Consider the following 72089-nt stretch of genomic DNA (forward strand, 5'->3'; position numbering starts at 1 on the left):
CTCTGGGCACCACACTTTCTGGTGTTACCAGTTAATCATCAGCATTAGCCTAATGAACCACACATGGTGTGGGTGTGGCTGTGCTGACTTCTCCAGCCAACAGCCATTTGTGGTTAACCATTGAAAGCAGAGGGGCTTCAGTTTCCTTCTGCAGCTTAGGACATGGCCACTTTTGGACCTTTTAAGTTGGGAGTGCTCACGTGAGTAGCTGGAGTAAGTCCAATGTCATCTCTAGTCTCACTCCCTTGTGTTGTTTTAGATGGTCAAAACTCAGGACATAAATGGGTCAGACTTAAGAGCTGATAATTCAGGTGTCAAATATGTGCAGGACTAAGAATATGCTCAAATGACAATGTAAGAGTGACAACACTGCAGATTCATTGAGAACTGAACAGTGGAGTCTCTTGAACTTGACTCATTTTTCAGACTCTTTCTGGAGTAAAAGATGAGATTTTTTTTTGTTCAACTAAAACACTCACAGAAAATACTACTTAAAAAAAGAAAAATTAAACCAACTGTTTTCCTTTTCATCAGAAAACTGGAATTTGAAAAAAAAAAAAGTAGGTTGATGCCAGAGAAGCTGACCAGAACACAGGGCACTTTCTCAGTTTCAGTCACTGAATTGACATCCCACACTCATACAGCTTAGTGACAACAGAGCTGAAAATTGAATAAATGAGTTGGATGGTTACCCCAGTGTTGCACTAGATTTTAATATTTTTTTTTCTTTCTAACACAAGCCATGTGGACTCCACGCGTTCCACTCAAATGACAAACCAACTCTGTGAATTCAAACTGCAAAAAGTTAAAGAAAAAAATAAATAAATCTACGTGTACTTGTTTTGGCTCTTGGGGAGAATTTCAAAGCAAACAAAAAAACTCCAGCCCTATCAGCAATCCACTCTAACAGGCAAAGGTCTCAGCAAAGTGGGAAATGCGCAGATGTGTAAACAAAGCAGGGCAGAAAGATTTCCCTTCGGTTGTTTGCCAAAGTGTCATTACTTCAGGATTTTATTTACATCTAAAAAGTGGTGTATGTCTGGAGTCACGTGGTGTTCCTGCCTCCTTCACCTGACGCTTCTCCGGCAGCAGACAGACCTGCAGTTGTGGACGTAAGCAGCTGGGTTATTTGGAAGTTGGTTCTTGGCCTGAGAAAGTTCTTTTATTCAAAGAAAGAAGGAGAGAGACTGGAAAACAGTTCTTGAGGTTAGTCTTTTCCGCTTCCTTTTAGGTAACAGTGCTGAAAGCAGGAGAGGTGGGAGCCCTGATTTGATCAGGGAGCTTTGAGTAAACAGACAAGTAGGTGCTATTCCCCCTCACCCCATTTCCATATTAATTGGTTACAAATGTCACAGCTCTGACAATTTAATGGGCAAATGGTGAGAGGAGCAGCAGCCTGACCCCTCAGCCCCATGGTGAGGGGCTCTGGGGGCTTTTCTGTCCCTTATTCCTGAGCTCTGGGCTGTCCCGGGCTGGTGCTGGTCCTGCAGGGATTGCTGCCGGCACCCGAGCTGCCCAGTGCGCAAACCCCCCCAGCCCAACGGGTGGCTCTGGAAAAACAAACAGGATTGCACCCAAAGCCTGGAAACCCCCACTAGCCTCATCTTGTCCTGTGCTCTGAGGACAGACCAAAGATGTTAAGCAGGAAATTGGAGGCCCTCCTCTGTGGGAACCTCAAAAAATAATTAACCAGTTGCTGACGGCTACAACCAGCTTGTTGCTGGTCCTTTCTATACTCTTTATTGTTGAAATGCAAACTGTGCTCTAGGAGGACGAACAGGCAGTGAAAGGTGTTGCGTTACTTCACTGTTATACTTTCCTGCTAAGTAATCTCACCTTGGACAACCCCAGGGAGGGTGTGTGGACATGGCTGTGTCACCCTGGGGGGACTACATTCCTTACAGGGCCATGGAAAGGCAAACCCAGGGAGATGGTTTGTACCATGTGGGATCACCCACATGACTGGTGCAGGGGCTAGCAGTGCTGCTGAGGAAAAGGCATTGCTGAATTCTGTCCTGGCCAAAGAAATAAAAGTCAGCCTTAAAATTTCACAGTACTGTTGGAGTGAGAATTAGCATTGGGTTGAGTAAACTGAAGAACATAAAATTATGCATCAGTGTGGAATGAAGCTGCAGGTACACTGATCTCTTTAAAGTGGACATGAAGGTGGAATTAAAATGTTTGAAATGTCGGTTGCTTGCGTCTCCTCGATCCTCCTGGTAATCTTCCAATCATTAAAAATCCAGCCACAATAAATGCACTTAAAACTACTGTGCAGTTTGCAGCCATTTCTCTCTGGCTGCTCAGGCTGTCAGATGTCTGTTGTGCAAAGCAAGTTAAGAACAGAAGAAGCAGAGCAAACACTTCTGAGCTGATTTCCTGCTACTCCACAGCCACAGAACTGTTGGCAACAAGGCTGATACTTCAACTGTATTTTCCTTCATGCTGCAGTCGTGCCATGAGAGCAGCCAAACTCAGACACCAAAGCTGATCGTCGCTTGCTGGTGTCTTTCCAAAGGGCTGTTCCCTTCCCCTCAGCAGGCTGTGCGGGGCTGGGGTAGCTCCTCCTGCTCCAGGAGGCTGTTTGCAGCTAATCCTTGGGCAGAGCTCATCAAGGCACTGCTGATATCCCAGAGCTTTTGCAGGTACAAATTACAGTTCTTACTGCAATGAACCTGGCAGCTCGCTGCTTGAAGCCAAGCACTGAGAAGAGGCTGCTCCTTCTCCTTCAGCTCCCTCATGACACACCAGCTGTGCTCAGCTTCTTCCCTTCTCCCCTCCCTTTTCCCTCCCAGCTGACCCCAAGGCCACCTGCAGCAAGAGGAGAGGGGCTGTGGCCCTGCTGGGGTTAATCATTAGCTGGTACAGCAGGGAGGTCAGTGCTGTAGGTGTCACAGCTGATGAACATGTGTGCTCCTGCAGTGGTGCTTAGTTACATCTTGGCATTCTTCCTTCTGGCATTAATCTCATTTTATTTGTTTTCTTCTGGCCAGTCAGTGTTTGTGCTCAGGAATCGAGGTCCTGGAGGAGTCAGACCGGTCTGTCCCACATAACATCCTCATTAGGAAACTGAGGGAGTGTGGGCTAGATGAGTGGACAGTGAGGTGGATGGAGAGCTGGCTGTGTGGCAGAGCTCAGAGGGTGGTGATGAATGGAGCAGGGTTAAGTAGGAGGCCAGTAACCACTGGTGTCCCCCAGGGGTCGATACTTGGTCTGGTCTTGTTCAACATACTCATCGATGACCTGGACAAAGGGACAGAGTTTATCCCCAGCCAGTTCACTGATGATGTCAAACTGGGAGGGGTGGTGACACTCCAGAGGGCTGTGCCACCAGCCAGTGTGACCTGGACAGGCTGGACAGCCAGGCAGAAAGGACCCTAATGAGGTTCAACAAGGGCAAGTAGGGTCCTGCACCTGGGAGGAAGAACCCCATGCACCAATACAGGTTAGGGGTGGATCTGCTGGGAAGTAGTTCTGAGGAGAAGGATCTGGGAGTCCTGGTAGATACCAAATTATTCATGAGCCAGCAATGTGTCCTTGTGGCCAAGAGGGCCACTGGAATCCTGAGGTGCATAAGGAAGAGTGTGGCCAGTATGTCAAGGGAGGTAGAATTTGAGAGCTCTGGTTGATCTGAGAGGGTTTCACTGGAAATAGTTGAACAGAAAGGAGAAGTCTAAGGTATCACTGTGCTGTCCAATATGGCCTCATATATTTCTGACCCCTCCACATCAAGAACAACGTTTTCAATGGGACAGTGGGAACAAGGTTTACTTGAGGGGAAAGTAAATTCTGTCCTATTCCCAAAAGCCCAATGGACTGAAACAGGTTGGCTTAGCTTAGAAGAATGAATAAGCTGATGCTGATGTTCCCTTCTTAGAAATGTAAGCACCAAGGAATACCCAAGAGGGGAAAACCTAAAAGGAAATTGTAACATTTATAAGAAAACTAGTTTTTTATTCATTTATTTTGGAAACGGGAAAAATATTTCTAATCACAAATGGCTGAGACTGTTAAGTGCTCTCCCATTAGGAGTGAAGTGGGCAAGGAATGACGAGATGATGCTGATTCAAGCGCTGAGTGAAATAATTTATAATTATTTCTTGTAACAGTAGAGGTCTGGACATGATTAGCAGGAAATATTAAGATAATTTCACTGTGAAAAAAAAGATTTTCATTAAACAACATGTTCAGAAGGAAAAGAAGTTGGCAGAAGCTGTCAGTCTGCCCCAGCAAACAGATGTTTTTTGTATTATTATGGTTAATAGGCCCTCTAGCTTAATTAAACTGTGTTCTTACCAGCTAAGGAACACTGAGGAATCTAAGGAAACAGATGCCACATTTCCAACAAAATAAACCAGCATCCTCAGCCTTACCTTAATCCATGTGTTTGAGAACAAGAGAAAGGAAAAGGAGATACTGAAAAATACATCTTTTTAAAAGAGTGTGAACAGAATTTAAAATATTTTTTTAGATTTCCTTAGCAATGCCAATAGAGATCAGGGACACATTCCAAATTCCTTTCCAGATGAAAATCACCTGTTGATTTCCACCATTTCCTTTACAGGGCCCACCAAGGCTTCCTAGCTGCTCATCTGGCACTGTGAATAGAAGGGGAACACTTGGCATGTTGTTCACACCACCTGAAATGAAATACAATTATTGACTTCAGTTGTACATGATTCTCCAAAGGGCAAATGTACTGTGTGAGCTGGGAAGGCTTCCAGACACAGGCTTAGAAAAATGAGATGTTTCAGGTGGCCTACACTAGGCAGCTTTATCCCTCATGCAAATGAAAAGATTGCAATAGTCACACGTATCAGTATGTGTTGGCATCAGGCAACTGATCTTCTGAGATCATTTCTTCATCAACTGACAATGGAAATGTGATGTTCAGGTTTGTTTTCTGCCAGATCCTCTTGCCGTGATGCCTAACTGTGAAACATATCATGAAAACAACTTTTTGGCTGAACTGGCTGTTCATGTTGTGAATCATGAGTATTCATTGTACTTTGCATTTTCATCTGGATATATTTGCACAGGATAATTGAGTCAGGTTTCTCCAATCAGTGTGACCATGGCAGCTTTTCAGCTGCTGAGACACTGCACAGTTGAAAGACTTTTGCTGGTCAAAAAGGAGCAGAACCATGTGTGAAACTGTGCTTTTACACTTTTCAAAGCCCTTGTTGCCAACAAGGCATTTCTGTTGTGCTTCTCTGGAATGTTTTCCATACTTTCTGTGATGTGCTTGAAACGGAATCCACAATCAAGAGGATGTGAATTAACAGCAAACTTTTAAATTGGCTTTTATCTTTTTGCTCCCAGTCGCCTGCAACACATTGACCATTTTTGGCTGCTTTTGAAGGATAAGCTTTTACTGAGTTATTGTTTAGATTTAGTTTGTTTTTTAAGACTTAAACAACCCTCTCTGAATCCATTAGTGTCTGTGTGGATAGATTAATTCATCTTCATCTTCATGAAACTTCCTCTACCATTTTTTTCAGTTGGCTCCATTTACTGGAGAATAAGTTGATTACCAGTTACTTCCATACTGAAGGTCTGCACACATCCATGGTATGACTTACACCTTTGAGACAGAGTTTGCTTGGGATACAAAGGATCTTTTTAATGTTGAATAGCATTCATTCAGACATAATAGCAGTGTTTTCCACAGCAGCAGCATGGTTCCTGCATTTTTTCAAAATACAAGGGAAAAGTAGGTTTTATCTGCCTTGCAGAGCTTCAGACTCACTGAATGGTTTAAAAGGGGAAAAAAAAAAAAAGGTCTTTGTTCTGATTTTTGGACAATCACAAGTAGCACAGATTCTTCCCTTGGGATGTCTGTACTGAAGAATAACCATGTGGAGATAAAGCTGCTTCTCTGTGTGCCCTGGTAGTCTTGTGGGTGCTATTAGAGGTTTGGGTGTGCAGACTCAGGAGCCTGATCTAATGGAAGAAAGCACAAGGGTTTAGTGGAACAGAGAAGTGCAGAATATCTGCTGAGTAAGCCAGTAGTTTCTGCATTATGCCAGGAATTTAAGTTACAAAAATCAGTCCCAGCAGCAGGTCTTGGGGCACTCCATATTAACCTCTCTGTATGTCAAGAATTAGATCTTTTTTTTCTTCTCCTTTGTTTTTTCTATCTTATGAACAGTTTTTAATCCATGGCTGAAATTTACCTTTTACCCTCTAGTTTCCAGATTTCCATAATAGGCTTTAGTGATGGACTGTGTCATAAGCTTTCTAATGCTACAACTGAAACATCTCCTTGGGTTTGCTTTTGTTCCCTGCTAACTTTTCTGCTGGTACTGAACACATCTGAGGAGCAGGATTTTTTAACCTTTCCAAGCAGAGGGGATTTTTCCCTGTTCCTTTTTTTTTTTTCTGAAAGCTCTGGAGCTTTATATCCACATTTATCACCCCACCTGGCGATTAAATGACCAAACACTGGACTTGCCACAGTAGCAGTTGCTTCTCAACAATCTAGACAGCAGGAAATATGAAAATATACAACATATAATTGCCTTCTTTCTGAAGGCTAAATATCTCAGCCACATATATGCACAAGAGCAGGAAGTAAGAGGGCTACTGGGATTTTCAGTAGCTAGAAATCTGATTGTGTTCTTTGGGAAACTGTTTTGGGAAAGACAGCAACTGTGCAGCTTGTCATCTGCATCCAGAGGGTGACCTTTTCCCCTCATCTTTTTAAGCAGAGCTAAAAACTGGGGGGGTTGAGTGCTTTGAGGGATGACAGAAGACAGTACATGTTGCACCAATATGGGAGGAAAGTACTTAGGCACTAAGGAAAATGTTGAAGGGTAGCTGAGGAACTATCCTGAATACTTAGAGGAGAATACACAGTCAAATGCTTAGTGATGTGCAAATTAAAATTAAATCATCTCCAACTGTAACTCCGGGCTATTTTTGTCTAGCTTAAAAGACTTGGGTTCCTGGTTTTGCTTTTATGGGGGTTTTGGTTATTTGGGAGGGGAAGTGTGGGAAAAATTTATATCATCTCCCTGTGATGATTAAGGTTTATATCTCAGCTTCTTATATAAGTTTGAGGAGTACAGAATTAACTGTCTTTCTATCGGGAAAGAAACAGCATAAATTCTTGTGGGTTGGTCTTGTCTCTTGTGTCACAAACTCCTAAAACTGCTCTTATCCAATTATCTAGTTTTATGAGGGAAAGTATCAGGTACCAGCCTTGAATCTTAGCCAAGCTTCCTTTATACTGTCCTGTGTCCCACTAGCAGGCGGGTTCAAATGCAAGTGAAAGGAACAGTTTTTCACAGGTCATGCACTTGTCCAGTGGAACTTGCCACCTGATATTCCAGATGCCAAATCTTTACAAGGCCCTAAAAAGTTCTTTTATTAATTCAAGGGAGAAAAACCTCTGGGTGGCAATAAAGTTCAAAAACATCACATCTTATTGAGTCAGGTTTTTTCTGGCTAGAGATTTTTGCATGTATCATTATGTGTTTAGCCTGCTCTTCTACTTCTGCAAACTTCCCTGGCATTTGGTGATTTACCTTTGGTCAGCCTCAGCATGGCCATTCTTACACATTCTTCCTATGTAAAATTTATGTTATTTAATGATTATGTTATTACTTCCCTGCAGCTAACATATCTCTTTGATCATACAGAGTGGGGAAGTAACTGTGAGTCACCCCACTGCCTGAGGTGTTCAGCCCTGTAGAAAACAAACCATCAGTTTAATGGTGATTTACTCAGAAACTGTGTAATGAAGATGCTGAAAGAATTAAATCTGTTAGAAATTAGCAAGAAGAAGAAATTGCTCGGGTATAAACTATCAAAAAGAGTACTCTGAAAGATATTCTGAAAAATTTATGGGTTGGTCCAGCATGCCCGAGGCACTCATAAGATTCAGAGGGTTAGTCCAGTGCAGGCAGCACTGAGGTTCCAGCTGCAAATGGACAGGGTGTCCAGCATCTTCACCCATCTCTGCATATTCAGGGAGTTTTGAGCCCTGTGCTCAGTTCACTCCTGATTTTTTGACACAGCACATCATTTTGAAAAGCTGAAACAACCTATGCTGGGTGGGGGAAATGCAGTAGTGAAAAGTAAGCTGCAGTGCTGAACATTAATGGATGGTTTGCTGGAAATTGCACTGAGTGTGACATCAATTTTCAGATCAGCTTTGCAGCGTTTGCATCCTCAGCCCATGCAGATGGATTTTTTATTTTTGTACCTGAATTTCACAGCCAGCAAACACTGCCAGTGGTTTACAAAGTGAGGCCAAGTCCTATGAAAAATACTGAGCTGTCTAATAAAAAGTAAAATTAGTCTGAAGGACTTGTTTTCTTTCTGGCTTTCCAGGATCTTAGCGTCTTCCCAGATGAATAGCAGCCGTCAGATGAGCAGAGTAGCAGAGCTCTCTGGTGATGCATATTGCTTTAGGGCAACAGCACAACCTGGTGGCTTCTGGTTATTCTAAATGCATCAGATCAGGTCTCTGCACAAGAAAAGACAGGACTTTGCCTTCACCAGAAGCCAACTCATTCATTGCCTGTACAGAACTGAAGTTGTTTTTCATGAATTCGTTTCTAAGATATCACTTTACCTGACGTTTTCAGAATGGAAAATAGAGAGAGGGAAAAAAAAAGCTAGACTGCAAAAGCATATGCAAAAAGATAAACGAATAGGTCTCTTCCTTTCCAACATCTATGACTCTAAAACCTTGAGGCGCCATTGGGACGAGCTATTTCATGTGGTTTTGTGCTGTATATGTCTGAGTTTTTGTTCCAAGTTAATAGCTAGAGGCATATTACTAAAAAGAAAAGCTTGCAATATGCACTATGCAAAATTTGAAGGGAAAAAATAAAGGCTAAGGGAAAGTGTGTGCAGAATGAAAACCCAAGTTTGTCTTGCTTGCTTTTTCCATTATGGCAAAGCCAAGCAAAATGTATAATACATTTACACAGACTGAATATTCAAACACCAAAAATAATGTTTATTCTCTTTCTTCTGTGTCTACAGGGTATGTGACGTTGGTCAGAGTGTCTCTTCTGATGTAGCAGTGAAATGAAATGGGTGCCAAATATGCTCAGACAGAGTTTTCAAATAAAATTAATTACATTTTTTTTATTTTGCTTGATTCTGAAGAGCAGGCTGTGTTATTACCAGCAGTGCAGCAGGCTTTGGCATGGTTGTTGAAAAACAGTCTTGCTAGCTGCAGATTAGGTCCATTTACTGCATATAAGGAGTAGGACAAAGGCCACTAGCTGTGACTAGAAAGATGGTGCCAGTCCCATGCTGGGGCTGGAACTGAGACTGCAAACCTGTTTCACCTTCAGGCTGTGTCCAAAACACAGGTTCCTCAGTCCTGCTTAACTGGAGAGAAAGAACCTTTGATTTCAGCCTATGTGGGTTTGGGCCTGAGGGAAAAGGTAGAAGAGATGTTTACCAAGGCACTGAAAGACTGAAGTGCTTTGACCCAAAAAGTAGCATTATTTTTATGCAGTGAGAATTCCCATTGAACTGTCACCACAAGTAAATGTGAAGGTTTCTCATTGCTACATCTTGGTACTTTGGTCCTGTTCATGGCTGAAGTATGACTTACAATCTTGGTCCAAGAAAGTGCTTTAGTCCATCACTTGTTTCATTTATTGTATTGTGATTGAATATAGATGAAATGCAAAGTGTGCTGAAATTTATGAAAGTACTTGTTATTCTACTTTTGTTTATATAGAGGAAAGAAGTCGTTACATAAACAGGACAAAACACTCCAAAGACCAGTGAAAGTATTTTTTAGAAACTGTACAAAGAGCTTTAGAAAAAGGTAGAATGGGGAGAAAAGACAGACAAGAAATAATCGTTTCTTCTCCTTGAGTGCTGCATCAGAGGATGAAATGATCAAAGATCAAATCTTCTTGTTCACAACCTTTTCCCATAGTCCAATGGAGCACGGGGTGCAGTTCCCACATCCCTGCATCCCACTGGAGCATATGCCAGAAGCATGTTCAGTTCTGGCACTGCTAGCCAAAACTATGAACAGAAAACTAATGCATCTGAGATGAAATGCCTCTGTGCCAGCTTCCCACACATCCCCTTTCACAGTGGAGAAACTCCAGAAGATTTTTCAGCTTGCTAAAAATTATTGGTGAGAGCAGGGATGTCAGGTCTACCCGCTTAATGTTTCATTTTATAACCTGCTACAACTCATCAGTTCAGGCACTGCTTTTTGCTTTGCCCACAAAGTACAAGACAGTGCTGATTAATGGATGGAGACCCTCAAACTAGCTGGGTTGAGCTGACACCTCTCCATCAGTCCCTACTGCCACAACTGCCTGGGGCAGCACAGGCAGTGACCACCAAGGATAGGATCAGTCCTCCCCTCTGCTTCCTCTCCTGCTGGCTGAAGTTATTCCTTATTTCCATATTAGCAAAGAGAGTTTGTCAGCAACAAATTAAAATACTGCCTGGGGACACCTGCCAATCAGAGAATAAGGATGTATCCAGTTTTCCTGCTTGAAGAAGAGAGAGCTCTCCTTTTTTCATGCTGCATGATGGGAACACAGAGAGGGTCTGTGTTGTTTGCACAGAGCCATTGGTGCCACCCAAGTGAACGCTGCCTCAGCATGCAGAGTCATTCAGAGGGTGGATCATCTTTCACTCAGAGGAGCAACACTTCTGTAGCACAAACCCAATGCGTTCTCACACCTGTCCACCAAACTGTGTTCTCACTGCTCCAAGTTTGCTCTTACGTTATTTAGGTCAGCTGAAATTTGGAAAGCAACAAAATAAACACCATATTTGGCTGATTTACATGGCTGTGATGATTGTGGAATGGTTTGCTTCCTAAATTGAAGCAATGCAAGCAGTCTGCCAGGAAAACAAGCCGCATTTGGTTTTTGTTATATTTTTGGAAAGCTGGTTGTAACAGTCAATCATTAACCCAAGAACAGGTGGACACCTGGAAAATGAAAACTCAGATCTCTTTTAACATACACTGGATCTGTGGATGCTCAGGCTTGGAATTTCATAATGTTCCTTTGAACTAAGTCTTTTTTTGAGTCTTTGCCCCATGGTTTTGCTACCTAGTGCTGCAGACGTGGGCAGCACATTTTGGCACCATACATCTTTAGAGCTGTTGGGGCCGGTGTATCCATATCCATGACCCACAGATTAAGGGCCACCCAATAGCATGTATGGTCAGGATATGGAGTATCACATTAAAAGCCATTAATAGCTCTATCCTGTGTGCTGGCATGATGTAACATAGCAGCTGTCCCATGGAGAAGCTCCTCAGGCATCCTGTCAGAGGCAGACATGCTAATAACTGCAGGAGGATCTGGCCTACTGCATCATGATGGCATCAGGGCCCTTCCTGCTGACAGCACCACAGCAATGCCAGACACGTTGTATAGTGTGCTTGAAATCCGGGCATTAACAGCTCCCCTTGTCCTGACATTCTCCTGTATGCCACACCACAAGATTTATAGGAAATGGGTTCATGTGAGGCAAGATAAGGCTCATTGCATGGGACTTTGAGGCGCCATGGGGACAAAAGGAGCTAGCAGGCAGATGTTTGAGCTCCAAACCTGAACAGCCTGTTCTTACTGCCTGCCCTCAGCCTACCTCTGATTTTTACTGCTTTGAGGTGCCAGCTCTTGCCAAAAGCTCCAAGCTTCATTGCTGGCTGAGCCCATCGCAGACAAACACTTCTCTGTTCTTCAGCAGTAGGTGGGTATTTGCTGTGTGCACTGACAGATGCAGTGCATCTGTCCCATCTTTCTCCTTCCACCAGATACCACTTATCTTAAATTGAAAGGCTTTTTTTCCACTAAGGCTGTCCACACATGATCTCCTTGCACACCCCACTACATGAAAGGTACCGATCATGACTGAAACTCCAGCCATGGACTGAAGACTCAGTACAACTTTCTGAGATAAAGGTTTGCCCTCTGTAAACTCTCCCTACAATACATTTAAAGAGGTTTTATTACAGATTTTTAGCCCAGTAAGGAGGCAGAGGGAACACTGGTTTCTAAACTGTCACAGATCCATAAATGAATGTTGGTTTTGGAGGTTTGCTGTGTCAAGTGCTGACTGTCTCCACTGGATTGGGCATTCACAGCAGCATCATTATCACCTCCAGCAAACATCTGGGGTTTTACTATGCTTGGAGAATCTCACACCCATTGTTCAGGTGAGATTGTTGTCTTTAGCAGACTGTATTTTCCCCCTTCAAGATCTTTGGGGGAGGAGGGAGGAGGGAATATATCTGTCTTTCAGTCACCTTATTGAATAAATATCCATCAAGGCACAGGAAGCATTTCTGTAGCCTCTGCTGCTGAATCTGGGTATGCAATAGAAATGGCTAAACTGGAAAAGCTCCACGTAATGCCCATATGCCCTGGGGCTCCCAGCTCACATTTTAGCTCAAGTGTAGCATACTAGATGGACAGTAAGATGCCAGTAGAACAGCCCTTTGATAGCTCATCCCACAGCTATTCCACTTCCAGAGTGCCAGAGATACCAAAGGAAGAGCTTGAAAACCCCTCCAAGTGCCCAGTGCAGGGGCTGTCCCCATGTTAACCCCACACTGCTCAGGGGTAAAAAGCTCTTAGTCTGCAGAGTAGACACTGAAGCCCACACACCAGAGCTTGGAGCTGCTTATATTTATCCTATTGACTCTTTTTGTTCATCCAAAATAAATGCTTTTTTTCTACTCACTCTGGCTCAGCCCTCAAGGCTGTTAGGTACAAACTGTGCATGCATGGTCCCATTTTCTGCTTGCCAACCAGATGGTCTTTGGGTTTGTTTGCTGAGATGAGCTGGACATGTCTGGGAACACATATCGGGGCAGGGAGGAACCCACGGACTCTCTCTGGCTGCAATAGCAGGTGGGGCAGCCTGGGGAGAGCAACACAAGAGCCAATGCTGAGGATCCCGTGGTGGACACACTGCAGGGCTGCTCATTTCTGGTGTTTTTTTTTTCCTTTTTCTTCCTCCCACCCCCAGTTTTGGAGAAGCTCTGGACTGATCCCATAGTCTGAATCCCCATTTCCCATGCATCAGGTGCTTAGCACAAACTAAATCCTTGCTGTCCAGGCACTCATCACTGGAACATCTGTCTCAGCATTAGCTTGAAATCATTTGCATGGTGAGACACTGGGATCCTGTAAGCCCAAAAGGGCAATGATTTGGGAAGCACAAAAAGAGCTGGATCTGTTCACTTACATTCCCTTGGGTCAAACATCTTGTTTCCTGTCTGTTCTGGTATAATTATCTCAGACACATTTGATACATTTTTACTCTTCACCCATCCTCTCTCGAAATAGCTTCCAGGTTTCTCTCTGAAGCACTCTGGTTCCTTTTCCTATTTCATGCACCAATACTTAATTCTTGTACAGACTTTTATTGATTGTTTTTCTTACTGTTACTTTATTTTGTTGTTTTATGACTGCTGTTAACATTTATTAGAAAAGCTCTTTTTTACACTTTGCACGTAAGAACATTGTTGCACTTTTGGCAACACAGAGAATAGCTGGCTAAAAAGTGGGGGAGTGGAATAAAAGAAGGAGGAGAGAAAAGGCATCATAGGAGAGTTAGCAAATTGCCCTTCACTTTTCACATGGTTAAATCCTAAGCACTGGTAAAAGCCCTTTCACTGGGGAGGACAGTTCATATTTGATGTAAGTACAAGTGCTGTTAATCAGAAAGGCAGCACCACAGGCACTTGCACTTCTTTGTGCAACATCCAAAATCTTCCATGTTTTCATCACCGGGTGATAGGATGTTTTTGCAGGAACATGAAAATTAAAATCACTCTAATGTTTTCACTGAGCAAGTCATGAAGCATTGAACTTTTTCCTCCAGCAGCACTGGGCAATAGGCTGGTGGCCTATTAAAGCTGTGCTGCTGCAGGATGGGCAAGGAAAGGCAAACCACAAAAATCTCACTTGCCTGCCTACCTGTGGGTTTTCTTCAAAGCAGAGTGATTCCCTGCTTTGAAAAAAATGAAGACATATGGTTTTGTGCCAAAATATTCCGCTTGTGCCTTCTGATCCCATTTCCAGATGAAACCTCATTACAACTTTTATTATGATTAATTATTGTGCACAAAAGATTCCCAGCTGTGGTGGTGGCTCCAATAAAAGGCCCTGGCAGCTCCAGGGCAGACTGCCCTACAGTGGTTTTACTTCTCTGTGGTATGTTTACCAGTTCAGGAGACCAGGAGTATTCAGAGAATCACAGAATTGTTTTGGTTGGAAAAGACCTTTAAGATCACCAAGTCCAACTGTTACACCAGCACTGCCAAGTCCTCCTCTAAACCATGTCCCTCAGCACCACATCTACACATCTTCCAACATCTCCAGGGATGGTGACTCCACCACTGCCCTGGGCAGTAACATAATTTGATTATTGTCTGTGGGGACTTTTAGAAAATGCAGCCTCTGAATCCCCAGGGTTGACTTCTGTTTACTCTGGAAAATGGATGGAAATTGTGCTTTTATTCAAGATTACCATGAAAAACATCTTCAGCTTTTATTAACACACGGAGAGAAAACCTACCACACTGCAGCTATAAAACTGTGGATTTAAAACAAACCAAGAGGGATGGTGTTATAAAGTTCTGTGTGTCTGAATGCAGTTCAGTCTTCTTTATGATCTTGGGCACTTCTTTAATTTCCCAGTATCCCTGGGTTTGAAAACTTAAATAGAAAGTCCTTCAGGTTGTGGAGTGTCTTTGTGCATTTGGACAGAACCTGCCTTGAGGCAAAAGTGAGAGATTGAGCAGGGAATCACAAAGTTCCTAAAAATGCCTCTTCTCCCCAGCCCAGGTCCATGGTGCCAATTTCTTTGCCACTAAACTGACTTTTTCCTTCCCTTATTGAACCTGCTGCAACCCCTGCCAAGGAAAAATACACTTAGAGATTGGTTTTAGGGTTAAAATATTCCTATGTGATAGGGGGAAGAGGACTGGGAAAAGTCAGTGTTGTTTCAGGCTTGTATGATCTCCTTGGTGCAAACAAAGGTGAGAGGGAGAAAGATAAATTTGTGGGGTGGGTTAATCCATCAGGAATCTGCAGAGGGCAGAATAATCACGAGCAGAACGTATGGTTAGTAAACTACTGAAGGTTACTGATGAAGAACTCTTCAAACTCTTTTATAAAATAATGTTTCCTAATAAGTATACAGGATTAATGATTTAAAGACACTGTTGGGATTCAAAATGCTCTCAGTATTTTGACTTGTATCCCTGAACTTCATATTGGGCATCATATTTGGAACATCACATAACCTTTAAGTTAATGTTATGTACTTCATATATAGATATATAGCAAGACCTGAGGGAGTCTACTGTACTTTATCACTAAGCCACCTGTCCTGACAGCTCTGCTTTTCAAGCAGATGGCAGTGTGATGAATTACCTGGGATCCACCAAGCATGGCATCCTCCTGAAAAATTTGCACAGATGTTTATAATGAGGTTTCCATGATTACACGAACGAAGGGGCCTGCTGTGAGGAAGTCACTCAGCTTGAGAAGTTGGCTACTCTGGTGGGACTACAACAGTGCTCAGCAATGCCTGAGCTTTTATAAGTGTAGTGGTCCCTGGGCATGACCCAGTGGCCAAGGTGGTAACTAAGTAAATACAAACTCTTTGAGGGTAATTTGTTTTTCCCCGAGTTATATTTCTTTCCTGAAGCACATAGACAAAGAGATTGAATCAGCTGTGAACTAAAGAAAATAAAGAAAGAATTAGCCTGGAGTCTTTCTCAGTGTTGCCCTGAAGCAGTCATGGCAAGGAAAAATAAAACATGTGACCTGATGTGGACCACCTGGATGCTGACTTGCTCCTGCTCAAGCAAAGCCATTGCAGCCTGGTGCCTTTGTTGCACGTGGGATGCAATAAGCTCTCCAGCCTCCTCTCCCATGTCCTTCAGACCCATGCAGATCAAAGACAGGGCACCAGTGGATCTGAAGTTTTATCTGATGACAAACACCTACTTATTTCCACTAAAATCCGTAGCTGTGACAGTCACAGCAGTGCTGTGACCTGTTTATTGGAGAGTGGACTGGGGCACACTGAACTTGTTTCAGCTGCAGCTTCCCACCCGCAGGTCCCAGCAGGTCCTGACATAAGGCTTAATTCTTTCATTCCTATTTTCAACATGCTGGATGGAATTGAAAGCTGAAAACTACAGTGGCCCAATCTCAACCCTTGAACATCTCTGTGGCCTTTTTCATTAGAGATGTGGGTGCAGAAAGTGAAAGATGGAGGATCAGAGCAGTGATGAGGCTGAAATAAAAAGTAAGAACTGGGAGAATTAGGAATAGGGAAGAGTTCCCACCTTCCAGATACAAGTTCTACTTAACAGATTCAAATGAATAACTAATTCTTAGTTATTCACAGATTTTGGGTGTGAGAGGACATATTATTGCTATGAGCTTCACTCTGCTGTCAGTAGGTGATTATCAGCAACCAAGCTTGGTTATTCAGGTACCTTTACAGAAGTTTAAGCAATTTGCTTTACTATCTAAACAAGTAACTAAACATCTGCTTTACTATCCACAGGAAATAAAAAGGAACAGAAATGGAAATAAGTTATATTTTCAATTAATTAATCTGTGAAAGCTAACTTATAATTTCATTAGCTTTATCATGATCACACAGGATTTCAGTTCTTTGGTGATGCTCCCAAGTTTGCCTGTTTTCTTACAAGCCAAGCAGCAGGCTATAATAATGTCATTGCAAGACATGTTGTGGATAGATGAATCATTTTTTTGTTTTATTAAATCTCATCCCTATATAAGACAAAATAGTACCATAATGAATTATGAGTAACTGAACATTCAAAAGAAATAACAATAGTAATAGTACCTTTATCTTTTAACCGGCTACATTTTCTCATTGGCTCTGATTTCTCCAAGAATTCTATATAAGTACAGATTGTATTTTTGTTAATAAAGAGGAAATTATACCAACCTATAATTAGAGTAATAAGGAGAAAGGTACAGCAGATCATAACTGAACCAATAAGAGGAGAATATAATCACGTTTAATGGCTTATGTGAGTGCCAGTGTCTTCTATATACTTAATAAATTGGTTTCCATTTTCATGGTGTATATCTAAGACACCTTTCCTAATATTATCAAATTACTCTTCAGACCTATGTTGGGAACTTCTGCTAGTCCTAGAAGCTCTCTGGAGTGAGGTTTCTTTGAAGAACTGAATCTCAGGGAAGTCTGACCACCAGATACAATCACCCTTAGAAACACTGAAGCTCTCTCCAGCCTTATGAGGGTGTCCCTGGGTTACACGGAGGGGTGTACAGAGGTGGAGTGAGCACTAAGTACCAAGCAGGAGCTTTGCAAAAGAAATACAGAAAGAGGAGACAGGTATAACCAGTCGAGGCCACTGTATTCAGGTATGAGAAGGTGCTCTGCAAGGAGGATACACTCAAAAGTAAAGGGCAATGATGTATTTCCTAATATGCACAGTAGAATAACAAGAATGCAAGTGCCAAAGCTGAGCATTTGGATTTCCTTGCTGCTGCTGAGCTCTTGTCTTCCTGTTTTTTCACCTGAAGATTTCACAGCTTGTGGCTTCGCTGTGTTTCCCCCCCTGAGTCCTTAAGCTGCTAACTGTCCCCATCTCAGCAATCTCCCCCCTGTCTGCAGCTTCACCTTCTGTCTCTTGTACAGCTTGGGTTTACTGATTTTCCTTACAGCTTTTTCTCACAACGTAGTGGTTTTCTCAGAGGTCTGAGCCAAGGTCACACAGATGCTCAGTGTGAAAATTCAGCTGGAGATCAGAAATGGCTAAACCTCCCCAGGGGAGCTCACCAAGGCTGGAGTTTAAACAAAACCTCCCCACCTTTTCATACAAATGACATTTCACAGAGTTAACTGTCACTTGCCTTTTGATTTTCCTCTCAGCAATTAAAAAATAGGAATGTTCCCTACGTTTACATACTATTAGCATGTAGGTGTTTCCTCACACGCACACACTTCCTGTGTGATACCCTTTATGTGAAGTGACATTTGCAAAGCTTTCCAGCCCAGTTATCCCTACAGGAGCTCAGGTGCTGTTTCTGAGGCTGTAGATGTGTTGGAAGGGCAGGATTGAATCTGGTGAACTGGAATCTACACGTGCAAGTAAACCTTGAAAGCTCAGAGGACACCTTGGGAAAGAAGCACCTGTTTTCCACTAGAAATACTCAAGATATATCTTTTTCCACAGTTTTATCTCCCACAGGTTTCTCATCTCTATTAGGTAAATCCTGAAGATGACCCAGAACGTGCATAATTTCAGATATTTATGAGTTTAAACATCTGCATGTGCTTAGGTAATATCCTGAAGGGCCGTTTAATAATGAACAAAATCATAACAAAAATGTTTGATATTTCTATAACACATATTGCTTACATTCTGTAAAGCCTCTTAGCCTACTAAATGTCAGACTTTCCTAGAGCTGGCCTTTTCTTTCATTTCTTAAGAGACTTAGACATCTCTTATATCAAAATTCCTATGCCCATGTGACACTTATTCTATAATGTACATGTTAAATAATGAAGAGACACTTTTATCTTTGGTGGAGATTTTTAAGAACCTTGCCTTAAATAAAAATTTACATTAACCTCAAAAAAACCCCAGCATTATAGAGGGGTAGATAGATGGATAGAGATATTTAGAAGTACTAGTATATTTACATATATATTTGTACTCCTATATGCACACATAAATATATATATATATATATATGCATGCGTAGTGTTTTATCTGCTGGTTTGTACCTCCTTTCCTTTCAAGCTCCCAAAGGAAAACTGAGAAAATGACCACTCTACACAGAATTACTGAAGGCATTAAGTGTCTTCAATCTCTCATTTTTGTACAGGTATTTTTAGTAAGCTAAGTAATAAGTAAGTGTTTCCTCTCCCAGCACACAGTTGCGAAACTTTAATTTATATGTTAATTTTTTAATTAAAGGAAAAAATTATAGAAGAGGGCTTAGTTTTCAAAAGTACAGCATAATAGTCTAGCATTAGACTAAAGTATAATAGTCTAGAAGTACAACAGTATTAACAGTCTGTCCTAATTCCCCCCTTCCCTGAAGACATCCAGGTAACCCCACGGCTGATTTCAGTGCTTCCTACTGCCCAAGGAACAGCCTGAGACATTTGATTCCCTTCTCCCAGGGTCACCTTGTCAGAGCCCACAGAAATGCTCCACGTTTTGCACCCAGTAGCTGTGTCTGGCTCTGAGCTGGAGGCTGCTCCAGCTGCCTCAGACACCGCAAGGGGAGCAGAGAGGGTCCAGAAGACTGGAGCGGTAGTGACAGCAGATGTGGGACAAGGCTGGTGCTGGAAAACATGTGAAGACAGAAATAACAGTGTTTGAGTCCCCTGCTGTCTCAATGCTGCTCAAGGCAGTGGTGAGGGCTGAGAATACCATGGTTTGCCATAAGCATCAGACATACTTTCTTTAAAAGTGGCCTCTAACAAGGTTTGGGGCTTGTGATTCATTCCTCTGATGTCACAGAAATGAAGCAAATGTGTGTCACCTGGCTGGGTTCCCACACGGGTTGAAGGAGCATTAGAAAAAGTCACTGAATGCTCAAATCAGAGAACATTGGAAACTGCCTTAATTTAAAGAGCACAACTGAATGTTTCCTGCAGGAAAATGCACTTTAGAAGTTTTGATCAGCAAGAGTTGCACTAGAGTTGATCCCGAATTAATCCTATTTTATTAAATATCTCTATTTACAATAACCATCTCTGGGAATCCCGCATTCCCAACTAGCAGCTCTTTTGGACACTTACACATTGGGATTTATATGCTGGTTTAGGTTTAGACCAGGACACATTCTCTCCAATATAACTATGGGAAGTCTGATCCTAAAGGTAGACTGTAAAATTACTGGGAGAAACTAAATGGCCTTGCTTTCTTCAGCTTCTCCCTATTAAAACACTATTTCACATGTTAGCTTTTAACAATCATTTGTAGTCTCCATGTTAAGGTCTATAAACCTCACACTTAACTTTTTATTTCTGCTTTATTCCCATTCCATGCATCACCAAATATTGCTTTTGTGTAATTGAAACAAAGCTGTAGTTTGATTATTAAACAGAGGGAAAGTAATTGTCTTCACCTCTAACAGGGGAAGAAAAGGCTCCTGGTTGGAAAAAAAATCCAACTGAGAAAAAGTTGCTTTCTTCAGAGCAGAGCTGGAGAGCAGATGCCTCCCAGGGGTGGCCTTCTGGTTTCACATGGGGGCTCAGAGATGTGAGCTTGACAAGATGATTTCTAAGGGCAGCATATGGAATTCCCTTACCTTCTCCACCCTCCTCTATTCTGCCTTTATTCGTACCTCAACATGTTCATAATTTAAATGCCCCCCTCATGTTGCAGGACATGTCCCCAGTGATGCTGCAACTGACAGCTCTGACCTGTGGCTTGGGCTGGTTTTGTACCTGGCATGCTGAATTCTGGTGGAATCAACACTCCAGAGGTACAGGCAAAAAGAGGGTATCAGGTGTACCAAGGAGCATGAGTGGTTTCTGGTTCAAGGCCTAAAAGGAGAGGGAAAACAGCATGTGACACCACACAGGTACTATTCAACCCTAACATCAGAAGAGGACAATGCAGATTTCTGCCATAGCCTACAGATGGCCAAGAGTCAAGCAGCAGAGCTGCTCCTCACCAGTTGTTGACATGTCTGTGCAGGGGACACTCCTGTGTTATCTGCTATAGCTGCTTAAAAGCAAAAATAACTACTTATCCTACAGTGAAAAGTTTGAGGTACTTTAAAACTGCTGTAACCTCAAGCTGAACAACACCAAAAAAGTGCAGGTGAGACCAGTGCTATAAGGAAGATTAAGGAAAGAGAGGCAGGATTTCATCATCTTTATAATCACAGAATCACAGAAACAGAGAATGTCAGGGGTTGCAAGGGGCCTCCGAAGATCATTGAGTCCAACCCCCCTGCCAGAGCAGGACCAAGAAAACTAGGGCAGATCACTCAGAAAGGCATCCAGGTGGGTCTTGAAAGTCTCCAGAGAAGGAGGCTCCACAACCTCCCCGGGCAGCCTGTCCCAGGGCTCTGTCACCCTCACAGTAAAGAAGCTCTTCCTCATGTTGAGGTGGAACTTCTTCTTATGCTCGAGTTTGAGTCCATTGCCCCTCGTCCTGTCACAGGGTACAAGTGCAAAGAGCTTGTCCCTGCCTTCTTGATGTCTAGCCCTCAAGTGTTTATAGACATTAATTAGGTCCCCTCTAAGACTTCTCCTCCCTAGCCTGAAAAGCCCCAGGTCTCTCTCAGCCTTTCCTCATAAGGAAATTCAGCTTGTCTTTCTAGGTTATATAACTGTTGCCCCATGCTAGGAACAAATCACTGCACCTTCCCTTTCCTATGAAAAGCTCAGGCCTGGCTTTTCTCAGAAGAAGTTTCTCCCTATGGCACTTGAAGCAGGATGCTTGAGCCCCTGGGCAGATGTCAGGCAGCAAGGAGTGGCTGCCGCGATGGAGCTGCTGCTGCTGCTGGAGCTGCTGCAGCTGGAGCTTCTCCTGCGGATGGAGCAGCTGCTGCTGATGGAGCTGCTGCTGCTGGAGCAGCTGCTGCTGCCAGCTCTCGCGAGCCTTGTGTCACACACAGTCCATTACGGTGTCAGGGCTGTCCAACCCACGGGCTTCAGGCAGCAGCTGCACACTGCATTTTCCCTGGAGTACTCAAAGATCCCGACTCCTAAAAACTTTGTAGCTCTTGTACTAGAAGTCGGGTAAGTGATTCTCTCTTTGCACCTCTCTCTCTGATGGGGTGATTTACAGCACAGCTTGATTTGCAGGGGGATTGGGATCTTTTAAGGAGTTGTGCTCTGCCCATTTGCTGCTCTCTTGGGAAAACTCCCTCTGCTCTGCAAACGCAAGGAGTGAGCAGGCGTGTGTGTCAGACCTCGGTGCAATGCAAGGGATCCAGGGCTAAGTAAATTAAGCCAAACTGGAAATTACTTATTAATTCAACCATCTTTTCTGTTTAAATTCTGATTATATAGTCCTGTGTATAGCTTTTTTTGGCTGGGTAAAGGTTTGCAAGGAGAGGAAACAGTCATTGAAACAAATTACGTTCCCTTGCTGAATAAGAACAAAAAACTTTTGCTGGAGGGAACTACTACAGAAGCAGCTTTTTAAAGTATGCAAATACATTCTATGATCTATCTCTGCTCAGTTAAGGTTGATGAGCTAAAACAGTCTTCTGACCCTTTACTCTCATAGTAATAATCTAGTAATGTTTGTTTTGCTCAGTGTGCTTTACGTGGTTGAGTTTGTTTTAATGCAACATTAAAAACCTTAATAAAATTAATATTTGCTGTACATTCAAGGTGTAATAATCATTCTCTGTCACTTGCTACTTTTCTTACTATTAGCAGAATAACCAGAGAGTCTTCTTATTCAGCCATACACAACTTTTGTTTTTTTCAAGTTTCTTTAAAATGCCACCTGTTCTTTTGCAGAGCTAATTAAAAAGGTACAGAACTAATTTTTTGGTTAGGTTTTTTATTCCTAAGATTCTTGCCTAAAACTTCTTAGGGTCAAAAGTCATACTTTTGTGTTTTGCAATGCTACATTGTTTTCCTCCCATTCTATTCCTTTTCAATTAACAGAAAAGTGCAGTAAGGAATTAATTTTAGTTACTATTTAGGTATTAAAAGCTTTAAGTCCTTGAACATCTCTTGCTTTTCCTAGTGTCATTTTCTCTTCTTCATAATGATGATGTTTGAAATCTCTTAATATTTCCAGCTTGTTGTGGTTTGGTCCTGGGTGGGATGTTAGAAGTGAGTGTGTGAAAAAAGAAAGTGTCAGTGGAACAACAGACTTCAGAGAAATTCCTTCTCCCATCTCTCAGTGCTGTGCACTGGGTGCAGACATTCCCAACTAGACACCCAGTACTAACATTTCTCACAGCCAACCAGGGCAATTTATCCCTAAGCTGATCTTTACATGCCTTTTCTTAGGTGACTCTTACAAGATTTTATTACAAGAATGACTGGGGAAAAAAAAAATAATAAAAATGACTAGCATACAAAGGGCTAAATGTCACTAAATGATGTGTCTATGCAGGCACTGCAGGCTTACCCCAGATCCTTGGGAGCTGCTGGATCATGCAAGTCCTCCAGATTGACTACTGACACCTCGGAGGTTCAGCACACCTGGGGGCATTTGAAGGTTTTTAGAAATCAAGCTGAAGGCTGGGTGGAGTGTCAGAGCAACTCTGAAGTCTATTGCCCCCTGTCACCACCTTGTCTTTTTTTTTTTTTTTAATAAAAACACAAGAGCATCAATATTAAAGATATCTAATATTTATCTATCTATTTACATGAATGCTAAAAATACTGCCTGAAGATTCTTCCTTGCTCCTTTGGTGCTATCTCAAAAGTTAGGAACCTCCTTGTGCAAAGTCTTCCTTTTTTCCCCCCCTGCCTTTTCTGAGTTGGTTTCCAAGAGCACACAAACAGGCCAGAGAGCTGAGATGAGGCCCCAGCTGTACTCTCCACAGAAATTAGCCTCAGTCCTTTTAAGGACACAAGTGCTTCTCATTAACAAAGAATGGCCTGTTTAAAGTGGCCAGAGTACACTATGTACAACAGGGCAACCAGAAAAAAATAGAAGGAAGCTTTGTTGAGCATTTTCAAATATGTAAGCCACAGAAATGGGCTTATGCAAATAGTCTTCTTTCTGGCTTTTCAGTTTCAAGGGGAAGATACTGTGGTTTTTAGAGCTTTTGCAAGGGTTGGGGTAACTAGGACTGTGAGTATGCTTGAATGTGGTACATAATCAGCATCTGTACCCTTACCTTTAATATATTTCACTTTGAAAAGTTCTCAGGAAGCAAAGACCAGACCATTCTTAAATTATTAGGCACTACCTACATAGATTAAAAAATCCTTGGCTTTTGAGCATTGTCCTGCTCATTCTAAGGAGCAGAGGAATGACTACATGTCAAGGCTATGATGGTTGTGAACTCGGTTAAGTTGCTTTAGAGAAAAGAGATCTTGAAAGAGCTACATCTTGGTGTAGCTCTGCAGGCAGTCACCCACAGGAGCTGACAAACTGACAGTTCAGAGGCACTTCATGAACTTCACTTGTTAAAGCAGCTTCAGATCTTAAGACACACAAGCAGGACAGAGCAACCACGCAGTGCGTGGAGTTTACAGCGATGCCACCTCAGTGGTTTGCTTCAGCCCAGGCATCTCCTGTGACATGAGTACATAGCTCAAAGCTTATGGACCTGGATTAAAACCTGGCTTCAAGCTCCTCTTCAGTGTTGATGCAATACATGTTAATGTGTGGGGGGGAAAAAAAATCTGTGCCTCTCACTTTGTATTGATTTGCAAACACAGATTGCCAAGGTAACCTCTAACAGAATAATGGCTAGAGGAGAATGGCATTTTCTGTCACAGATCATAAAATGTCCTGCTTATCGTGCTGGTGGAAATGCAAGTGGTTAAGTCATCTGCTAACTGAAGTAGTCAGTCTGCTTACGTGACTTCATCTTCCCTGATCTGGCTTCTTCAGTTCCGTGGTGTTTTAGTGACAGTTTTTCTGAAGCACTGTGCCCAACACAAAATACTAAACACAGTCTTTGCAACACAACTAAAAAGAACTGATGGTTAAAGAGCACTGAGTTTTGTGCAGCAGCACCATCTTATTTTCAGTGCCCTCAGGATGACCTACACCCTTTTTTGAATAAACAGTTTTGGCTGTGAAACTAACACATTGCAACTGTTATTCTGAATTTCTTTTTTCTGTGTTTCAGGTATCATGATTTGGACAAATGGTACAAGTCTCTATACCAGGTTTCTTATGTGGCTTCTTCTCCTCTATATGTTCATCAGGAAGGTAATGCCTGAAGATAACATCATTGCAACCAAGAAAGGCAGAGTCAGAGGGACAAACCTGCAGGTACTGGGGGGAACTGTCACAGCCTTCCTTGGTATCCCTTATGGACAGCCACCCATTGGTAGACTGAGATTTCAAAAACCAGAACCTCGTGAAGAGTGGTCAGATGTTTGGGATGCCACAAGACATGCAAACTCTTGTTACCAGCTTCTAGATACAACTTACCCGGGATTTCCTGGAACAGAGATGTGGAACCCAAAAACTAACCTAAGTGAAGACTGCTTATATCTGAATGTATGGGTTCCTTCTCCCAAACCCAAGAATGCAACTGTCATGGTGTGGATATATGGTGGTGGCTTTGAGACTGGGTCAACTTCCCTACCAGTCTACGATGGGAAATTTCTGGCCAGGGTAGAAAGAGTCATTGTAGTTTCCATGAACTACCGGGTTGCTGCTTTAGGATTTTTGGCTTTGCCAGGAAACCAGGAAGCTCCTGGAAATGTAGGTTTGTTTGATCAAAGATTGGCACTTCAGTGGGTCCAGGAGAACATAGCAGCATTTGGAGGCAATCCAAAAAGTGTGACTATATTTGGAGAGAGTGCTGGCTCAGCTTCTGTCAGCTACCATATCCTTTCTCCTAAAAGCCATCCTTTATTCACAAGGGCCATCATGCAAAGTGGATCTGCAAATGCCCCCTGGGCTGCCATAACAGCATCTGAAGCCAGGAACAGAACAATGGCTTTAGCTAAACAGCTCCAGTGTCCCACCAGCAATGAGAAGGAGCTGATTCTCTGCCTGCAAGACAAGGACCCAAAGGACTTACTGGAGACTGAAATTTTTGCTCTAACACATGACTCTCTTTTACGAGTCTATTTTTGTCCAGCTGTGGATGGGGATTTTCTCTCTGACATGCCAGAAACGTTGATTGAGAATGGCCTTTTCAAACAAACACAGATCTTAGTCGGTGTTAATAAGGATGAGGGATCAGCATTTCTAGCATATGGAGTCCCTGGCTTCAGCAAGGATGGTGATGGCTTGATCAATAAAACACAGTTTGAAGAAGCTTTAACTGTGGCCTTCCCACAGGCAAGCCAGCTTGCAATAGAATCGATCATTTTTCAGTACACAGATTGGGAAAATGAACAAAAGCCAGAACATTATCGTGATGCCATGGATGATGTTATTGGTGACTACAATATAATATGTCCCACGATGGAATTCACCAAAAAATTTGCACAACCAGGGCACAACGTGTTCTTTTATTTCTTTGAACATCGGTCCTCAAAGCTCCCTTGGCCAGAGTGGATGGGAGTCATGCATGGTTACGAGATCGAGTTTGTGTTTGGGTTGCCCCTAGAAAGAAAAGTGAATTACACCAAAGCTGAAGAAACCCTAAGCAGGTCCATGATGAGATATTGGGCAACTTTTGCAAAAACTGGGTAAGTTTACCCTGGAAGTTTATTTCATTGCTTGGATGTTTCTTGTTTCACAGGGAGAAAAAGATTAACTGTGTTGGTGGTGATTTGAAGCATGATGAGAATGATGAGGAAGGATTAATTGTTCAGCTATCCAGAATCCCTGTTTTAGTTCTGACAGAAACACCATTTCAGTAAAATAAACTGATGTGGAGCTCATTGTATTGGATGAACTTAAGAAAACAACGTGTGCCCAGCCATTAAAACAAACCAGTTTTTTTTGCCATGGTGTTGCATGCAATGGCTTCAAGTTTTAGAAACAAAATATTTCAAGTTCTGGGCAAGATTCCCAACAGTAGAAGTAGGTGCAAAAAAGCCCAATTTCCTTTAAGAAGTAATTGGCTCAGAACATGCAGGTGTGTAATATGGACGTGCATTAAGCTCCCATGATGAAGTGAAGAAGATAGCAGGATGCTCTTTTCAGAAAGCCTGTCTCCCCATGTGTACTGTAAGTATAATCCTGGGTTCCACTGAAGCTGATGACAAATCACTTGCTATTTCCATTAGACTCACCTTTAAGTGAAATATGTCCTAGCCTAGGTAAGAAGCAAATAAGCATATTTCACTTGGATGTTTGAAATGGATTAAATACAACCCCTTGTTCAGTCTGTTTAGCTGGAGTCCAAGAGTAATGAGGCAGCCCTTGCTCTGCTCAGCAGGGCTGTGGGGCTCTCAGTGCAATATTCAGTATGGAAGGGAAATATTTCAGTGCTGTGAGAAAAACAGCCACTACCAGGGGCAAGTGTGATTAGTCTCAAGGCTGCTGGGGTGGGCAGGTATCTTATCTTCTCGTAAGCTCAGTTTGTGCTCTCTCAAGAGAAAATTATACATATATAAATCCGTATCAGTGAGAGCATACAATTGAGTACTTAATTCACACTTTAAATGCCACTAATTAACATAATTTTTTAAATCCTGTCTTAATTTTACTTCCATTGTGAACTTTTCCTAACTTGTGAGGAATACATAGGTTTGTAAAGGCTGAAATCAATGTTGGAACAGGATCTGTTTATTTTTCTTAACAGATTAGAAATCAGAGGAGATCACTGGGCTCATTTAGTCCATAAAACCTTGTACATAACACAAAACTCAGGTGGGACCTGAATATTTCCAGTGATGGAAAATCCAGAACAAATGTTGGTAGGTTCTTCTAAAGCTTGTTTACACTTAAAATGGTTACAGCTATAAAAGGAATTTTGGTGCCTGGTCTGAATTTGTCTATTCTACTTCTACATTTTCCAGGTGCTATATTTTGTTTGACAATTTCTAAGGTTTATATTATTATTTGTCTTCCATGTAGAGATTATTCTAGGCTTCATTCAAATAACCCTTAATCCTTTTTTTGGCTAAGTAAAGCAAAGCCTTAGTCTCGAGGCTTTCACTATAATATATATTTTTAACTCCTTAAACAATAACTATACCTCTTCTTAAAAACTGTGATTTGTAACACCTTGGTGGAACTTTTGGAATTAAACATTGTTGTTCCCAAAGAGTCCTAGTTACAGGTGTCACCCATCCCCTCTAGTTCAACCTGATAATCCCTGGGAACTCACCCAAAGCAGACGCTCTTTGCCTTGGCCGTGGTGTGACCATGGCTCTATGATCAGCCTCACCTCCTCACCAACCCACTGCCCAGCCCCCTTGCTGTCCCTTCACATCCATTCCAAGGTGACTAATGGCTTAGTTTTATGTGCATCCTTTTTTTTTAACAGATTTGCTTATCACTAGGCGTGATTGATTGTTTGCCTTCCTACGTAGCAATATTAATCACATTAACAAGTTCTATCCACTTTACCTGTTGGAGCCTGTGATGAGCATATTAAACCTCAGGAAATTACCATACAGATAGTTGTTCTCATCAATGCATTATGTTTTAATACAGTTCTTATTCTTGTAAAATTTAATCTAAAATTTAATCTATGAGCTCTTCCTGCTTCCCTCTTTCCTCAGAACCTGGTGACACCACTCCATATGAATTTGGTGTAAAAGACTGTAGCACAGAGATAAGCACTCAGCAGGGGTGCACCTTCTGGAATTGAGCTGTGCAGTTGATTTATCAATGCTAAAAATGCATCTGACTCATAGATAGCCAAGATGAAGTCTGCACAATGAGGTCAGGTAGCTCTTGGTAACAGTTCCTGCATCAGGAAGACACTCTATGACAACTCCGCTGGTGCCATTAGGGGCTGAGAGGAGAGCAAGCTGAGGAAAGGCTCCTCATTACATGCTGCAGCTTTGCAACCTGCCCCACAGGAGTTTGCAATCAGGATCTTACACTAGAGATAGTGGATCTTTCCATTAAACAGAACTAGTTCTTAGTAGAAAAAATTTCTCTACACAGATTTTGAAAAAAAAAAAAAAAAATAAAAAAAATTACATTTTTGTGAACTATTGGTTTCCACTGGATTACTTATATATTAAAAGTATATATAATCTCTATTTGATATCTATAGAAGTATATAAAATATTTTAAATTTATTATACATTAGATAAAATATATTTACATTTCAAATACTGACTTATATATGTTAAATATAAACATATAAAGATATATTCTACTTTTATCTCTATATAAATATATATAAAATTTCTATTACCTGCTATGCAAAGTACAGCACACTGTCCCTGTCACTGTAGCTAGCTAAAATTAGACAATACACAGTATATTCACATTTAAGTTTTTAGAAAACAGACCTGTCATCTAGTCTGATTATCATTTGCCCTGTAATTAGGTTAGTCTACAGATTGAATTTCAACTGGTTTCTACAGCAAACAGCAAATAATCCTTCTCTCTACTTCCTTCACAAGTATCAAACCCATCATTGTTAGGGTAAAATATACAATAATGGAATTTATGTACCAGTAGAGGACCAGATTATGTGACACTCCCCTCATCATCCAGAACACAGACTCCTAAGGCTCCATAACAGATTTTCCATAATAATGAAATAATGAAATCATTAACATCTCCAAAAGCAAGAAGTGATCCTGATTTTCCTGGCACTTAGGAGCTCACAGTAAATATTTATAATGAACTGGGGAAGCCCCATTTGACATCATCTTTATAGTAAACTCTGGTGTGATCAAAGGGCAAACATCTGAGGGGAAAATTAGTTTCTCATTGATGTCTCCAGTAGATGAGGAGAAAATTAAGCAGAAAGATGAAACTCAGAAATATAGCACAGCACAATTTTTAGTGAGGGCGTTTGACCTAATATTCTAATGTGCAGAAGTACAAAAACACAGGGGAGGGGAAGAGCAGCCTGCAGAGGAATGGATATAGGGTAGAGTCAACAAAAATTGAAGGAAATGAGTTTTCTTCTGGTATTCTTTGGTTGGGAAGGACCAAGAGGTGGCTGAGCTCACTGCGTGCACAGCTGTTTCTCACAAGGGGTCTTCAAGCCTACACATTGGTCCTAATGATCTCTGGTTTTCATCATCACACGAGCATAAATAATAAAAACAATTCTATGAAAAGTCAAAGGTATGCCTGGTAATAGCATTTTCTGCTCCTTAGAAATATCAGAAATGTTGTGTAAGAACAACAGAAAAGATATTGGGGAGAAAAAGAGAGGTGACTCCTTCAGAGGAACCCAAGAGTGTATATTAAATTCTTGACTTCTACATTTCTCAGTAAACAAAAGGAGACTGTCAGCCAGCCCAAGGGTTTCCCACTCGACCACCACCCCCATCAATAGGGCATGCAATGTTCCAAGCCTCTATGCACTTCTTATTTCAGGTCCTTGCTAAAAATAAGTATCAGGGATAAGTGGCCGTTTTTGTTGGGAAATTAACAGGGATAAAGACTTTCTGTTGTTGAATATGAATGGGGAATGTAGATGATTCAGCAGGAGATGGGAATAGACATTTCATCTGTGAGGCTTGAAGTTTGATGCTGGTGTAATACACCAAGATGTCTCTTTGGCACCCAAGAGAATAGTGTCATTTTTAAGGAATCTGCTATATTTTTACACAGTCTGTAACATCTGTGAAGACCCTGAAATAGGTGTCTTTGACAACAAGCCATTGCTCTTCACTCATGAGATTCCCTGCAGAGTCATTATCCAGAACAGGATTCAAAGGCTGAGGAACCTCTAGAACCTGGAACTACCTTCTGTTACTGCACATTGGGACAGGCTGCTCATCACTTTCTGCTTTATTTGCCTACATAAATTTTACTTCATATCACATAGTCTGAAGAAGAGAAAAGAATGAAAAAAAAAGAAGAAAAAAAAAAGCTGGACTGGGATGCCCATAAGATTCCTGATAGGATACCAAGGATCATTTGGATTATTTCTAGCTAAGGCTAAGCCTGATGCTCGTGGATAGAGCACAGGACACAGGTCAGGACCCACCATGGAGCTGTGGCTGAGCAGACTGGCACTGTGGGTAACTTACCCTCCAGTTACACACTCACAGCATCTCTTCCCCATCAGAAATATGCTTATGATTTATTTCCAGAGCAGATCCAAGTAATCAGTGGTACAAATGGTCTGTTAGAATTTTTCAAGGATGTATTACATGTGGACAAAATTACCATACTCTGAATCACAGCTTAGAAGTGCATCACTCCAATAACCAAACTTTTACTCCATGGGATGTGAAACCAGTTCCTGCCCTCCCTGCACGTTCCCAGTAGCCCCAGTGTGCTGGTGTCTGAAGCTTGCTGGCAGATCTTCCAATAACCTTTTCGCTTTAAAGTTGGATTCAATGTACTGAGGGAAAAAGTGGGTAGGCAGGGATATCCTGGCTGAACAGTGTGGAGTCAGTCTTGAAATGGGCACTCATGTCCCTTAGGGTGAACAGGAATGTAACTGTTCCTAAACTGCCAAAAAATTCCAGGGACTGGGAGAGAAAAGCTTCCAGGTGTGGTATTCCTTTTTCACCACTTGAACCCTTCTGCTGTTTCATTATCACTACAGTTGTCAATGACTGAACTTTTGATATGAAATAAGGTTGACCAACTACCCCAGTAGTTCCTATTGCTATTAGAATGATTTCATAAAATACTTCATTTGCATGTATTTGAGCCTTGAAAGAACAACATTTTCATCACACCTTCAAAAAAATCTCTTTTCTACCAGCCAGGAAAGAAAGCAGGTTATTACTGGTGCTATCTAAATAAATCAAATATTATAAGATATTCAGGTTACAGGAACGAGCAGATTCCAAAATTGATGCTCTTGATTTACACTTTGATTTAAAATTCCTCCATTTACCCTGCCCTAGGGTCTCCTTAAATGATTCTTGCATTTAAGAACACTGGCAGATCAATTGTTAGCCTTAAAATCATCCGATAAAATTCCAGACATCATAAAAATTAGACAGGCAACGAGGTGTGGCCAAATTGCATTCAGCAGGAAACAACAGTGTGATATTCTATGGAAGGGGCTGGATCAGGCTCAGTATGATTATGTTTGTGTATAAGCAAAGTTCATTTTAACAATATTAAGGTAGTTTTCAGTGGCCTTCTCCTGAATACTTTCTGGCACACTTTGTTTTAAGTGACATCCCTGGCTAAAGAAGTTAAATTTCTCTTTTTAGACACTTTTAAAATTTATTTCTCTGCTGCACTTTGGTTACTCTTCAGAAAGCTTTGGAAAGTAAGGAAGTGACACTAACAGGCACTATCCATCATAAGCAGCAGAATGCTCTGCTAACTCTATGAAAAGGAAGTTTTATTTCTCATGAAAAAACACATGGCATCCTAAAGCAGTGGTTGCTAGGTTATGCCTTTTGCATTACTTTATTCATTAGATTTGGTAACTGCGTTCTTAGGACACGAGTGACGTAAAGTGACAAGGAGACAGACAAATCAGATGAGACAGAAACTCAAATAAGAATGGAGCGAGACACAGAAAGACAATATTTTTTCAGGCTTTGTGAAAAATGTTTCTGATAAAAGGCAACTGGCAAAACTTGTCTGACTGCCAGTTTTACAACTAGTGAAACAAATCTTTTGCAGGTTTTTCTATAAAGTGAAGCCTTTGAAATATTTCCTCCTATGTTTTAGGGGAATTTGTGAGGCTTTGATTGTCCCACTAAAGCACTTTGCCTGGTTATTATTGCATTTCCCTCATGTTCCACTGGCAGACATACAATAAATTTCAGTGCTTTTGTTACTGACTTATCACAACATGTTTATAGACAGTAGTTTGAGAGCAGTGAGAACAAAAAAAATAGCCTCATAGAGAGACCAGACAGCAGACCTAGTGGGGACCTTATACACTTCATGTATGGAAGGGAACGAAGATACTGGGAGGGGGAAAGAAAGCAAACTTCAACCACTTTTAACTTTCTAATACTATTTCAGAGTCTTCACAGATGTTACAGACTGTGTAAAAATTTTCTAATGGGAAGTTTTACATACCACTAAGCCATTTCATGGTAAGAAATTTCCTGTGGTTTGTATTTTTTCCCAATATTAGCCCATGTTCACATGGACAGAGGAAGGTGCCTGGGTTTGATCTGTTCAGCTGAGACCTGTGCTAGTCCTCACAGGGTCTCCAGATGCACCTGAGCTGTTGCTCAACGAGACCAAGACAAGGATTTCCCTGCAGCTGCTGCTTCTGGTGCCTCAGGTTTACCTAAAATAAGTAATTTGTCACCTTATCTAGTCATTTGACTGGATCAGGTCAAGAATCCAGAACAGAAGATTTCTGGGTATGAGGTAAAAGTAAGGCATGAAAGAGGTTTGTAAAAATCAAAAAAGATATACATAAAGGAAACTCTTCCCTTCTCATGTTAGGGAAAAGCAAAGCTTTCATTTTGACCCAAAAGGGCAGATGCATTCTCACCCTCACTGCCTTTCACACGAAAAACAATGTGGAAATCATAGTCGTGAACAAAAAAATAAAAGGTCAGCTTTTAGGAAACTTGTTCCTATTCTCCACCTTCACTTTTGGGTTTTGGGTTCTTACAAGTGACTCATCATGCTTCCGGGGCGCATACATATTGTTATATTCAGCAGCAGTAATGGAAACATGCTTTTTTTTTTTCACCCCAATCTATTTGGAAATAGTGCATCATGGAAAAAATCAGTAACTAGAGACTCACGTTTGGCAGTCATCTCTCCCTGGCTTGCAAGCTGACAAGCTGTCATTGAATTTCAGAATTAAAACCAGGAGTATTTGATTCAGTCATCTTTTGAAAATAGGTCTGGGATATAAATTGTTTAGATTGGGTTAATATTATCACAAGTATTACAAAATTACAGTAAGGTGTCTTTTTACTTTCCATATGCATAGCAGATGCAATTCTGTCCATACAGATTTTGTTTTCTACAACAGATCAAACATGAGATGAGAACACCTATTAAGGAAAGGTCCAAATATTGTAGGAGCAATTGAATGAGACATAAAACCAAAACCTGAAACTATAATGCAAAGGTTTGCCTTGAATATGACACTGGGAGGGCTCTGTAGGAAAGGGTGAGCTCTGACACTATGGCCAAAGGCTTCAGGATCAAAACCATCAGTCCTGAGACTGAGCAAGATGGACTCTCTGTGCGTGTGGTTGGAGGCAGAGACACACAAACAAACATTACAGAAATGATAAAGTGAATCTCTTTGAGGTGGGTTTTTGTAGGGCTATGCTGCCCTTGCCTGACCCTGTAAAAGCCGAGAGGGAAATATCTTGGATGGAATTTCCTATTCTCGCAAGAGAGGCAGGGGGAAGAGCCTGTTCTGGACGTGGTTCCCTGCTGTGCCCAGAACCTGGCCAAGAGCCTCCCTTGATATGTTTTGGGGAAAGGAGAAGGATGAAAAGATACAGCTGCTTCATGAGCTGAAATAAAATAATTGTGACATTGCTACCTTAAATTTGTGAGTGGGAATAAGAAGCCTGGATGGAAATAATTTAGTATTTGGTAGAATGTATATGAGTAAGGGAAAGGAAATCAAGAGAGGGAAATGCTAACTGATGGAAGAAGCCAGGTGAACAAAAACAAAAAAAAAACAAAACAAAACAAAAAGATAAAGAAGAGAGGAAGAACAAAAAGAGACAGAAAGATAAAAGAAGAAATATGTCTGAGAGACTTGCTAATCATTTTGGGGTGGAAGAATCTGTGAACAGTGAAATGAAGGCAATGCATGCATGAACTCATTAGGAGTTATGAGTAAGGTAGGTTCACATATAAGAGCAATACACTTCAGAGGTAATCTAGGATTAGGGATTACTTTCCCCCTGTCATAACTTCTGCAGGCATGTAAACACATGGTTGCAAAAGTCACTGTGAAATTCTAATTAGTGTTCACCCACAGTTAATCCTCTTTTTAGGGGCACTCTTCTTCCATGCTGCTTTTCTGCAGCTTAGCTCTTGTTTCATCAGCAAAAGACAGAAACTGAAATTTAAAAGGTCTACAAACCCCATTTTTCCTGGTGGTTCTGGAACACTAATCTGAAGTCCTACTGAGAAATTTCACATGAAGAATGGAGACCTTTCTCTGCACGTTTTAATTTACTCCCCAACGCAAGAGATTGGCTTGTTTCAGGGAAGTGGCAAAGGGGAGAAAAGAGGAAATGAGGAGCAGCAGAGGTTACCCAACACCATGTTTTTGAAGGTAGCTCAATATGGGGTTTCATTTTTTTTTTTTTTTTAATCAGCCACAAGAAAAGCCAGTTGTGGGTAAATGCAGCTAGCAATTTAGTCCCAGGACTGGTGAAATTCTGTCCCTACAAATCTAGAAGATGCATACACAGAAATCAGGCATTTCATGCTTACAGCTACTGCTGTTACACCTTTATATGCTTGCACAGATGTAAAGTCAAAAAGTTCCATCATCTGCTTTCCCAGACATCTCTGGCTGCCATGTCTGTTCTCTACCTTTCCTTGAGGGAACATGAGACAGCTTCCTAATTTCATATAATACAAACTCCAAAGAGTCTTGCCTCACATTTACACCAGAGAGATCCTTTTTCTACCGGAGCTACTGTTCAAATATTGCAATTTTTATTTTAACCTGTGAAGTTTTCAATATCTCAAGGAGATATTTGTTCTCAAGGAGCAGCTTCCAAGTGATTTTTCTATACAGCTGGAAATGCTCAGAGGTTTCACAGCTGTTTTTTTCCTAGGTATGAAGAAGTTTGCATACTGTACTTTCCACAAAAGCCCTCTCAATTTTCAAAGAGAAGGACTTAGAATAGGCTCAGATATCCTCTCCTCTTTACATATTATTTCATCCTGAGAGAGTGCCTGTCATGGTGCTCAATCCAAATGCTGATATTTGAAGTTCCCACTCTTACTGTAGTTAAAATCAGACTCAGAGGATGTTATTATGCTGGGACATAATTTGGATGTGTTTACCAAAGAAAAGTACATCTAACTTCTACTTGTAAAGCCTACAATGATTTTCTAACAGAGATAAGAATATAACCATCTTTAAAAAATAAATAAATAAATAAATAAATAAATTATATTTTGGGGAGGTAATGAACACTATAGTTTCTTATTTACATTTCCCATCATGAAGTACCAGTGGTTCAGTTTCAGATGAAGCAATAACACATACACACCTTACTGAAAGCTACCCGATGGTTTCATTTATAGGTCTGCTCAGTTTGGCCCAGATTACGCAGTAGCTGAACTTTGTGTCTCATGCTCTTCCTACCATTCACAGAAATAAAACAGTGGCAGTAGTGAAAAATATCAAGAAAAATGCTACTATGATGAAGTCCATAAGGACACAATGAATCTAGACTATTTTATTTGGTGCAGGGCTATGTGGAACATTCATCTTGAAAAAAAATCATGATTAGGGCAATTATAATTGAAAACAAATCTCAAAGAATATATCCTACTATGGTATCTGTTACACAGTCTATATTGAAAATCTGGTCTCTAGAGATAAGGAAAGCATTGAACCCATTTATCTAACAATTTCTGAGTGTCTGGGATGAGCTCTATTAATGGGGGAGAAAGGAAGAGATGGAAACAGCCATCATATACATATGAGTAGTGTTTTCTCTTTCTCACAACCAACTGGGCTGACAAATTTCATCAAAGCCACTGGGAATTTAAAACACAGTATTAATAGTTCTGTGGCAGTAAAAAACATTTTTCTCTCCCTTTACACACTCATTCAAGGTTTGTCCCAGGGAGCAATTCAGTTAAGACACTATCTAAGTTTATGTTTTTCCAGGTCATGAGAAGGAGAAGTGAGGTTGTAGAGCAGATAATACAGTTTCAGAAGATGGTCAAAAGGACAATTGCCATGTGCCTTGCTACTTATTACCTTGCTACTTAGTCTTTTAGGTACCTTCTATGGAAGTTACTTCCTCCTTCAAGTTCTCAGTAGAGTTCAGCACCTTCTTCCATTTCCAAATAGCCCTCTTCAACCTCTACAAGTAAGACTAAAAACTATCATTTCATTTTATTTCTTGCTGCAGCCAAGAGTGGCAAAAAAAAAAAAAATAACAGCTTTGAAAAGCGGTCCTTGAAAGCCAAAATTGAAACCATACAAAAGGGCATTAAAAAAAGAGAAGGCAAAAGTGCTCCTTTAGAATAAAGAAGGACTAAGGCATAGTGTTGCCTCTCTCACGTTAACTTAAAAGTGGTGTAAATGTGAACTGTGAATATTCACACCTGGAGTCCTGGAGAAAGCATGAAATCCTCGTGAAATCAGTCCAGGAGGAGCAAAACTTTTTATGCAAACAGCTACAAGTATTTCTCCAGCTGCGACCTGACCCAAAGCTTTCCAGGTCAACCAATCTGTACCATTATTTTGGATTTGGATCAGTCCCTCACTAGTAAGTTGACTCACCTCAAAAAGTCTTTAAACACCATGTAAAACAACACATCAGGTGCAAGGCTTGTTAAGCAGAAGGAATAAAATCCTGTTGAAAATTCCTTACTGCTTCATCACAATGCATAATCTGAACATGTAAATGACCAAAACTATGTGTTGTAGGTATATTAGACACTTGTCACATCCAGCTTAATGTGACTGTGAACATCACATCGAGTGAGAAGCATTTCTTGAAACAGGACAGTAGGAAAGATTTTTGGTGTTTTGAAAATTATCCCCATGTTAATGTCAACATTTCCCTGAACTCAATTCCACTTCAAAGCTTTTGTCTTCTTGAAGTCATACCTTAGGTTGCTCAGTAAAGGACCTTTTAACTCACTTTCAAGTTTCTAGTGCTACTGACCCTTAGAGTGGTGGAACTGCTGTGCCAGACCTTCTATGATAATCACATCTCATCACATGCTACAAAGGTAGTGGAGTCTGGGGCAGGGGTTCCTGAAATAGCAAAAAACTTTACTGGAACATCTTCACAGTGAAGAAAACCTAAGTGCAGGAGTGTCTGTGTGGACCCAGGAGGTTAGAAATACCCAGCCAGGGGCTGAAGAGCTCATTAGCTCTGGCTCTGCTGACCCGGTTGGTTATGTACCACAGCAGATTCCAATCCAAGGATTTGAGGCACTGAGCCCCTAAACACATTGCAAACATGCCCAGAGTGCTAAGGCAGAACATCCTGGTTCTAAATGTCTCAAATACTATATTATTTATGGCCAATACCTTAAGACCTACCTCGTCAATCCCTTATATATAGCAGGAATTCACAAATAAGTACCAAGACACGCACAAGCAAGAATCATTCCAACTTGATGGATGCATCATGAGGCTATTTTGAGCAGAGCACAATAAGAGCACACACAAAAAGCAACAGCTTGTTGCTTCATTTCCTGAAACTGATCTCAGTTGTAATGGTGCACACCATGATAATTTACAGGTTAAGACATTTGAGTGCTCAACTTCTGTCACCAAGCTGGAATCTGGAAGGAATATCCTGAGCTTTATTTAGCCTGTAAAGGTGTAAGACAGCTGAGCTGCAAAGGTCCTTCTCCAGTTTCTGTCAGTTAAAGAGCATGCCAACTGGACCCTTCAGGTTTCTTCAAGGATCAGCAGAAGAAATAACATTTACCTATGATACAACCTGCAAATCAGTTTCCTTTTGCTGCGGCTCAGGGGCACTTGATGGTCTCTGGATTATAAACTCATGTGTGACAGGCAAGTGAGAGCTGAGTGCAGCAGAATATAATGAACTTCCCCTAAACAGCTGCTCAAGAAAAGTAATTTGGAGGGTTGAAATCTGCAACCTGTCACAAACTTGTAGTACTCAACCACGAGTCCTTTCATTCATTACAGTGGGAACCTGAGTAAGGCTCAAACACTGCAGAATGAGGACCAACAATTTTTGCACCACAGTAAATGAGAAAGGATTAATTACTACAGATTTTCAGAAATGGGTTACTGTTTTCTTGCAAGAATTAAATTCTAGTAAATAAAACAATGTTTTTAGACATGACAATTTTATTATTTTTTTCCTAAATTCCCTGGTTCTTCACAGTGCCACAGGAGCACAGGCCTGAGACCATGAGAATGTTGATGTCATGAGGCTGCAAGGAAGCTTAGGGTATGAAACAGATAATTGTAAATGCTTTCCAATCATCCAATATCACACAGGCTGACAATATCTGTGTCTGAGTTTTCACCTTTCAGAAGGGTGGATTTTAGAGCCTGTTTATTATAAATGGCACCTCTCACCCTTTTCAGCAGATAGATCAGATAGCTGCTGTCTTTCCCATTAGCCTAAGGGGATAAAGGCCTTAAGAGAATATTTTCAAATAAAATATGAAGTGTGGCAGCACATTTGTACAGAGGGTCCATCAGTTCAATAGGTAGGATGGTCAGTGATTAGCTGATATTAAAGAATACTCTGAAGAGCTGTTTCAACGAAATAAAAACCAGCAAGGTAACTTGTTATGTAGTATTGTTCATAAAGAGCACCAACTGGTAGCAGCAGTGACATTAAAAGTAATATATTTATTTGGGAAGAGCTAGTGTGTCAGCTTTCCAGTTCACTTACTTAGCAGTGGCACTTCCTTGTTATTCCAAGTATGTCCATTCATAAACTTAGGACAATGGACAGAAAAGTGTCCTTGTCATCTTGCCTTTGCTTCTGCAGCTTCTAATAACAAAAAGCCTCAAAATGTACAATTTAATGTCAAATATTTTAGCTTAATATAAAGATTTTGTTAAGGGAGTCCATCAAATCATTTTAGCAGGTAGTAGGGAATTAGCTGACTTGGTAGAATGTTCTGGATAACTGACTGAATTTAAACGACCTAAGAATAAATTAATTATACTGACTCATACATAGGTGGGCCCAATTGTTGGTGACACTGCATCAAGTGCAATCTACGTATTTATGCAGTGAAACCCTTTCATATTTATTGAGGCCTCAGGCTCTAAATGGAAAGTTTTATGCAGTAATTAGAGCTTTTGGGGACGTTCTTACAGTTTTAAATTTTTTTTTTGCAGGTTACAGATATTTCTTCATCCTCTCCCTTGCTAACATTTCTAAGGAATGTTTCCAGCACAAGTTCATGTTCTTTGTTTCTGATAGCTAGGACTGCTCCTCAGGTTAAGGGCTTTGAGTCTTCAATCTTGCAGCCCCCTCTGGTGTCTCCTTAACAGTGAGTCATTTGAAACCAATTGCCTGGCATGAAGAAACTGGCATTAAGCCAAATTGTTAGAGGGGTTTGGGAAGATTCAACCTAGTACTTAACAAGAAAATCTGTTCTTTTTCATAGGACTGGGCTGGAAAGTTTCTGTTAAACTCCCAGTCGTACCACCCAAGCAAAGCCTTGCACAAACACAGACTGTCATCACCTCATCACCCCCCTGCTGCCCAACTTGAGATAACCTGGCAGTTGTGCTGCCATGAGAAAATGGACATAGGTATAAATATCATGTACTGGGCCTAATGCCAGAAACACTTCCCACCCTTCTGCAGCCAGCCCTGGGGCTCCTCGTCAGCTCTTCTGCTAAGTAGTAATGCCCTTCTATCCAAGTCAAAAAGTGGGAACACAACAAAATATTTTCTATCAGGCTGGGTGGGGGGAAGAAAGTTCATCCATTTGCATTAGATAAGCAAAGATATTTTGATTTGGTCATGCATTTGGATAGATAAAGATATTTTGATTTGGTGTGTTGTTCAGTACCAGCAGGAGGATTAATGGAGATGCTCTACATGCCACAACCACTAATAAAGCTAAAACTCAAAACTGAGATACATTTTTAAGATACAAATCTTGTGGTGTTTCCTCAAAGCATAGGATATCCCCATTGTGACTCCTCTGAAGTCAGTGACATTGCTCATTGATGGAGGCGTCAGCCAGAGGGACTCGGGCTCTGGCCATACTGCAGAAAGAAGCACAAAGAGCTGGCACAGCCCATCCCTCAGAGAAGCAAAGAGTTAGAGGCCAGAGCTTTGATGGGGACCGACCACGCAATGATATTATCCAGGAGCCCCTACCATCCTATCCTTTTTTTAACCCACCTTTAGCTGAATTAGAGCTAGCAGGTGTGTTTACTTGTGGTGCAGCAACAGCTTAACCTGTGGCACCAGTTGCTGGCTTGCTTTGCTCTGTTGTAAACCACACAACTCTGCTTCCAACCCCCTAGTCACTGAGATCAACCATTGACACCATAGCCTAGTTGATGCCTTCTCATCCTTTTGTTCATTTTGCCTAAAGCTTGGATTTCTCTGCTCTGTGCTTTTACTCCCTTTCACCTGAAAATGTGCATAAGAGACAACACAACCAAAATCTACAATGCTACAGAAAAAGCTGTGGACACCCCATCCCTGGAAGTGCTCAAGGACAGGTTGCCCTAGTGGGAGACATCCCTGCCCATGGCATGGGGGCTTGAACTAGAGAACCTTTTAGGTCCCTTCCAACCCAAGCCATTCTATGATTCTATGTATCTGTCTATCTCCAAGCACAAAGACATTATTAATGACACTCACTCCTGTCAGGTTTTATACCTGTACTAGTGTTCGCAGGGGTGGAAGCCTCAGGTACAACTGCACAAGCTTCTGCAGCTCCTCTTGATTGCAGTATAGACATATGCAGGACAGTCCCTCACTCCCAGACCTACCCCTGGGCTGAAACATTTACAGTATGCTTGTTTGACTCCGAGCTGACTACTTCCATAATTCTTAAAGGCTTTGTAATGCAACTGTAGAAAATGTGCTGGGGAGGGGATTCTTGTGTGGAATTCACTCCAAGGCTGTTCCCCCTCCCTGGTATCTTGTGCCCATGGTAACACAGTGGAAAATGCCACCCCATGAAAAGCAGCTGATTGCCAGCACTGCCCGATAGCTACAAGGAATCATGAAAGCTAATAAAAAAATACTCACATTTACTCTCTCCTGCCTTTCCACCAGCAGTTTAAAAAAAAAAAAGGGGCCAAATTGAAAATGAGCTTCAGCAGTTCCAGCCCAGGTGAAGTCCATAAAGTCTCACCTCAGAAGAACAGGTCTTCCTTTGATTTCAATTCCTACTGCCCAGGGAAGTGCAGCATTATTGTAACTTTTCATTAATCTCAGTGGGCAACCTGTTCAGTTAACGAGACACATGCCAGCAGAAGGCCAGGCTGGCCATAACCTGCAGAAGGCTCCGTGGAAGAAATTGCCTCACTCAGTGTTTGTGACTGGTGGAGCTGCTGGTCCCCTGATGGGAGCAGAGGGAGGCAGGAGATGCCACATTCCCCCTGCTCCACATGATGGGGATGGATGGGAGAACATTTACAGGGAGACCTGCAGGCAAACAGACTTGCTGAGCCCTGCCTGCTCAGAGTGGGTCAGAGGGAACAATTAAGAGCAATAAAGCACTGCTCAGGTGGAATCAGTGTGGGCTTCCTCTCAGGGAGCAATATCTCTAGGAACAGCTTCAGCCAGGCAGAGCAATTATTCATCCGTCTGGGGTGATCCAGGAAGGCTGTCTGGAGGAAGAGGCTACTGGGGACTGGAGGTAAAATTGTGTTTCAGCCTCTGAATCTCTTAGTGAGTGTGGGCTGGTATAATTCAGCTGTGTTAAACAACTAAAATGATGTGGGGTTTGCTTTTCTTTTCCTCTAGAGAGACGCACGACATGTTAATCTGATCCATTTTCAAAGAGAGCAGCTAAATAGGAATACAGGGAGAATCTAAGCTGGTGTGTGGTACAGTTAGTGTTTACAGCACTCATTAGGAAGCTAAATGATGCCTAAAACCATTTTCAATATCAGAGAGTTTTTTTCTTTGTGGACTACAACAAAATGGAGCTTAACATTACAAAAGAACCTCTCTTTTCAACGGTGGTACCACAGCAGAGTGAAAACTACTTGGAGCTCACTCACAAACACCAAGTGAATATTTTACAGGTACTTTATACCATGAATACCTATTAAAACAAAGAAAATGAGATAGGGGATTAATTCAATTTTTCTATTCCTGTGTTTGATAAACCAACCATGTAAAAGTAATGCCATGTAACAAATAATAAATCTGCAGTGAGCTAGCATTGTATTTCAGGCTATGTTGATCATATTAATGAGAATGGTAATATATGCGTGTTTTATGATTAACAGAACTCTGTGCAGGTTGTTGCATTTTCCATCTGAACCAAATTAACTCTCTCAAGTTGCTGAACATTAACATGAAGTATACAGAAATTATCAATGAATAAGCTCCTTTAAAATCCTCTTCGCTCCTATGTCAAATCTAAATTATTTATTATAAATGATTCTTGAGAATGAAATGTTATTGGCAGCTATGGACATAAAATACCTAAAGGGGAAAAAACCTGATCTGAGTAACTGATTAGTACCAAGCAACTGACACTGAGGATGAGATTTTAAAAGGCTCAGGAACTGTGCTGTAAGCACAAAAAGGTAGAACCTGAGAGTAGCTTTATCGGCGATTGAGCTCAAAATTAATGAGCAAATAAGTTTGGCTGCCTTAAAGACATATCTTGATGAAATAATTAACTATAAATGGGCTGCAATGCCACTATCACAGAGCAGAGAGGGCACATGCAGAGGAAACTTCAGAACATCCGCAAAGAAAAAAAAATAGCTGAAATAATGAAACAAATTCTGTTTACACCAAAGTTCAAACACAAGTGGTTTGGTTTTTGGTTTCTTGTTGTGGGTTTTTTTTTCCTCTCTTGCATTTCTTCCCCGGGAGCAATTAAAAAATATTTCTTAATTGCCATAGACTTGCTCCTGCAAACATTAAAGAGCATCTCAGAAAGAAGCTAGTTTCTTTCTAAAACATTCAGTGAAGAAAGTCACATCTACTCTAAACAAAATTAAGGTCTTCCCTGACTAGAGCTTATAGATGTGGACATAGGTCTAAGAAAGGTGACTCGTGCTTGGCGAGGTAGAGAAGGCAGAGGTTCATCCTGAAGCTGCTTTGGGACACGCCTTCAGGTCCCATTAACAGCACTGAGGTGGGCAGAACTGGAACATACTGAAGAAGACGTGATTGAGTAGTACCAGACGAAAGAGCAGAGGTTTAAGGAAATGATAAAGATAATAGGATGGAGGTTTCCATGGAAGATTTGAGCTTTGCTCAATGTATCAGCAAAGACTGTTTATCAAAACATAGATGGCCAGAGACAACTTGTGCAGTGTATTGGATTCCTTTCTGTGCATTGAGGATCTTCTCACAATACTTTTCATTTTCTATATGAAAATTATTAAATTTTGAGTTTGGTGCAAAGACCAGGGAATTTTATAGCTTATTCTGGGCACTGTAATTCTCATCATGAAGTTATCAGCAAGAAGGAATGAAAAGTAATCGTGATAGAGTAACAAGGTCATGATCATAACTTGTTCTTTACCAGTTAAAAATTATACTCCTGTGATGTCTCTGGTCTGCTGTAACTGGGAGCTACTTTTTAACTTGGGAAATTTTCAATGCTGGAGCTAAGAAGCACATTACTAGACATTTCTTTGAACAGTGAGCTTATTGGAAATGCAGAGAGAATACCCTTATCAGCAGGTTCCCCTATTTCAAAATGCTGTGTTCATTTGACTGTTCTTTCAATAATTTTCAATAAAATACAACTGTAGCCATTGTTTAATTCCCCCCTCACCCCACCTGTAAATTATAATGTGAAATGTCATGATTTATCACATAGCATAAAAGCTGTTAAATGAATACTGGCAGCACCATTAGCATCCCGATCTTGAACTGAAGTGCAAGTCAGCTCTGCTTAAGTCATCACTCTCGTGAGCCACAAATAAATGTGCAGTTAAAAAGGGTGCCATAGGTTAACCAGAGCTGAATTAGTAAAGACAAATTGGTAAAGAAGTGAGCAACTCAGGAAATGGCATGCTGGATCTCTTACTCGAACATCATGTTTCTGTGAGCAGCCAATGCCTGGTGCTAAAGGCACCAGAGTAAAGCACAATACTAAAACATGGCCAAAAACTTGATTCATTTGGACTGAACTAAGAGCTATTCATATTATTTCAGCAGCTGAATCTCATGGTGCCTTCCCCCACCTACACCCAGTACCTTCTGCTGGCAAGCAGAACTCAAGTGGGCTCCACTCATCTGGACTCCTCTCTGACCACAGCTTCTGGGAAGAGCCTGGGTGAAAAGTAGAAATAATCAAATTAACTTAGCTAATTTAATTCATTTATACCACCAAGAATCATCAAATACTGTTATTCTGCTCTGAACCTCAAATTTCTTACTATCAACTTCTGGAGAAGTAGTCCTTCTGCTTATACACCAATAAGACTCTCTGTATTCTTAACCTCTTCTGAGCCACCACAGACTCATACTTTAAACACAAATAGTTTTCTTTTCCTGAAAATCATTCAGTCTTATTTTTTCCATATGTAATGCTCCCCATTTTGGTCTTTTTCTACATAATTAAATCAATTATTTTTTCTCTAGTCATAGGGACACTGCATATTATTCTTTTTGGAGAGGAAAAACTGGATGTCTGTCCCTAGAACCTTATACATTCTGTTGCATTATAAATATTTATCACAACTCTTTAAATACTAACAGCTGTGATGCTTTAAACATGCAGAGCCTGTTTTATAGAGGGCCAAGCACTCTGCCTCTCTTCCCAGCTTCCAAACATTTAAGATTGCTTGTGTTTGGCACCCTAGTGAGGGGGCTCAGCATACTCCAAGGAGGAAGGGTTCCTTCTTAATGAGAAATAATTATTTTCTCTCCCAGTATAGCTCTCATCCAACATTTAGACATTATTTGTACCTTTACTTGCATTTTTAACTGGGCTATTTAGGAGTCACATGGGAAAGACAAGGGGTCATGGGCACAAGCTGCTCCTGGGAAGATTCCATTTGGACACAAGAGGCAAATTTTTCACCATGAGGACAGTCAAACATTGGAATAGTCTCCCAAGGGAAGTGGCAGATTCCCCCCCATTGGACAGTTTTAGGTCTCAGCTTGACAGGGTGCTGAGCCATCTCATAGAAACTGTAGTACTACCTAGAGATGTTGGACCAGATGAGCCTTGAGGTCCCTTCCAACCTGGCATTCTATGATTCAATCTATTTGTCTATCCAAAGGCATCAACAACATTCAAATGAAAACAAACTACTCAGCCTCCCAAACTGTTTTATTTGGTTTTAAGTTCTGCATAATAATTTACAGCTTCTGTGAGAGTCTCCACATTCAACAAGTGTAGTTTGTGTATGGTCATTTATTATCTTTTATTCCCTTAGGTGAACCCAGAAAATCCAAAAAAAGGAAAATACTTAATTTTTAAAAGATTAATTATTTGAAATTAAATTTGTCTTATTTTTCCCCCTTTTTAATTACAAAAGTGTACTTCAGTAATTCCAAACTGGTGTATTTAACCTGAAACAACTTTTAAATATGAAAGAAATAATACTTTATTCGATGTGCTGAGGTAATTGCTCATTCCAAATGAAATGTTTCTTTCCTCCTTTAGAACTCCCAATGCAACCCTGGCTGATGGAAAGCAATGGCCAGTCTTCACCAGTACTGAACAAAAATATTTGACGTTAAATACCAGCACTTCAGAGATACTGGCAAAATTACGTGCTCAGCAATGTAGATTCTGGAATATTTTCTTCCCCAAAGTCCTGGAAATGACAGGTAAAAATGCTTGTCTTGATGCTTTATTTGAATTTTTATACGAGGATCGTTTGCTTGATATTAACGTGATACTTGAGGTTAAATCTTTACATTCCTATTTGTAACTAAATTTTAATGAGATGCGCAAATGTTGGACCAAGCTCTCCATGCTGTGGTGGGGATGTTCTCTGCAATGTGCCCTGAGCTTCTGGCCATGGGTTCCCCACCTTGTCATGAGCTAGGACAAAATGTGGGGGCAGACCAAGGCAGTGTGGGGGGAGCTTCTCTGCCCCAAAGTGCAGATGCAGCCACAATGAGAGACTCTTGGATGTTGCTGCAAATCTCTGTCCTGAAGCTACTGACTGTCAGGGTCAGTGATGCCTGTTCCTGGAGAGCAGGAAAGACATTGCTGAAGTGGGAGCTGGTGCTGAGATTTCTGGAGGTTTTAGATGTTCTGTATAAACTTCACGTATCTAAGGTATGTTGTGTGGTGTTATATTTGGATTATATTATCCACTGTTTACAGGATTATATTATTACACAGCTAATCCACAGAGGACAGGTGTGTCCTGCCAAAAGAGGACTCTTCTCCATCTCAGAGTCAAGATGCCTTGTGGTTTATTTTCAGAGTGTCAGCCATTGATGACAACCAAGAGACTTCAAGATTTGCTTATGCAAAATAGAAGCAATTTGTGCCTGACTGAATATACAATGTTTATGAGATTTCATGACCCAGAATATTACAATAGAATATTTGAAACTTTAAGCTCAGGTTTTTTCTTGAGATGCCACTGCTTTTGCAAAGCCCACCAAACAGCCCAAGCTTCTGTGCTTCTGGACTTTGAAAGGAATTGGTTTTATAAAGTGATTTTTGCAGCTCTGGAATTGCATTCTGCAGTTCTACTAGGAGGAGAAAAAAAAAATAGTCTCTCATTTCAAAAACAAGATACCTTTTAAATGTTAATTAGTAATTTACAAGCTTTCTGTAAGATTCAGTTTGAATTATAGTCTTAAAAATATGGAAACTTCCATGTTGCACAGATGATTCTTTCTGAAATAACTTATTCCTTTCTCATTTGAGCCTCTAACTGTATTATGGCTCAACTTCTATCCCCTTTCAGCTCAACAGATGTTTTTCAACTAAATCAAGAAAAGCAGAGTCAGTAGGTAAAATGAATAATTTATAAAGTATCCTCTGATTTTAAAATCACAGGGTGCTAAACCAGGGATGGATTTGAGGGAGTCTTCTCAAATTCTGACAAGTTCTTTATGGTGAGCCAGGAGAACTGAACTATTTTACATATTTCTTTAACCTCCCTGTGAACCTCTATCGAGTAATGTGCATCTTATAGATGGGGTTTGAGTAACCAAGTGCTCTGTGGAGGAGCAGAAGGGAGCACATCACCAGACATGGCTCAGTGCATCTTGGCAGGACAGCATCCCGCAGTGTGAGGGATGACAAAGCAACACTCTGGATCTGCCTGGAGACATAAATACATCATTTTGCCACATTTGGTAATTTACAACATACATTTACATAATTTAATTAAAAGAAATTCCTGAGCACATTCTTAGCAAAAGAATCATTGTGCCTGGATCCTAATAAATAAACGAGACAAGAATATTGTCAAGAAGCCATGGTGCTTTGTCATGTACCTACATCTACCAGTCCTTGAAACAGTGTAACAGAAATACTAGGGATTTATAGTCACGTTCCCTAAACAATCTTACACAATTCTGACAAAGAAACCTTTCAGATTCTGCTTACAAACATGATATAACACTTTGTATTGTAATAATTCTCTTCAGTGAATTATTACTCCCACTTTGCATTCGTATCTCCCGTTATGCACAAGGGACACTGCCCGCCATAAATACACTTATTTCCTCCTTTTCTGAGGGTCTGTCTTTTCTATTGCTTCTTCCATTAAAATATTCTTAGAAAAATAAGGTTACTTTCATATGATGTGATATAAGATGACAAGAGAACAAGAAGGAGGGAAATTTTGTTACCATTATTGCAAGCTGTAGTTCAAGTAAGGTTCAGACTGCCAAAGTGGAGTAACATCAGTTAGAAGCTGGAGAGGACAATCAAAGCAACTTATTTTGCAGAAATTGCAAGGGAATTTCTCATTGTGCCAAGTGGTCAGAACTTGACATGGATGCACTTGGTAATGGACCACTTGTTTATTTACTGATCCCCTCCTGGCACAAGCCTTGCTACTCAGTCCCTTGAGTTCTTCTTGGAATGTAATGGTTTGCTCCAAATGTGCTGAGCATCTGAGCAAGCCTGTTCCTGTGACAGGCTGGGTAAGACAGGTTTCTTGAGGCAGTTAAATATACAAGAGAGGAAAATATTTAGTCCCTGCCATCTTTATGGTTAGCTCTTTTCCTCAAGTAAACCAAGTCAGATGTGTTCCAAAAAAAACTTGCTGTGGTTATGGATTGAGAAAACAAATAAGAAAAAAAAAAAGCCTCACACAGTAACACAAGAGTAACAGACATATAAGAAAGAAATACTGGCCTTTCCATCTGCACACTAGTTTGTGTGATTTGGGAAGATCTCTTGATGTCTTCAGTTTCATAGATAAAAAATATAATTGAAGACATGAGTCAAAACATGGAGTTTTCTGTCTAGTTTGATTATAATCACTAGCCAGGTAGAGTGGACCTAGAGATGCCTCACATGGGCTCTCAGTTCCAACTAGACAAATTCTGGGCTGATTTCACCCCTATTGCAAAGGCACAGAGAATACCTCCCCTGCCACTCACCCCAAGACAAGGTGGAACAAACACCAGAACTTTTTCAGATGACTGCTTCTAAAAGAAACACACCAGAGGGACAGTAAACAGCAAGTGACTCTTAAGTAGCTTTTAGAGCAATCATATGTTAATTATAAAAGCATTTATGGTAGGCTCTACCTCCTTAACACAACCTTTAATGCATCTAGAGCCTTAACTACTTATACATGCTCATTTCCTCTTGATTATAGAAAGCTTCAGGGATCCAAGTTTTCCATTTATTGTTCTATTACTGTTTCAGTGTACCTAATATATATATAGCACATCTTTTTCTATTTTGTTTTATATTACTGTATCATATATCATCAATACAGAAATAAAAGTAGCTAATATAAATACATTATATTTTCAAACAACCCTTTTGAACGTGAAGACAGAGAAAAGTTCAACCTCCTGACAAGTGAATAACCAAAACAATTGTATTTATTGTGATCCTCCAAGTAGTATCTGGATTCTATAGAGCTAAATACTCAGGGTTGTAAGAATATTGAAAATGTGACTAATTAGAAAATTCACCATCGGAATTAGGTTTCAGTTTCCAGGGAGCTAGATACAAATGCAGAGAAGTCAACTAGTCAAAAGTAACCTCACCAACACTACAGCACCTACCAACATTGGAAGGCTGTACCCAGTGCAGCTAGAGGCAGTCACATATCTACCTCAACCATCTGATTTCTTTCTAACTCCAGTACCTTGTATCCCAGGTCATAGGGGAGAGAATATTTAATCTCCCAAAGAACACTACTGACTTTTGGAAGAAGAAAATACAATCATTTTAAAATCTTAAGTGCTTAAAAGCAAATATGAAGACAAAGATACTGCTGTGGTTAAAAAAGTATTGATACTCAGACTGTGTGATTGAAGAATGTTGCGTAGAGATACCAAGAGAGTCTCAGTACTGAGTTTTCTCCTTTCTAAAGATTTGTGTATTGACTACAACCATGAGAATCTGCAGCATAGATAAACTTAAAGCATTTATCATGCTAATGAAGTTTGCAGGTACCTGCGTTTATGAGCTGTTGAGGACAGAAAAATTAATTCTAACTTGTCATCGCATATTAATTATACTGTACCATAACAGCTACACAGCCTTTGTACCAATCTTAATACCACAAAAATACATTTAAGATTAGCACTTTATTGGCCCATCCAGCAGTTCAACAAATGATGGTATGGAGATAAATCTAACTGTGCTATAATGCCATTAAAGCAAGGGCTGTAAGCCTGTGTGGAAAGAAAATAAATGCCAGCTGTCAGCACTGACACCGCTAAAGTACCAAAAATCCCTTTCCCTTTTTTGGTCTGTTAACCTGGGACCTTTCTGAGCACCCAAGTATGATTCATTACCTACTGAAACCTCCCCTTTTCTCCTTGTAAACTTCACGGGGCTTTCCATCAGGCTAATTGGTATTACTATAAAGTTTGGGATTGCCTAAATAACTGCACAGAGCAAAAGAACCTCACTGTATGATTAGCTGACTTTCCCAGCACTGCAGTGCATTGTAGTAACCTGCTGCTCTGAGCTGTAATTATTGGTCAAGTAAAATTCTTTTTTTTTTTAATTTATTTTTTTTTTTGCCTTCTAGCTGTCAGCACATCTAAGTCATGGGTGGTTGCTTCAGAGATTGATGATGTTGGTGATAATGGGATGCATTGACTTGTGACTTCAATTTGGATCTTATCACGGAAAAAAGCAAACAAATGGGAATCCAAGTTCTTATTTCAGTGTTTTCCTTCCCCCCTTCCATCTTTTAGATTCATAAGGGTGGCTACTCTGAATTTCTCCTTGTCTGCTTTCTCTAGTTGACTCACTTCTTCACCATGATTGTTAAGAAGCACTGAAATGCCTCATAATTCATACTAGAACAGTGACTTTTAATAGAAGATGAGAGTACAGTAGAGATATTCCAGTTTCTAAAGTTTTTGGGCAGATTTCAAACACATCTATACTTGAATAAAAAAAGCAGGAAAAGAGTTTTAATACATAAGTGGAGGATTTGCCTGGATAATTTTTTTAAAAATACTTATAATAGAAAATAAGAAATACAGTTAAGGCATTTTTATTTAAATAATACTAGTACTGGTTCATAAACTTCCAATCCATTTAACATAAGTGGAAAACTTGGCTTTACCCAAGACCCTGGCTACATCTTTCAATTAAGAAACATGGAAAGGCAAGTTCTTAGAGTCAGGAAAGTCAAATGTTGTGCATGTTTTCTCCCCATAGTTCCAGGACTCACATCTGCACAGCCTGGTAAACAAAACATGGTTTTATTGTTACCACTGTTTACAAATCCTGTTTGACTGTGGCCGGCAGAAACATTTTAAAAAACACTTGAACTTTTCTTTCCTCTCCAATGTAACAAAGCTTATTTACATCTCTGTATTGAAGAAGAGGAGTGTGGTTAACTTAAAAATATTTTTTTCCCATACATCCTATATCTGTTCTTCACAATTTCCCCTTTTGACTGCAAGCAGAAGTACAGAACCTCCCCAAGAAAAAGTATCTTGGTTTTATTCCTGAAATCAAGAAGTAATGTAAATCTCATTTCAAAGTCCCATTAAACTGCCATCTGGATTTCCAGACCAAAAAGGTTTGGAAACATTGAACTAAACTGCAGATAAGCAACCAAATTACTGGATGCTTCTCCAAACTAAATCACTGAATCTCTTAACTCTCTTTCAAGAATATTTTCTCTACTGATGTGTAAAACACAAAAGTATCTCATTTTCACATAACCAGTTAAACTTGCAGAGCTGGCAGATCATAAAATAAAGGGGAAAAGGGTGTATTTATGAAGAGAAAGGGCCTGTGCTCTACTGCAGCAGAAGAACATAAAGTCAAAAGAGCATAAAGAAACCATGGAACTGTTATATCACAAACACAGTTAACAAATTTTTTTGGAAGCACACTGTGTCAGTGTGGGACACGTGGATAACTGGGTCTAGAATGAACAAAGGCATTCATAGATCATAAGTGCTTTCTAAACTTTTAAGAAAAAGTCTGCAACTGATCCAAAATAATAAGCAGGAGTATCAATGCAGCCTTAATGGGTTATCTTAGTTGTTGTATGGGCTGTTCCTGCAAGGTCACTGCATTTCTCCCTAGCCTTAATTACGTTTTGGGACTGGAGGAAGTAATCCCTGTCTGTAAAATACTCTGAGAACCTTGTAAAATGATTTATTTTTATTACTCTTCTCATTCTCACCCTGTGATCTGATGCCTCTAACAAATTTGGCAATAAATATTGCCTTGGGACCCAGGATTAGTCAGGAAATACTTTATAGGCTAGAATGAAAAAAGAAAAGAGAAGATGGTTTCATGTTGACATAGTGCACATTTTACAGTATCCTTCTCCAATTGTGTGTCCCTTATGCATTAAACTTGCAGATTTATTCCTCAGTAGGGTGAAAACCTGGCCATCCATTTAAACCAGTGGCAATGCTGTTGTTGCCTTGAACAAAGCTGTGATTTCTTTACACTCACCCATCCCGTTTTGCATTTTGTAGTCTTTGGGATATCTAGGTTTCACTGTATACTGAGTATTTTGGTTATACTGAACCAAAGAAGTATTTTTAGGATTAAAAAAAAGGCTTTAAATGAAAAATTTGATGGACAGAAGTATCACCAGAAAGCAACAAGTCCACACATGAGTATAGTTATTACCCTATGGTGCACTAAAATACCTTTGCAGGCCTTCCTGATGTAAAGATAAAATGTTAATCACTGAATTTTCAGTCATTCCAGGTTTAAGACAAGAGGCAAAGGACCATCCTGTAATGTGTTTGGAGCAAATGACATTGATAATCAAAATTATTTTTCAATTAGCATATAAAGAGATCCAAATTTAGATTAATGTAACCCATTTCATGTTTTACAGGAAATATTGATGAAGCAGAACGAGAGTGGAAAGCAGAATTCCATCGCTGGAACAATTACATGTCAGACTGGAAAAATCAATTTAATGATTACACTAGCAAGAAGGAGAGATGTGCAGGCTCTAATTAATATGTTTACCCTTTTCAGTATGTCTGTACTACTGTTCATCAGGCAAAGACACAGGTAGCTTTCTAAGACATCTAGCATTAAATAAATTATGCAGATTAAAAAAAAATGTTATGGATATAATTTTGATTCCTCAGATCACTCATTTATATTTTACCCCAAACCTCAATAAACAACGTAAGGCATCCAAACCCATTGAAGTTTCAGTGTGTTAAATAGGACTGTAGAGATTAAAGTCTGAAGATTAATGATGTACATATTATCATAAACACCAGCTACTTAAACTTCAAAGAAACAATATAATCTGTTAAAATGGATATTTTTTTAATAGAAATAGCAGTGGTTTACAGTATTGCCACAATCAGTTTTGATTTTTAACTGCAGTGCCACCACACTTAAACCTTGCTCCAGACATAATTCAATTAACATAAACAGAGATAACAACTTTGCTGGACCCACCAAATGGTATTTGCTTGTTAGAGCAAAAAGTTTTAAGACCCATTAAAGCCTGAATCATTGCTTCTTTATGGCTAAATCTGGAGGACAAAGCTGCAGTAGGAGAGTATTCAAACTATCTACTGAAGGCCTAAATCATCAGCACTCTCTGTGCTAGTGCCTTGCTGAAACAAGCCAGAAAAACTTATGCTTCTGTTATCATTTTTCAAGGAGTAAAGACCTGCAGATTCACAAAGTAATGAACTCTCAGCTTTCCCTGCTCAGGCACCCACTGTCTTCAGCTGTTAAAAGTCTCTGCTATGGAGGTAAGTACTAATCATATTTTGTCCACCAAGATGAGGGACAGCCCCACGTTGACTGGAACATGATGGACAAGTTTTTATACCTGCAGAAGAGCATCGATCTGTGTGGCAGCAGGTTGGTCAGAAAGCAGCTGTGAAAGCCCTGGTTGGACAGCCATGTCTCAGCAGGAGAGCAGGACCTGGGCAGAAAGTCCTTCTTTCTATTGGGGAAGCCTGGTAGGAGATCATAGAGTAACAGAATGGTTTGGGTTGGAAGGGACCTTAATGATCGTTCAGTTCCAACTCCTCCCACAGGCCCCACTGAACCCAGCTTTGAAGATCTCCAGGGAGGGGGCATCCACAACTTCTCTGGGCAACCTGTTCCAATATCACTGCAGAGGGACATTGTGACCTTGGTGGGAAGGACCCAGCTCTTTGATATGGTCAAGTGAGCTCCAGTTGCCATGCAAATAGGCATCTCCTGGATCCCTTTCTACCTACTTAAGCTGAATGTATTATAAGCTTCTCAAAAAAACTTCCCTGCTTCTGGCTGGGGTTGGATGTTGTATGCCTGAATAACACCTTAATTGGCTGCTTTTCACTGGCCCAACTGGGAAGAATAAATGCCAAAAACATGATAAACATAAGGAGTATGTAAGAGCAACAACCCATCTCATAAATAAATTATCCTGAAGCTTTCTGTAAATGTGAGAGCATTTCAGTGCCTCTATTTTCTGTTGTAGTGATTGCCAGCTCTTCAAAATTCATTCTCGAATTGAGTCAACTGAAGAGATCCAGATAATGAACAGAGAGTGTTCTCTTCCTGGCAATCAGTTTGAGCACACAGAATCCCTACACTGAAAAGATTTACTTTTGCAGAAAGGCTAAATTCTGCAACATATGATGTCTTACCATCCTTTTGGTTATTTCTAAAAGAATACAACTCTTCCCTGTCTAAAACCACCTTTCAGCACAGCATTTCCAAAGACTACAATTGAACCTATGCAATCAAAAAAAATGGTCATTTTTTTGAGCAAGCTGATTAAAGCTTGAGATGATCTGAGATTAAAATGCAGCACATCATGTTTATACCACGGGTAATTAGCTAATTACATACATTAGCATAGTTACTGCTGTCAATAGTGGCATGGAGAGCTGTGTCAGTCTAGAGTGTGTTGGGTATTCATCAGATACTCCTCATGCCAGTGATGAGCTACTGAAAACACCCCACAGCAGGATGAACTCTGTGTCCTTCACTGAGCCAGTTGTGTGATTTCCCATGTCATTTCTGTGGTGTGCTTCACAGGTGTGATGGGTGCTGACCTGCCACGGTGAGCCTTGGCACCAGCAGCATCTAAGCACAGCTAAAAGCAGCATTTCTCTCTGTTGAGATCCTGCTCTTAGCTATATTTCACTATCTACCTGTCTAATCAGCCCAATCAATGAGGAGGAAAAAAAATGAGGTAATTAAAATGCACAAATAACCTTTGTGAAGGGCAGATGGCAAAGCAGTTTATAAAATATTTGGTTGGGAAGGTGTCCTTTGTATGTGCTGAGAGCCAGGCTGGATAAGGTCTATTTGAAGACTAATATCCTTTCCACGTGGGATGTTCTTAAGAAGGAATAAGGATGTTTGGATGAGGAAAGAAAAACAGAAGAGAATAAAGGTTAAACCACTTTTTGCAGTGTGGTTTTAGTGGTTTTCTTGGTGTGAATAAATTGCTAACTTTGTATTTTTTCGCTGGCTGGGAAATAATATCTCCATTTATCATTCATATGAAATCAATACATCATGCAGTCATATGCTCCTATCCCACATTTATGCAAAACTAGGAAGTACTTGGAAATAAGGGGCTAAGGTAATGAAGGGTGAAAAAAGACCAGTCCACATAGTGGGTAGTTTCAAACTAAAGGTCAAACAAATTTATGCTGGAAATTGTTTGAGGATACTGTGTCATTGCTTCAAATGATGATTATACATCAGAGGGATATCTCACCCAGACCTCACTGAGGATATAAAGCTGTTAATTAGTATTTTCTTTTGGCTCAAAAGAGGCAAGAAACCAAGGTTTCTCTGTGAAACCAGAGAAAATGTGTTGAGTCTTTCTTACAATTCTTGATACACAAAGCAAGAATTCCAAATTTAGTCCCAGAGTTGCTGAAAGATTACAAGAATATGAACTGCAGTGCCAAAAAATGTTGGCATTAAACCAGTTGTCATTAGGTTTATAAGCTATCAGCACACTGATTAAATTACAGACATTTCACACATATTTTAGAGATAGTCATAGAGGACTGGAGTCAGAAATTTCCCAGCAAAACTCTGTTTAATTAAAACCAACTATTTTTTGCATTTTTAATGTTTCTTCTAAAGGACTTTGGGTTAGATAACTTTTCAGAGAAGTTAAGCATCATTTGAGTGAAATCCCATCTGTGCTCCTGCTGGAGTATCTAAAACTGAAGGAGTTGAGATGTTCAGGGTACTTGGTGCAGGGCTGCTCTGCAGAGCTGGACCAACCAAGGATGAAGATTTCTAGCTTTTAACAGGAACCCTCAGACACCGAAGGTTGTCTCTGGTGAACTAAGACTCCTCCAGAGGTTTCCAAGTTTTCCAGTTGCAGATTTTACATTCACAGCCTGGATTTTCAGGATGGGTGTTGAGTCCTTGCTGTCTTGAGCCCTGGTCATCACTCTAGGCTTATCATACTGATAAAGCTGAATTTCTGTGTAAGTGGAAGCCTGGATTTTTGGCCCTCTTTGCTCACTAGAGGATCAGGCTATTTACAGAGCAGAGATTACTGCTCTAACACAGATACATGCACCAAATTTAGCTCTTTATGAACACACAACTCAGATATGTCTGTTAAGAGCAAGGAGCAGAGGGAAATCTCTAGCAGCTAGTAGCTGGTTCAGCACCAGCTCTGCACCATCAGCAGCAGCTACTTAGAGGGACATAATAAATGTCACCCTACCTCACACCTGCAGCGTGGCCAGCTAGTAAAGAGCAGCCTGCCCTGCCACTGCCAAGTGCAGCCTGTCCACAGAGGGCTCATGCCCTTCCTTCCCCTGCAGGGAGAGAAAAAAAAATAAAATAGTAACAACAACAAAAAGAGAGAGAGAGAAAAGGAGAAAACAAAACAAGAATAAGCAAAAAGGGGGAAACAAAACCAAAGAAGACTTTAAAAAAGAGATAAAAAGGCAAAAAACAAAAATAAAGATGAAAAAGGGGACAACAAAAAATAAGACCAGGGAAAACCCAACACAAGCACTTTTGCCCCAGAACTATCAGCAGCTGAAGGGCTTATTATATCCCAGTGTCTCTGCTCCAATAACCCCAGCCAAAAAAACCTCCCAGTGAATTACAAAATAGGTGTAGGAATTTGACAGTGATTCAGAATAGGGGGTGAAGAATGAGATGGGCAGGTTTGGCTCAGGCTTGGGGGCTGCTATGGGAGATGCTGGTGCCAGCTGCCTACTTTCTCATTGTGTTTTCCAATCTGCAGAACTACAAGCACTTGCCAAGAGCTCCGACTGCTCTTGGCCAGCCAGAGCATCTAAAACCAGGCACCTGTGTAACAGATCAGTGCAGCTGTATGTGTTTACCACAGCTGACCCAACTGGAGTATATGCCACATGCCCCTTGATTTACTCCAGGTGGATTAGGAGCAAGAACCCATTAGAAAAAAAAAGACCAGTTCCTGGCTGGAGTACAAGTATTTCTCTCTTTTTCATTGCTCTGTTTTTATTTCTTGTCATCTGTGTAAGGTTCTAGGTGAGTTTTCCATTGGTAGGTGATTGGTGTTGTATGAAGTTTAAAAAAACAACTTATTTTAAAAAAATCTCTCGCAAAACAGTATTCAAATAATCTCATGTTTTGTATCTTTGGGATCTATAAGAAGCATCTGGAAACTGCAGATGGTTAATAATAAACAACCTTGACTCTGTTCTGTGAGCTGAGAAGACCACACAAATCATGTGTCTCTTAGAGAATATACATCCAGGCACACATAATACATAAAAATGTAGGTTCTTCAGCAATTGCCTCTCAGCAGTGTGTTTCCAACCTTTGCCAGCAACGTGGAGATGGAAGCTTTTATAATATTTGGTTTGTATACTTTCAAAGTGTATCTTTTTGGCCTTTACTGAAGAACACAATAATCACAGGACTTTCTGATCTAAATTAATACCTCAGCCAAATTAGTCATTCACAGTTAAAAGTTCAAAAGCTTTTACTCTGATTTCAATTGTTTTAGGACCATTTTTATGAACAAACATAATTAGCCATTTTGAAATGCTTCATAAGACAAGATAATTCCTTCCTGACCCCTGCTGAAACCTTGAAGCATGAATACTGATTACCTTGGTTTAGCACGTAAACCTTCCAGCATTTTGTTGATAAACTAGATTAGTTGCCCTCATAAAAACTTTAACTCATAGACTTAATGACTACAAAGCAGTCATGTGAATCTACAATTAGTACAGGTGTGAATTTTTGAGAGGCTTTTAATTGGATTGCAGGTGAGATTAAATAAGGCTTCCAAGCACGATGGGAGCAGAAGTGCTGGGAGGGTTTAGCTGCATAATGATTTCAGTCAGTTTAGGGAGAATCAGAAGGAAAAATGAAGCTTATTTCCAGCACAGGGTCTGTTACACAGAAGTGAATGATGCAAAAGTTTCCTTCCTGATAGCATCAAAGCTTAATGGCACTTACAGAGGCTTTGGGGGGGGTCTGTCTTTTGGGGGTTTGCTGAATCTGGTCATTACATATATCACCATCTTTATAAAAATACAGTTCTTCTGGTCAGTGATCTGGAGACAGCCAGGAAATTATTGTTGTTTCAAAACTAGAAAGTGTGTAGTCCTTCCAAATCAATGTGTTTGCCTGGAGAAGAACACTAGCTTCTGATCTTTTCAATTCTGCTCCATTTTAATATAAGCCACAGTTCCAGGAACTAATGTTGCACCCGCTATTAATAGAACAATGCACAAATGGTGTAGGTGGTTCTCACAGTTTGGGAGTGATGTGGTTAATTTCTTTAATTTATAAAGTATTTATAAGTCCTCAGTTATACTGAACAGTGGTGAAAGTGTGTAGGCAGAAAGCAGTTATCTCCACACCTCTCAATCTTCCAAATTAAATTCACTCTTGCAGCATGTCTAATCACTTCAGGCTACCTCATCATCCTCTCTCTATTACAGGCTCTGCAGCACTATTTCTTACAAAATAGATACACTTCAACTGAGTTTTCAGGTGGATCTTATTTTGTTATCTCATATGTGAGACAATTAGGTTATTAACCCAGGAAAAGCAGCAAGAGATGTGACTGATCATTTATCAAGAACTGGTTAGAAAGTAATTCACATGGACCTTCTTCAGGACTGTGGGAACCAGCTGGAATTACAGATCCAAAGGGATACTTGTGAAATATTAAACTTTTCCCACTCACTAATTACAGAGCTACAGATTTTACAGATGCTGGTAGCTGAAGTTACACCAGTCAGTAAATAATGTTAATCATGCCTCATTTTTCCAGACTTAAAACGATGTATTTAATTTGCTTTATATATATATATTTTTAATTAGGAGCTAGAATTACAGAGAACTATTGCTTTGCTGTCCTTCTTTATATATATACTTTATTAATCTAGATGCTCATTCCATTTCATGATTGGCTTTCAGGGCTACAGTGATTTGGATAGTTATAGTTCCTCCCCTTTAAAAAAGCTTGATCTTGTCGCTCTCACTGCAGGTGCAATTTGCAGTCCAGGAATTATTGCAATAAACCCAAACTGCAAGCATACACTTGGTTGCCTCCATTCAGTAAGATTTTTATATTGCATCTCTTTGGGAATAACCTCAGAACTCCAAGTTTTAGACCACTGGGTGGCTTTCAGTTAATTAGAGTTTTGTCATTACCTTCAGAAGAAGCAGCAGAACATCTTTGCCTTACATTTTCAATCCCCTCTAAAATTTAGTAATCTAAGAGGTCTTTACTATTTAAGAAAAAAATTCCACACCTAAAAGACACTTAATTTTCTCTCCCCTATCCCTCCCCCCCCTTAACAATGAGCTAAAAGCAAGACCAAAGCTGTGGACAAGCTGTATTTATGCACTTCTCTTAGCAGAAGAAAATCTGTTAGATGCTAACTAAAAATGCCACCAAATCCTTTCCATTTTACATGGTTCTGTTAAATTGCGAGTGAACAAAGTCTGAAAAATGGACACAGAAACCAAAGCTATCCTCAGGTAGCCCCTGGCAAACCCAGCAGTGTGCCCTCAGCTCACCTGAGCGTCCTCTGCTCCCCCATCAAGGTTCTCAACAGATGAATTTAATTGTACCATAAACCCAGTCCCCTGTAGCAGCCCCCATCCTTACCCACACACTGATGTATTATTAAAAATATTCAGCTCAGCATGTCCAAGACCTCCTTTCTAGAGAGTGGAATTGACAGCCAACTGCTACAGGAGCTCCCCAGGCTGTGACTTTCCCCCAAGGGTCCAGAAACTCAGCCTACAGGTCTCTACTCTTACTCCAAGAAACACCTGGATTAGGTCTCAGCAATGCAGCTTGACAACACTTGGGAACAAGGTAAGCAATGAAGAGAACCTTGTTGAATTGTCTTTCCTATCCCTGGGCACAAAAATGCCAGATTAATGACCAGAGCTACCTCCAGCTGTGGCAAGGCAGCAATGGCATCAGGTTCTTCACAATGCTCTGTGCTGAAGTCAGGAAGTACAAAGAGGATCCTACTTGCTCCTTCCACCTCTGGTTTACAACATCCCATGGTGTCTCTTGTAGCAGGACCTGATGGCTGTGGCCCAGTGGGCTGGTGAAAACAGGACTGAAATTTCCACTGAGGTCTCACTCTTCTGTGAGACAGTGCTTCAGGGGACAGTTGGAAACCCCTGGAGCCTCATTCACTTTTCACAATCTGGCTTCGTTACTGGTGGGGCAGGTGTGCTGCAGAGTGAAACTAGATGGTCTTCTGCTGCCAGGCTTTGGAAACCTGAGTGACAGAGGGAACAAAACTCCCTTAGAGCAACAGAGAGGAATCACAGAGGCTTTAGCCTAGGATATCACCTACTCCAGAATAAACTGCAATTTGTGTGGATATAAGAACAAGCCTTATGCCAAATCCCTGGAGATCACACTCTGTTATTTCTGTTACTTCAAAGGAAGTTTCCTTGACCACGTAACTACCCTGAACTCCTTCTATTTTCCTTTGGTGTTACAAACACCTAAAAACGAAGTTACTGACAGTGCACGAGGCTCAGCAACGGATTCATGGCATTTGACATTCATAACTTCACATTTTTAAAAATAGACCAGTCCATTAAAAACCTTGTTAATAATGGTTCTAGCCAAGCATACATTGCCTAAAGCAATACAATTACTGGTCAATAATTCCTCTTTAGCTGTCTGTATCACTACCACTTTATTTCAACACTTGGCTTCTTACCCTTTGATCTGCTAATTATCTTTTTACCCTCTGATCCTCTTTGCAAATCCTTGGCAATTTGATCCATTAATTACAGTGCCCATCTTTCCTTTTTTTCAGTAGAATGTACATTTTTTCTGACCCTCTTCACCTTTCCTCATACAAATACTTAACATCTTTCTGTAGGGTATATCTTTTTCTCTAAATTTATATATTGACAGAAAATGCTGTAATTAAAAGTATCTTTACAGTTTCCTTGCAATCCTTTTGACTTCATAAAAATGTCTTAATAGTTAGTCATTGACTTACATTTTGATAGAAACAGGCACTTCTGTCTGGTAAATTTTTTGGCACTTAATCGTCAATTACTAAAAACTGTTGGTTTTTTTCATACATTTATAAACATTGGTTGCACCTCCATCCTAAAGACTCTACTAAAACCATGGTTTCTGATGCATTTTGGATATATATGTGAGGGGTTTTTAAAGTATTTTCTGATATAAGGATTTTATCACTTTATGAGCATGTGACGCATGAGTTACTGAATTTTCTGCATTGCCAATTAATTTGTCCATACCAAAACAGACATAGATTTGCAGTGCAACCTAAATATGTTTTAGTGGTAGAATGTTAGGAAGATTAACTCAGGCTGTCAGCTTGTACAGTGCAGAAATGATGGTGCTGTGAGACTAAGAAGTGAAGGTCTGGCAGTTGGAACACAACCTCTGTGTTTCAAACCCAGATGTCATTCATTTACTGGGATCAGGATGTCCCATCAGAATTAAAACAAGTCACTTATTCAGTTCCCCACACATTATTAACTTCTCCATTTTGAAACCTTGCAGATAAAAACACCCACATTCAGAATGGATGGGAGTGATTCTTTCTACCTACTTCACACAAGAAACCAAGTGCAAGCTGGGTGTCTTCAAAGTTTGTACAGAAGAATGACACACTCATTTAAACCTCTCATGTCTCAGTTTGCCTATTGGTGACATGGGAATTCATCTGTTAATATTTATCTACCTTTGTAACCTCAGAGCAAGCAGATTTAATTCAGGTCTGAGGGCTTGGGAAATCTCAATTAATTAAGTACAGCAAAAGACAGAGGAGAGGGGAGACCTTAGAGCACCTTCCAGTACCTGAAAGGGCTACAGGAAAGCTGGAGAGGGGCTTTGGACAAGGGCAAGGAGTGATGGGACAAGGGGTAATGTTTTTAAACTGGAAAAGGGGAGATTTATTTTATCTCTTAGGAAGAAATTATTTACTATGAGGGTGGTGAGACTGGCCCAGGTTGCCCAGAGCTCTGGCTACCCCATCTCTGGGACAGGTTGGATGGGGCTTGAAGCAACCTGTCTAGGTGGAGGGGGTTGGAACTAGGTGATCTTCAAGGTCAACCCAGAACCAGTTCCCAAGTTCCAACACAAACCAGTCTGTGATTCTAAGGTTCTATAATTCTAACTTTTATTCAGTTTTGCAAATGCTCACTTAGTCGTTTGGCCAAAGTTAGCAGCCATTAAAAGTCATGGTTTTGTGGTTTTGTGGTGTGTCTGCACAAATGAACTCAACTTCTCATCTCAGAAAAACACTGCAGAGTTGCCAAATAACTATCATTAATGCAACATTCTTCTTTTTTACCCCATTTCTGCTTTAAAAATGATTGATTGAACACTTCTTTTCTTGTATAAATAATCTTTGCCGTTTTTAGTATAGAGGATTAATTTCTGTTTCTCCACTGTAAAATAAAGTCTCATTTCAGTGCCTCTAGTTCTTTTCCATCAGTTTACTCTGACAAACCATGGGGACTGCAAGGGCAAGATGCACATTACAGAGTGCAAGTATCTTCTTTCACAATCCAAAGGAAAATCTCCTAAGAAATAACATTCTTCTCTTACAATTTCAAAACAAAATTGTGCTTAATGAATACACTCCTGTCAAATCATATTGACTTGTTCTTCCTTTTTCCCCTTCAGACCTACCTGAGATTGTGTAAGTTGCCATTTTGTCACATTAGCTCTTGAATAGCTCACACTTCCTTGCATCACAAGGCACTTAAGAGCTTTTCAGTGATCTGATTGTTCAATTGTCTGAATATTTCTTGACATAGAACAGTGAAGTACAAGATCAGCTTGAAATATCTTGAAATACATTAGGCCATTTCACTGTAACTGAAGCAAGTAATGCAGAATTTGTAAAAGAAAATGTAAAGAAAAGAGTTGTGGTTTGCAATAAATACGTGTACTGCTCCAAGGGTATTTCTGTCTGAATTATGGAACTTCTCTTTCATTGTCTGGGAATCAGGACTTATCTGCTTGGCTTCATTTTATAGGGCCTTATAATTCAATGCTATATGGAGAAGCCCAGCTCAGTGATTGATTGTAGATCTCTGACTTGCCAAACATAGCCAGAAAGGTGGTCAGAACTGCTGACAATGTTGTTTTTCTTCAATACCACCTGCACTGTGAAGGAAAACTTTTTGCTGCTTCCTTTAGTGGAGGTTGGTCTCTTGAGGTGTTCCAACCAGAGAAGCAACATCACCAACAACCAGAGTACACAGCTACCGGACTTCAGACATGAGTTTGTGACTAACCTCAATGTACAATAATAAATGAAGAAATTCATTAATCAAGAAAGTCTTCAAAGGAAACTACCATTTCCTCTGGTTGAATAGCTTCTCTTGTGTGTGTGCATAATAATGTGAACACACACACACTTTTTTTTTTTTTTACAACAGAATCCAGACTTCACCTGATTGCAATACTTTTTAATCTCCAGTTTCAACCCAAATTCCCATAACTAAAGCACTTAGGTCATTTTCCTTTGTCACTAATTAATATCTTTCACTAATAACTAAGTGATCTCTCTCTTTTCCTTTTGTATCACTCCAGCAAATTGCAGCAGGTATTTTCAGAATGTTTTTTTTCCCCTTTCTATTTCTTGTTTCTCCGTGTTTCCTGGTCTGTTATTCAGTGTTATGGAACCTCAAGCAACCTGCAGGACCCTTCTGTGTTGTTTTCTTTTATCATGAAAGAAAGATAGGGTGATTTTCCATAATGCTTGCCAAGCAGGGCGTTCCCATACAAGGAATTCAGCTGCACTTCATTTCTTAACAAATATCATTTTGCCTTTCCTACCACTCCAGATTGTTTATTAAAGCTTCAGGCTAGCAGAGCTTCTCCCAGCCGTTGTGTTTGCCCTTTTAGCTCTGAGCAGCAATTAAACCCCAAGATTTCAAGAAAACTTTCTCATTTTATTTTCAATCATTTTTTTATTTAATTCTCTGAGTTATTTTTTGGCTGCAAAAAGGTTCAATAGTTTGCACTAGAAACTTAATCTGAAGGTGACGGAAGTCAGTGAAAGCCTTTGACTGGAAGTTTGCAGGCCTTGGAGTGAACCCAGATTTAGCACTGAGCTGGCCCCCACTCTTTTAATGCAAGCCCATAACTCTTTAAAATAAATCCTTGTACAGGTTGGGCTTTGACACATGCACACAAAAACTCCAAAACAATTAAGCATGTATTTATAACTGAGATGAATGTACGAGTAATAGCATGTCACACGTGCCCAAGGATCTGAATGCTTTGTTGACTATAACCTTCACCACAGGAAGATTTAGAAGACTGAGGTGCCAGGTTCACTTTGTAGCATCCAGGATCACCCTTCCTCTTACTGCTCTTACAGACTTTAAATACTGCTTATCACTGAAATGTTTTTATATTATTCCTCTCTGCTTTTCTCCCTGTGTTGTTTAAGCAAGAAGCTTTATTGGAACAAGAACTCTTTAACCTCATCACAGTGTTGTCTTTTTTCTCATTTCAGTCTTCTTGTTCATTAATATAAAATCCAGTGATCTAGGTGCCCCTGCCAGGACATTAGCTGTTATTTTGCCTCCTGCTGAAGACAGCTCAGGAGGAAGCATTCTCAAGACAGAGCTGGGACTGTTCAACCCAGAGAAGAGAAGGCTGAAGTGGGATCTTATTAATGTGTATAAACACCTGAAGGGAGGGTGCAAAGGGGACAGAGCCAGGCTCTTCCCAGTGGTGCCCAGTGACAGCACAAGAGGCAATGGGCAAAACCTGAAAATCACAGAAATATCTGGAAACACTTTTTTACTGTGAGTGTGACCGAACACTGGAACCGGTTGCCCAGGGAAGTTGTGGACTCTCCATCCTTGGACATATTCAAAAGCTGTCTGGAAGAGTCCTTGGCAACTGGTTCTAGGTGGCCTTGCCTGTTGAGGGGGTTGGACCAGATGATCTCTAGAGGTTCCTTCCAACCTCAATCATTCTGTGACTCTGTGATTCTGCGATTCTGCGAAACGTGTCCATCAGTTCAGTGCCTGAACATGAAGCACATCAGACCTGAAATATGAGGATGCCAAGTGTCTTTGAGGCAACACAGGAATGAGTATTTGTTGCCAAGAACCACCAAGCAAAAAAAAAAAAAAAAAAAAGCATAAGTTATATGAAATTAGGTCCCCCATATCCAATGGGGCTCCCAAACTGTGTAGCACCCTAAATATCATAACATTTAGATCTTTTAAAATGTCTTTGCTCTCTTATCCAGCTTCTCATCTCATCCTTCTTTGCTCTCCTACTTCTATAATAAAAAATACACATACTTTTGCCTGGCAAATTCCTTTGAACTGAAAAATAAACCTGTAACTTGGGGCATACTTGGAAATGTTAATGGAAGCTCAATAACCCCGTGAAGACTCTCATGTCCCTTTGAATTTAATGGAAGTTGACACTGAATTCAATGAAGTGCGAATTTCCCTCTCAATTTCACTAGCGCTTTCTCTGGATTTATTATGCCTGTGATTTCACACAGTGTCTGTAAACAGTATTATAATACAGCCACTAACTCAGCCATCGTGTTTCAATTGAGAAGTTAGAGACTGAAGTCTTTTGCCATTAGCTGACTCCAATTCACATCTGCAATGGATAGTCTGGATGCAATGTTCTTGAGATCTGTCTTTTATTACTAATTTGTTTCGTTTATTTTCCAGCAGTCTCTTACAGTTAGAAAGGGTGAATCTCCCTCCTACAGGGAAATATTGATAATATACCATAAGACAAGATTAACTGCTTAAAAACCAGAGAGATGACAGCAGCTTCAGCTTGCTCCTGTGTTAGGAGTGACAGCACAGTAGGAAATTTCACCATGGGGTGATGCATCCTCCTCCTTCTCCTCCTCCTTCCCATCTCACAAATAGTGATGTTTGGGACTTGGAAACCCAGGTGATCCCATGTAGGTTACCTGCTTTACTATGGCAACTACCTGAAAGGAGGGTGTAGCAAGTGGGTGTTGGTCTTTTCTGCCAAGTTACAAGTGATAGAACAAGAGAAATGGCCTCAAGTTGTGCAAGGGGAGGTTTGGATTCAATATTAGGAAAAAAAAAAATATTGAAGGGGTTGTCAGGCTGCCCAAGGCAGCGGTGGAGTTACCATCCCCAGAATGATTTCAAAGCTGTGCAGATGTGGTACTTAGGACACATGGTTTAGTGGTAGCCTTGGCAGTGCTGGGTTAATAGTTGGACTAGATGGTCATAAAGGTGTTTTCCAACCAAAACTATTCTATGATGGTAAAGAATAGTTGTGCAACAGTAGACTTAGGAATATGGATTTCTTCTTTCTTTCTACTATTTTTGTGTAAGTTAATTGCCATCAAGAGGATTCCTGCAGTCCTGGGTTGCATGTGGTACAGAGTTTTTGTAGTTCCTTCATGACTAGCTCTGCAGATCCGGCAGGGTAAGGTTTGAGTTTCTTACCCTTCTAATCCTACCACAGTGCCTGCTGCCCTTGATAATTTCCAAGCAAGGAGCTGTCTGGAAGGAAACAGTCAAGATATCTGGTTACTGCCTCTGCCGTGCTCTGAGGAGTGATGAGAAGAGTCACTGGGTTAGGTGCAAAGGAACGTGAGGGAATAGCAGAAATGCCACTGCCCTGGGGCATGTACCAGAGCCAAGCTGCCCTGCTAGAAGGATCTCCTCCCTGGCCTGGCATGGTGACAGGCCTGTCCCTTGGCCAGCAAACAAGCCGAAGGTTTGTTTCTCTGCCAAGAAAGGCAGATGCGCTAACTGGGTGCAGAGCAAAATCTCATCTCTGCTTGGGGGTCTCAAGAGAGGGGAGCTACTGTAAGAGCTAATGTCTCCTGGCCTCTGTCAGGAAAACAGGATGGCCCTTCCTAAACTGTTTGTCTGGTTTTAGCCTCAACAAGCTGCATCTGTGCAGCAAAGCCCTATTAAAACCAACTGACTTATGTTGTACTTAAAGCTACCCACAACAATAAGTGCTTTGCTGGGAAAGATGGACTTAAGCTCAAGCACTTTGCTGCATAAAGTTCTGAGTCGATATTTTAACTGGGCTGTGTAATTTCCCATCGTGTAATGGGAGGCACCTCCTTGTGCCTTCAGTTCCGAATATTCTTACACATATCATCGGGAAGACTGTGCTCATCCCATGCCTCACTACATCTTATTATGAAATTATAATGCCACACTATAACCTTGCTGGAGGGAGAGTTTCAAGCTAATGCAAGAAAGCTGGCCTCCCATACTGATGCACAAATATTTTAAAGCAGGTATCTCTGCAAGCCTCGATGCCGTCAGCCTCACTGGATCCCTGTTGTTTACCTTAAGAGAGCAGGAGTTTACATGTTTAACTATTACTACCCACTCCCAAAGTCTGCTTGGAATTTTAGGAACTTAGTACTTGGAATTTTATCTTATATGGCAATTGTCACGTTGCCTAATCGTGTTGCTTACACATTTTAAACCTGAAGTGATACAAGAAGACGGACTGTACATCTGTCTCGGGGAAACATTTTGCTTGGTTGATTGTTTTTGATAAAACTTTGCAAAAAACTTCAGACCCACTCCTAATCAAAAAGCATTAAAATCTAAAATTAAAGAGTCAGCACTTTATAAAAGCCTGTTCTGGTCTGAGCTCTTCAAAGCAGAAGAACTTCACCAGAGCAATAAACAGTGAGACATTCCCGCTGAGCCTGATAAAACCTACTGACGTCTGCAGGGAATTAGGCTGCTGTAGAAATATTGTACCTACTCCATCACTGCTAACATTGCATATACAGTCCTAGAGCCAGCCTGAAAAAGTTTGGGTAAGATATTACCAGTCTCTTTGACAATAACCACTTGTCTCACGTAAAAGATCTATGTAGGCTGCACTGTGTGCTCATAATAGATGGAGGCCAGCAGTTTTTTTTTCCCTCACTGTGAGAGTCAGGATGTCTTATTGTCCGAGTGACTACCAAGTATGTGTAAGTATTGGGAGAAGGAAAATCTATGGGAAGTTGTAAAAACATTATGTGCAGTCTCTGAAGTAGCTGAAATAATTCTGTGAAAATTACTGTACCTTTCTCCATGCTGTCCCAACCTTTCTATTTCTGTACCAAAAAAAGCACACTTGGCATAATTACAGTACAGAGAAACCTGTAAGGAATGGCAAAATGGCACTAAAAAGATAGCCACTGGGAATAACACAGGCAAAGCAAAAAGGAAAATAATGTTGTTTGTACAAAGAAGAGATTGTAACAAATGCAGGAAGGAGAACTCTGCTAAACAAATTCACTGCAGAATTGTTCTGCCGACCTGTGATGTGGGTTGGGAGGAGTTTTGTTAGGACACTCACGATGTGATCCATACTATTTGCTCTGTAACTGCTCTCTGAGTTGGAGAATTTATGGAAGATTTTAGTTCTTGATTAGAGGTTTGCTAAAATATCTGCACTATTTTGAAGGATGAGCACAATGACAATGTTAGGGTTTGACTTTTCAGAGACAGTTTGAAAGGTGCTCTCCAGAGTGAGTGCAGATGGGCAAAGGGGCTCGCAAAATGCAGAAATACCCTTGGAGTTTGTATATCTCCAACCCTCATTTCATGCTTCCTCTGACCTAGGCAACAGGAAACAGCAAAAAAGAGGAGAAGAAGGAACATTTTCTGAGAAAAGACCCCTGGTGTTTTTAATGTGTGTACCTGGGAAGAGCCCAGCACATTTCCAGAGTGTTTGCCTTGTGTGGGCATGAAGCCAAGGGACATCTTGGAAATCTGGGGATCCTGAGGTTCCTGTTTGAACCGTCACACCATCTCCACTGACACACCCCTGCTTTGGTCTGACCCACAAGAGAGGAGCAGAAGAAATAAAAATATTATCTAGCACGGCTGCACGGAGGAGCTCTGCAGGCACAGCTTGAACACAGCAGGTTCAGGCCAGCCCCAGCCTCTTGGATATTAAAATCAGGGAGAACAGCAAGCTGAGCAAGTGCTTTATTTAAGATGTCATAAGTTTGGCTTCTGTTAATTTTCCCATTCTCTCACTAGAGCCCCAGCTTACTTGACCTGTGTTAGGCTGCACATTTTCTGACAGAAACACCAGAGAAGAGCCTCCTACCAACAGTAACCTCGGTTATCTGGGTCTGTTTGGGAACAGAAACGTGCTGTTGGTATCTGAGAAAAAGTTCTGCTTAATGTCAGGGAGCATGCCAAGTTATGCCATGAGAAAAGGAGAAGATCTCTTGGTATGATTTTCTGTTTCGAATAAGCTAAAGCAGGAGAGATAAAAAGCTGCTAATCAAAGACAAATACAGAAATGAAAATTTGCTGGCCACAAAGATGCATCACTATGTACAGGACAGGTAGATGGTTGTCCAATTTTTTTATTTAGCTTTTGGTCTGTGGTCTGTGGTCATCACCAGCCCTGCATCACTCTGTCAGCTCCAACAGAGCCATAAACAACCTGGGGCCAAGAGCCCCAGCCTCTTTTAAGAGAGTAAACATTTACCAAGCTGCAGAGAGAGGATAACAGAAGCAAGGAGGGCTTTACCTCTCAGACAATGCACCAAACTGAACCTTTCATTAAATTTTCCAGATGGGCAGAATCTTCATCATACAGAAATTATCCATGTGTGTCCTGGGCCCAACTACCCTGATGAATTCCTGTTTTTATGCATCCCAATGGATTTGTTTCTGTCTACACTTCACACACTCCAATTTCTAGAACATTATGACATTATATATGCAATCCATAGTCTGCAAAAGGACAGCTAGATCAAGAAAAGAAAGAGCTTATTCTCTTTGCTCGTCAAAACAAACAGAACATTTTTCTATCTGTGCTTTTGGACACTGACAATGTGTGACAGAAACAGCAATGCAGCAATTATATTTATTTTTCTGTCTCTTACAGCGAGATATGTTGCTTATGAAAAGTTCTCAGTGCCTTCTAGCCGGTGGAACAGTGTGTTCAAAATACATTACAGGCACTTGTAACTATGAAAAGGAAAAAAAGCAAAAGCAATGGCAGCAATAAAAATGCTGACAATGACAGTGTCTTAGTCCACTGAGATTTGGCAATAATCAGTACATGATGCCCCCTCTAAAAATAATTCGGCTTTGGGCAGCTTTAAAAATTTGACTTCCCGTAGGTGTGGATTCTGTTAAGATTAGGCAAGTTGAAAAACACAGAGAACCTTTGAGAAATTACTGCAAGAACAATAAATATTTAAATCTTAGAGATTCACAGGACACCTCCAGCTGGGTAGGAGCAGACAATATTCCAGATCTGCAACAGCAGAGAAAATCAATAGGATGGAGGCCATGGTTATTCCTGCTGCATATATAATTCTGGTTGCTTTCTCTTCAGGCAAGAAGCAAAGTTTATTGCAAACACTGTGGACCTTCCTTTTTCACAGCTATATGAATAAGCAGTATCTCCACTAAGACCTAGAAAATTCTCTCAGCGGAAAATCAGGCCCTGGTTTTCCAGAAATTAGGTTTTCAGAATGTTTATGTTAAACTTCAGGAACTTTATTGAAGCACAACATTGCAACGATTTCTGTTTCTTTGCATTTGGTACAAAGGGTAAGAGAGCATCATCACTGATGTCAAAATGTCTTTTTTTTTAAAAAAAAACAAACAAAACCAAAAACAACTAGGAAGCTAAATCAAACATTGATGGTTTTAATTACCTACTATAATTTAATAATTGTTTATAAAACAGGGTTGTTTGAAGCATTAGACTGATTTACTGATCCTGGTACAAACACTTCTCTTCATCCCTTTGAGGCTCCATATAATCTTCACTTTTGGAGCATCAAAAACCTAATGGTATTTTTCCCAGGATTCTTCTTTTCAGTTTTACAGCCTGGACCAGAAATAGAGATAACTAAGTGCCACAAGAACAGTCATCCTAACAGTCCCAGTCCATCTAAAATCAAATCCTACGCGCCAGTATGGAGCACCAGGTGAAGTCCAGATCTGAGTCCTAAGCAATTTAAGGCTTGTTTTCTTCAGAAACAGTGTCCCCAAAAGAGCATTGCTCATTCATGCCTCTATCTGGTTAACCATAGGCATGATGTCACCCTACACTTAAACCATCTCATAGGAAACATATCTCTTGGATCATGGCACCATCAAAACTCTGGAATCTTCCTTCAAGAATGTTTAATGAGTATTTTAGAGCATTCCCACTGCATCTTTAAAGAGCTCCCTTGCAGATGGGACGAGAAGGAGAGTTGGAAAGTGTGTATGAGAATGTTGTGCTACACAGCCCCCCCAGGGCTTCAGGGGTGCTCAGGAATCACCCAAGAGAAGAGTTTACTGCAGGGATCACAAGTTGAAGGATGGCTTCCTGTTTGCCTCTGTGCTAGTGTCAAATATCGTGTATATCTAAATGATGATGATCATAAAAAAAATCCTGACAAATGCAGAGTACAAAACGTAGATAAATATTTCTTAGTGTGAGAGTGGCTTTTCAATTCCATAAAGAGGAATGGAGCAAGAAAGACATGGTTATTTGATCCTATAAAACATGTCATTCTTTTTCATACTT

The 72089-nt window shown here is 40.6% G+C and overlaps 1 protein-coding gene across 2 annotated transcripts; it reads left to right on the forward strand.

Moving 5' to 3' along the window:
* Positions 1-1013: 1013 nt before the first annotated feature.
* Positions 1014-53263, forward strand: BCHE (butyrylcholinesterase). 2 transcript variants are annotated; one of them, XM_051626612.1, is made up of 4 exons: positions 1014-1206; positions 24786-26307; positions 46115-46281; positions 52944-53263. In XM_051626612.1, exons 2-4 carry the CDS (start codon positions 24791-24793, stop codon positions 53069-53071), a joined length of 1812 nt encoding a protein of 603 aa, XP_051482572.1. In that variant the 5' UTR covers positions 1014-1206; positions 24786-24790; the 3' UTR covers positions 53072-53263. The 2 variants fall into 2 exon arrangements, with proteins under 2 accessions (XP_051482572.1, XP_051482573.1); XM_051626613.1 differs by lacking the exon at positions 1014-1206 and adding an exon at positions 21615-21750.
* Positions 53264-72089: the final 18826 nt, after the last annotated feature.

Source organism: Apus apus, chromosome 8 (genome assembly GCF_020740795.1).
Source record: "Apus apus isolate bApuApu2 chromosome 8, bApuApu2.pri.cur, whole genome shotgun sequence".
Lineage (NCBI taxonomy): Eukaryota > Metazoa > Chordata > Aves > Apodiformes > Apodidae > Apus > Apus apus.

Coding starts and splice junctions, on each gene's coding strand:
- BCHE (XM_051626612.1), top strand. CDS start 24,791: ATGATTTGGACAAATGGTACAAGTCTCTATACCAGGTTTCTTATGTGG. Junction 26,308..46,114: donor GCAACTTTTGCAAAAACTGG/GTAAGTTTACCC, acceptor TTCCTCCTTTAG/AACTCCCAATGCAACCCTGG. Junction 46,282..52,943: donor CAAAGTCCTGGAAATGACAG/GTAAAAATGCTT, acceptor CATGTTTTACAG/GAAATATTGATGAAGCAGAA.